Source organism: Carlito syrichta, unplaced genomic scaffold (genome assembly GCF_000164805.1).
Source record: "Carlito syrichta isolate Samal-C Ts95f unplaced genomic scaffold, Tarsius_syrichta-2.0.1 Scaffold314095, whole genome shotgun sequence".
NCBI lineage: Eukaryota > Metazoa > Chordata > Mammalia > Primates > Tarsiidae > Carlito > Carlito syrichta.
The window spans coordinates 33,176-103,972 of NW_007258191.1; the positions used below are offsets into that span (position 1 = coordinate 33,176).

Here is a 70,797-nt window from a genome sequence, read left to right on the forward strand (position 1 = left end):
CTTCTTTAAGCCTTAGTTCTGTCATCTGTAACACAGAATCATATCAGTACCTGTGGTCCAGTTGTGAGAGTGAAATGAGAAAATCTAGAGCTCTTATGTGTATGTAAGAAAATACGAAAAAAGATGGGAAGGTTATTCATAATAATGGAACTTCCTGTGGGATGGTATTATTTTATTTGCTTCTCTATACTTTTATCTCCACCACCACTAACTTTCTCCTAAGATCCTGTGTTAGTTATGTAGCCAGAAAAGATTGTTTTTAAAAGGGAACAGATAAGATTAGCCACCAGGAAAAAGAACTTAGGAAGGGATTATCTAAGTATTTGAATGTCTCTGACCCACCAGTCCTATGAGAAGTGAACTGGGAAGTAGCCTCAAAGAGGCAGAGCTGGACAGTCACTGAGAAGAGGAGGGGCTTTCAGATGCCACTGTCAAGTTCTGTGGCTGCTCTTCCCAAGTTAGGAGGAGACAATGCACAATGATCCTCCTCTTATACTTCCAGGGGTCTAAAGCCCCAAAAGTCTCTCTCATTCAGACATACTGTAGTGAGGCTTTCACTGATTGCCCCAAGCACTTTCTTCTGTGGAATTCAATGAGATGAGTAGAGCCCAGAAGTTTAGGGCAGGATGTAGGGCCTCAGACCTGGGGTTGAGCACTGGCTAATTCACCTATGGCTGAGGGCACTGGGGACAACTTGTCTTAATTTTCTTATCTGTAAAACTGGGGTAATAAAAGCATTCATGTCATTTGTGAAGAATACTTGACTTAATCTCCATGAGGAGCATCTGCAAAAAGAAAGCATTTAACAAACTTAATTTTAGTACACTGATAAAAGGCATATAACTTAGTATAGAATTGTGAATTAGATAATGAAAGAATGAAATTTTTCAAGAAATTTAATTGGGTGGAAATGAAGTGTCAATTTTCCGGGTATGGTGGCTCATACCTGTAATCCCAGCACTTTGGGAGGCCGAAGCAGGAGGACTGCTTGAGCCCAGGAGTTTGAGGCCAGCTTGGGCAACATAGCGAGACCTTGTCTCTACAAAGAATCCAAAAATTAACTGGACGTGGTGGCATGTGTCAGAATAATTTACAGAGTGACTCCCTTTTTATAAATGTGTATTTATATTTTTATGTATATATATTATCTGGAAGGTTTTTGGTTTTTTTTTAGTTGGAGTCTCACTCTGTTGGTTAGGCTAGAGTGCAGATCATGGCTCACTGCGTCCTTGACCTCCTGGGCTCAGGTGATCCTTCCGCCTTACCTCCCCAAGTAGCTAGGACTACAGGTATGCACTACCACATTTGGCTACCTTTAAAATGTTTTGTAGAGACAAGTTCTCACTGTGTTGCCTAAGCTGGTTTCAAATGCCGGGGCTCAGGCAATTCTCCTGCCTCAGCCTTCCAAAGCGCTGGGCTTACAGGCATGAGCCACTGTGCCCAGTAATGGAAGGGGTTTTTTTTGAGTCGGAGTCTCACTCTGTCACCCAGACTGGAGTGCAGTGGCCGCTCCCGGGCACCACAGCCTCGACCTGCTGGGCTCCGGTAATCCTTCTGCCTCAGCCTTCCAAGTAGCTGGAGCTACAGGCACGCGCTACCACGTCCGGCTATTGTTTTGATTTATTGTAGAGATGAGGTCTCGCCAAGTTGCCCAGGCGGATCTTGAACCCACAGGCTCAGGCAATCCACTCACCTCAGCCTCCCAAGGCGCGGGATTACAGGCTGAGCCACCGAGCCCGGCTCTGAAAGGGTATTTTTTTATGGTGAGGAATGAGATGGCCATTTGTAGATATGACCCAAGAAAGTATCTTTTATATTTCAGTTTAATTTTTTTTTCTTTTTTCTTTATTTATTTTGAGTTGGAGTCTCACTCTGTTGCCCAGGCTGCAGTGCAGTGGCACGCTCACAACCACTATAGCCTTGACCTGCTGTGATCAGGCAATCCTTCCGCCTCAGCCTTCCAAGTAGCTGGAACTACAGGCATGCACCACCACGCCCTGCTAATTTTTCTTGATTTATCATAGAGAAGAGGTCTCACCAAGTTGTCCAGGCTGGTCTCGAATCCCTGGGCTCAGGCAATCCTCTCACCTCCACCTTCTAAAGTACTGGGATTATAGGTGTGAGCCACCGTGCCTGGACTATATCCAAGTTAATTAAGCAGGGTATTACTTTAGGCAGGCAAAATTAGATTGTAAATGTCACTAAGAAAACTGTAACCTGGCCAGGCTTGGTGCTCAGCCTGTAATCCTGTGCTTTGGAAGGCCGAGGTGAGTGGATTGCCTGAGCCCGCTGGTTCGATACCCGCCTGGGCAGCGAGACCTCATCTCTACAATAAATCAAAAAATTAGCTGGGCAGGTAGCGCGCGCCTGTAGTTCCAGCTACTTGGAAGGCTGAGACGGAAAGATCGCCAGAGCCCAGCAGGTCGAGGCTGCGGTGGCTGGGAGCGGCCACTTCACTCCAGTCTGGGTGACAGAGTGAGACTCCAACTCAAAAAAAGAAAACTGTAACCTAATCCATTATATTGGATTGGGCAATGCAGGGATATTAATTTTTTTCTTTGATCATGTGGGCAGGGGAGGACTTGGAAGCACTTTAAAAGTAAACCTCTTAGAACTTGTTAACTGATTAGATATGGATGTGAACAAAAAAGAGGCATCAATGATAATGCCTGTTTTTGGTTGGAAAGAGAAAAGCATGCAGAAACTGGCCTGACACTGTTAGGCCTTGGTGTCCTCCAAATAACATAAACAATTTAACAGAATGTCAACATCAAGCAAGGCTACTCTGACCCTGTGAATCACTTTGTAATAATGTCTAAACACTGACCAAAACATGGACATTGTCCAAATCACAAAAATGACTAAACATCCGCCCATCCTGCTAATATGAAGAACTGTTGATTCTTTACCAATTACAGGTTTAGCCTCCCTTCATTCCTCCCACCTTTTAGAAAAAAATTGGTTAAGATACCCCATCACAGATTTATCCCTTCTTCCTGAGTACTAATTCCAGAACAAAGCTGCTTTCTTGAACCTTCCCCCAAATCACCTAGCACAAGCCCAAATCCTGTAAGAATCCCTTTCTGGCGGGATGCAGTAACTCAGCCTGTAATCCTAGCACTTTGGGAGGCCCAGGCAAGAGGATTGCCTGAAGTGAGGAGTTCGAGATCAGCCTGGGTAACTTAATGAGACCTCCACTCTACAATAAGTCACACACACACACACACACAAAAAACTAGCCAGGCGTAGTGGCAGGCATCTGTAGTTCCAGCTACTTGGAAGGCTGAGGCAGAGGGATCATCTAAGCCCAGCAGGTCAAGGCTGCAGTGGCTGTGAGCATGCTGCCATTGCACTCCAGCCTGAGTGACAAAAGTGAGACTCCAACTAAAAAAAAAAAAAAAAAATCCCTTTCTAACACCTTCCTAGGGAGACACTCCATACCTGCAATGAGTCAATAAATTTGTCTTTGGTCAGTTACATACAGGTGTGTTCTGGGTGGTCTTTGGCCGAAGGGCATTGACATTGGCATAAACAGCTTACACTGGATGGTGGTCCCACCCCTGAGACAGAAAAAATGGGGCATGATCAGTGGTCGAGGTTGACCAGCTCTGCTAGCCCATTTATCTGCCGAGTCCAAGCAGGAGATCCTGTGACTGTCTCTGAATGTCCCAACCAGAGGCTGGGAGGTTTGCTAATACCTCTCACAAGCACTCTGAGACTTTTTACTGATCCTCCATGCTATTCTGGCTAAGGCATCACCAACTTTATTTACATTAAACTGTCATATTGCCGGGCTCGGTGGCCCAGCCTGTAATCCCGCACCTTTGGGAGGCTGAGGTGAGTGGATTGCCTGAGCCCGTGGGTCGAGACCCGCCTGGGCAGCGAGACCTCATCTCTACAATAAATCAAAAAATCAGCCGGGCGTGGTAGCGCGTGCCTGTAATTCCGACTACTTGGAAGGCTGAGGTGGAAGGATCACTGTAGCCCAGCAGGCGAGGCTGCGGTGGCCGGGAGCGGCCACTGCACTCCAGTCTGGGCGACAGAGTGAGACTCCAACTCAAAAAAAACAAAAAAAACAAAAAACTGTCATATAAAGCCGGGCTCAGCGGCTCAGCCTGTAATCCCAGCACTTTGGAAGGCTGAGGTGAGTGGATTGCCTGAGCCCGAGGATTCGAGACCCTCCTGGGCAACTTGGCGAGACCTCATCTCTACAATAAATCAAAAATCAGCTGGGCATGGTAGCGCACGCCTGTAGTTCCAGCTATTTGGAAGGCTGAGGTGGAAGGATCGCCGGAGCCCAGCAGGTCGAGGCTGCAGTGGCCGGGACCAGCCACTGCACTCCAGTCTGAGTGACAGTGAGACTCCAACTCAAAAAAAAAAAACTGTCATATTTATATTAATAGATTAACTTATATCAATAGCTGATAATTCATGAGTGTGTACTGTGTGCCAGGCAGTGTGCTAAGGGCTTTAGAGGTTCTTTCTTTCCTTTTTTTTTTTTTTCTAGTCGGGTTCTCACTCTCACCCAGGCTGGAGTGCAGTGCTGTGATCACAGCTCATTCAGCCTCAACCTCCTGGGCTTAGGCAATCCACTTAAGCCTCCCGAGTAGCTAGGATTACAGGCATGTGCCACCACGTCCAATTATTTTTTTTATTTTTTGCAGAGACAAGGTCTCGCTGTGTTGCCCAGGCTGGTATTGAACTCTTAGACTCAAGCCATCCTCCTGCCTCATCCTACTGAAGTGCTGGGATTATAGGCGTGAGCTACAGCGCTCGGCCACTTTGAAGGCTTACATCATTTTTTCCTCACATCAACCCAATGACGATAGGTGCTATTATTTGCGAAGTGAGGATTTGAACCTATTACATCGCCTCAAGCCTTCGCGAAGAAAGCGGGGCAGCCATCTTGCTTGTAGTCTGCAAGGACTGCAACTCCCGGCATCCCTCGCGGCAGCAGCTCGCCACACACAACAAATCCCGGCGTGCCCCTGGGCGGCCTGGGGTGGAGGGTTCTAGAAGGCGTGACGTGGGGTCGCAGCGGGCTCCGAGGCGGGAGCCTCTCGGCCGCAGCTGCCGGGCCTGGGGACGCGGGTGGCGGTCGCAGCTTCCTGGTCTCGCTGGCCATGGCCGCGCTCGGCCGGCCCTTCAGCGGCCTACCCCTAAGCGGCGGCTCGGACTTCTTGCACCCGCCGCCGGCCTTCTCCGGCCGGGCCTTCCCGCCCGAGGCGGACGGCGCCGAGCCGGCCTCGCGGCCGGTACCCCGCCCACTCCCCAGCAGCCCCGGGGGGAGCGCGGCGCGTGGACGGTGAGAGCCCGGCGGGCGCAGGGCGGGCGGGCAGGCTGGGCGCCTCTCGCGGCGCGCGCGGGCTTCGCGCTCGGGCTCGTTAATCCTCCCCGCGACCCTCCGCGGGGGGCGTCTCAACCCGGTTTCCAGAGGAGGAAACTGATCCCCAGAGACGTTAACCGTAAGTCGCCTGAAGTCGCACAGTGCGGTTCGAACCTCAACCCGGCTGCGCCCCGAGAAGCGAGACTTTCTTACTGGAACCCGGGCGACCGTAGCCCGGGCGTCCCCTCGGCGCGTACACGCCTCGCTCTTGGTGACAACTTTCAGTGCGTCTCGGACAGTTTCCTCACCCGCAGCGCAGGCGGCAGAAACGGGTCCGCCCGTGAGATTGTGGAAATAAAGTGCTTCGCGCCGCGCCTGCCTGCCCCGACTAGTTTTCCTTGCCTGGGTGCTCCCAAGTCTGCCTCCCATTCCCTTGACAAATGGCGAAGTTTAGATTTCAGTGTCTGGCTATGCCGGGACCACCAACATTACCTAACTGACCTTGTGGCCTGAATCCGTCCCGCTCGGCAAGGAAAGGGACATTTGGTATGTGAGGGTGAGCGAGGATATCGGAGCAAGAAAGCTCAAATAGATTTCTCAGTTGACTGATTTTTGTTTGTTTCAACAGTGTTTCCGCTCACTGTAAAAAGAAACACAAGCGAGAGGAGGAGGAGGATGAGTAAGTTTCAGGGGCCCGCGTGTTCTTCATGGTCACTGTTAACATATGCTGTGTTCTAAACTACTTGTTTTAGGTGAAAAGGTAAAACATTAGGTATGTCCCTGGCAGGAGGCACAAGAAACTAGTAACGTCGGTTGCCTTTTAGGGACAGTAAGTGGCTGGCGAGCAGACAGGTCAGAGGGAAACTTTTCACTGTTTAACAAGTTGTAACGTTTGAGTTTTGAACCGTGTGAATTACTTGCACAACGTGAAAGAATTCAGAAGATACATAATGAAAAGTCTTATGGTCTGTACTCCGCATTCTGCTCCAAAGAGGCAACCCCTGTTACCTGTTTCTCATGTCACCTTTGGAATATAATCTAAAAAATTACAAGTTTACAATTGTAGCGTATATGCTTCTGGTTTTTTGCATTTGTAGGAAGATACTGTTCACACTGTGCAACACATTGATGGTTGTGTACTTCTCTCCAGTAGCTCCATATAAGCATATAGAGTTCTAGCTATTTTCCTTTTCAAGAATGGAATTCTAATGTGACACTAGATCTAGGTAATTAACCAGTCTTCTATTGATGGATTTCTAAGTTGTTTCAAATATTTTGCTGTTACAACTATACTATGGTCATTTTTTAGAAATTCTTTTTACATATTTGCAAGTAGATAAATGGATTCCTTGATGCAGATTGCTTGGTCTTTTTTTTTTTTTTCCTTTTTCTTTTTTAAGTCAGAGTCTCACTGAAACCCAGACTGCAGGGCAGTGGCACACTCTCAGCTTCCAGAGCCTCAACCTGCTGGGCCTGGATGATCTTTCTGCCTCTGCCTCCAGGTAGCTGGAACTACAGGCAGGTGCCACCCCTCCCGGCTAATTTTTTTTCACTTGTTGTAGAAGCAAGCACTCGCCAAGTTGCCCAGACTGGATAACTGACTAGGTCTTAAAGTGTATTTTAAATTATGAACAAGCGGTGTTTTTTGTTGTTGTTTTTTAAGTTGACAAAGCAGAATTTATTGAGAGAACAGAAAAGCTTCCAGAGTGGGAGGGGACCCGAGAAGGTTGTCCATAAACAAGTGTTTTTGCCAATTTGTACTCCTAACAGTGGGAATGCCTGTTTCTTCATGTTCTGCCTACAACTGTATTTTCAAACATTTGGATTGCTGTTAAACTGAAAGGTAGAAAAGCACATCTCTTAGAGGCAGTCTAATAGAAAATGGAGTAACAAGATTCCTCAAAGAAGACAGCCAAATGGCCAAGCAAATGAAAAAGTGTTCAACTGCATCAGTCTTTAGGGAAATGCATGTTAGAGCCACAGTGAAATACTGCTCTACTCCCAGATATTGGAGTGCATATGAAATAGCAGGTACTTTTTTTTTTTTTGAGTTGGAGTCTCTGTCGCCCAGGCTGGAGTGCAGTGGCATGCTCACAGCCACCCGTAGTCTTGACCTGCTGGACTTAGGTGATCCTTCCGCCTCAGCCTTCCAAGTATCTAGAACTACAGGCACACGCCACCACACCCGGCTAATTTTTTGGATTTATTGTACAGACGAAGTCTCACCATGTTGCCCAGACTGGTCTTGAACACCTGGACTCCGGCAATCCTCTCATTTCTACTTCCCAAAGACAGGTGTGAGCCACCGTTCCAGGTTCTTTTTTTTTTGGTCAGGATCTCACTCTGTATCATATATAAAACTTTTTTGTCAGATGATAACAGCTTACTAGTCAACCTCCTGGGCTCAGTCAATCCTTTCACCTCAGCCTCTTGAGTAACTGGAACTACAGGCATATGCCACCACACATACCCAGCTTATTTTTCAGATTTTTTTTTTGTAGAGACAAAGCCTTGCTATGTTACCCAGGGTGGTCTCAAACTCCTGGGCTCAAGCAATTCTCCTTCCTTCCTGCCTTAGCCTCTCAAAGTGCTGAGATTATAGGCATGAGCCACCACACCCCACCAGGAACTCTTTTTTTGGTGGGGGGGGGGGCTAGAGTCTCACTCCACTGCCCAGGCTGTAGTACAGTGACACGCTCACGGCCACCCCAGTGTTGCCCTGCCAGGCCCAGGTGATTCTTCCACCTCAGCCTTCCAGAACTTTGGATTTTCTAAATATATTGATACATAGATTACTAAAACAGTAGATTTGAATGTTACCTTAGTTTGAAAACCACTGGAGCAGAGAATATTTATATTGCTTACTGCCTTGAGATTACTGTGAGAACTATAACACAGGCCATCTTTCCGCCTCAGCCTTCCAAGTAGCCAGAACTACAGGCGCGTGCTACCACGCCCGGCTAATTTTTGATTTTATTGTAGAGGCGAGGTCTCGCTAAGTTGCCTGGGCAGGTCTGGAACTGGCGGGCTCAGGCAATTTGTTCGCCTCAGCCTCATAAAGTGCTGGGATTACAGGCTGAGCCACCAAGCCTGGCCTATTCTGCTTTTTTAAAGCTGTTTTTTAATATGTATAACTTTATTTTCTGCTTTCCAACACATCACATGCTTTAAAACTATTAAAATAGTATAGAAATATTTGATGTATAGCTAGTTGACTTAACAGTTGATTTTAAAAATCTGGGTTTGAGAGAACCTTATTACTTGTCTGTTTTTATATTGCTAGAGGCTTTACTATTGACTTACAGTCTTAACATGGAATAAGAATTTCTCCTTATAAAATACATGCTGCTTCCTTTGACCCTTATTTTAGGGAATTAGAGACTGTGGTAGCCTTTAATGAATTTTTTTTGCTATAGAGCTATGTTCTGATCTTCAGACTGTACTTGGTAATGCTCAGGCAATAAAGTACTTTAAAGTACTAAAACAAGGCCAATTGTCTATTAAACTTGCTTCAGACAGCTTTAACTAAACGCTGGGCATGTCATAGTGCTTGAAATACTAGTTTATGGTAAGAGCTTGAACAATTGAAATCCCCTAAGGAGGCAGAAGAATTTAGTAAAAAAGACATGGAGGTAGGATCAGGAGCTCTGGGGTCTGGTCCCAACATGTAACTCACTACCTTACTGTGACACTCTGGAAGGGTTAGGTTTCCAAATCTGCAAAAGAAGGAAATTGGATTTCCTTTAGAAGGAAATTCTAAAGTTTCTAAGTTTGATGGAGCAGCAGCAGTATGGCAAAATATGGCTGACGCTGAATTGCTCCTTTGTGATTTTTGGTTTCTTTACTTCCCACTTGGCCCTTCTAGAGTCAAATAAGTATAAATAACTTTAAGGTCCCACACTGAACACTTATAATCTAAAATGTCAAAATCTTGCAGGTACAGCCTGATTTGGCAAAGAGCAGTAAAAGACAATATCAGTGAGACTGAAAATAAGAAAAATATGCGTAATTTTTTATCTTGTAATGACACTGTCAAAAAAGTTTTTTCATATAAAAAATTTGCTTAGAGATAGGTGTGATAATTTCATTTATATTAGTTGGGGGTTTTTAATTGAAATTTCTTTTTCTTTTTTCAGTTGTCCAGTAAGAAAGAAAAGGCTAGCTGAAGCAGAACTCTGTGCTGGTCCTAATGACTGGATTCTTTGTGCACATCAGGATGTAGAAGGTCACGGAGTAAATCCCTGTACTAGTAGCCTTTCTGTACCTAGCATGTTAGATGTTATTTGTGAAGAAATGGATCAGACAACTGGAGAACCACAGTGTGAACTTGCCCGAAGGAGGCTTCAGGAGATTGAGGACAGGTGAATGGGCTGTATATAGCTGGCTTGTTCTGTTCCTTAAAATGTCTACTCTTAGCCGGGCTTGGTGGCTCAGCCTGTAATCCCACGCCTTGGGAGGCTGAGGTGAGTGAATTGCCTGAGCCCGCGGGTTCGAGACCCTCCCGGGCAACTTGGCCAGACCTCGTCTCTACAATAAATCAAAAAATCAGCCAGGCTTGGTAGCGCATGCCTGTAATTCTGGCTACTCGGAAGGCTGAGGCAGAAGGATCGCCAGAGTCCAGCAGGTTGAGGCAGCGGTGGCCGGAAGCGACCACTGTACTCCAGTCTGGGCGACAGAGTGAGACTCCAACTCAAAAAAAAAAAAATGTGTACTCTTTTAAGCTAGTCTTATTCATCATCTGGTGATACCTTGTTCCTCACCCTCTCAGAGATGTTATAAAAGTCAGGAAAATGAAATATATGCTTATAAAATGTGTTTTTCTCATAGAACTGTACTAAGCATTTTCCTTTACTAATTCTGAATATTAATTTTTGATTTATGAGATAGTTTTCTGGGACACATTCTTCAAATTTAATTGCATCATTTATAAAACTTTTTTGTCAAATGAAATGAGCAACCCTCTGTATATACTTTTTTCACCTAGGCATAGCCTCCGTTTTTTTACTTGGTCTTTTGCTGTAACACATGTTGCTTTTATCTTTTTTTATTTTTAAAATCTTGTCCAATTATTAGAAGAATATATAATAATTTGATAAAAGATTTTTTTCTCTCTGTTTCTGCTTAATTTATTTAGGATAATTGATGAAGATGAAGACGTTGAAGCTGACAGAGATGTTCATCATCTCCCTAGTCTTGTCCTTTCTGATCCTGTGAAAACAAGTTTGAAGAGAGAATTTGATGAAGTCTTTACAAAGAAAATGATTGAGTCCATGTGAGTTTTGAGTTTTGGTACCTGATTTCTTTTTCTTTTTTTTTTTCTTTTTAAGTTGGAGTCTCACTCTGTTGCCCAGGCTGGAGTGCAGTAGCATGCTCAGTGCCACTGCAGCCTCAACCTGCTGGGCTCAGGCAATCCTTCTGCCTCAGCCTTCCAAGTAGCTGGACCTACAGACGCACACCACTATGCCCAGTTAGTTTTTGTGATTTATTGTAAAGACGAGGTCTTGCCAAGTTGCCCAGGCTGGTGTCAGACCCCTGAACTTACACAATCCTCTTGCCTCGGCCTCCCAAAGTGTTGGGATTACAGACTTGAGCCACCACACCCTGCTGGTACCTGATTTCTACATATTTATGATCTTGGAGGGAACACTCAGTGTCTAGACACTGTTCATCCTCTCCTAGTCAGCTCTTTATTCCCTGGTCACTAGACAAGTAAAAGCATAGTAAAATTTGTATTTAGTCCAGGATGGAGACAGCCTTTTTTTTGGGGGGGGGGTTGGCGTCTCACTCTGTCACCCAGACTGGAGTGCAGTGGCCGCTCCCAGCCACCGCAGCCTTGACCTGCTGGGCTCCGGCGATCCTTCTGCCTCAGCCTTCCAAGTAGCTGGAACTACAGGCGCGCGCTACCACGCCTGGCTGATTTTTTTTTTTTTTGATATATTGTAGAGATGAGGTCTCGCTGCCCAGGTGGGTCTCGAACCCGCGGGCTCAGGCAATTCACTCACCTCAGCCTCCCAAAGGCGCAGGATTCCAGGCTGAGCCACCGAGCCCGGCCAAACAACCTTTTTATTAGTTCATCAGGGATAAGCAAGAGTTTGAAGTATGCAGAAGTGGCTGCCTTGGCTACTTTACCCCTTGCTTCTTTTGAACTCCTGAAATGGACTCCAGTGTAGAATTTGGGAATGGATTGATAAGAAAGAGCCCATTCTCAAATTTTGTGATGGAATATAGGAACCACATTTTGAAGTGTCTTGTTTAAAAATAAAGTGTCCCAAGGGCTAGGCACAGTGGTTTATGCTTGTAATCCCAGCACTTTGAGAGGATGAGATGAGAGGATCTCTTGAGGCCAGGAGTTCAAGACCACCCTTGGCAACATAGTGAGACCCTCGTCTCTACAAAACAAAAAAGGTTTAAAAATAAGGCCAGGGTTGGTGACTCATGCCTGTAATCCCAGCACTTTGGGAGGCTAAACTCAAGACCCCTCTAGGCAATATGAGACCTCATCTCTACAAAAAGTTAGGTGGCCATGGTGGCTTGTGCCTGTAGTTCTTCCTAGCCACTCGGGAAGCGGAGGCAGGATTGCCTTAGCTCAAGAGATCAAGGCTGTGGTGAACTGCGATTGTGCCACTGTACTCCAGCCTGGATGACAGAGTGAGACCCCAACTCAAAAAAATAAAATAAAAATAAAGTGTCTCAGCAAAGTAGTTATCACAAAGGCCACAAATCAAAGTTAATATTCTTGGCTCATAGCATAGTCTCTCAGGGCCTTGAGCATAGCTTGTTTTTTTCCTAATTTAAATGTAGTTTAGAGTTCAGTTATTTGGTTTCCTAGATCATCAGAGTAGAAACAGAAACATTAAGTCAGAGCAGAACAAACAAAACTTCTAAAGAGGTGTCATGACTACAAGAGAGGAAACTAGAAAGCAGACACAAGAACCTAAAAAGCAAAGTGGCTTGGGACCCATTAAATTTAAGAATAATGAGTAGTCCTGTAATTTGTGAGCCTACATGAACTCATTATATACTATATAAAATAGCAAGTTATTATTTATTTAGGTATTATCTAGAAAATAATCGTATAGACTTGGTACTCAGTGAGGGTAAGTTTCAGATATCTGAAAAAGCCTTTTTAAGACATCCGTCCCAGCCGGGCTCGGTGGCTCAACCTGCAATCCCGTGCCTTTGGGAGGCTGAGGTGAGTGGATTGCCTGAGCCCACGGGTTCGAGACCCACCTGGGCAACTTGGCGAGAACTCATCGCTACAATAAATCAAAAAAAATTAGCTGGGCGTGGTAGCGCACACCTGTAGTTCCAGCTACTTGGAAGGCTGAGGTGGAAGGATCGCCGGAGCCCAGCAGGTTGAGGCTGCGGTGGCCGGGAGCAGCCACTGCACTCCAGTCTGAGCGACAGAGTGAGACTCCAACTTAAAAAAATAAATAAATAAATAAATCACTGGACAAACATTGAAAAGTATCTCAGATGCCTTCTTGTTTAGTATAGCTATAAAGTATAATGCTTTGCAGTTAAGGCAAAATAACTGCTGCGTGTACGCACATACACGCGTGTACACACACACACACACACACACACACTTTATGGTCTTAGTAGTTTTCTAGAAGCTAGCCATAGGGGATGTTCTTCATTGTGGCTCAGGCTGTAATCCTGCACCTTGGGTGGCTGAGGTGAGTGGATTGCCTGAGCCCGTGGGTTCAAGACCCACCTGGGCAACTTGGAGAGACCTCATCTCTACAATAAATCAAAAACTAGCCAGGCGTGATAGCGCGTGCCTGTAGTTCCAGCTACTTGGAAGGCTGAAGTGGAAGGATCACCAGAGCCCAGCAGGTCTAGACTGGTGGCCGGGAGTGGCCACTGCACACCGGGCTGGGCGACAGAGTGAGACTCCAACTCGAAAAAAGTATTTAAATTTTTTTTTTTTTTTTTGAGTTGGGGGTGGGATGCATTGGCATGCTTGCGGCTCACTGCAGCCTTAAGCTCCTGGGCTCAAGTGATCCTTCTGCTTCAGCCTTCTTAGTAGCTGGGACTACAGGCTCACCACCACGCCCAGCTAATGATGTTTAAATTGTAATTACAGCATGCATGCCAAACTGTGCAATTTTATGTATTTAGTGATCTTTCTTTTTTTTTTTTTTGAGTTGGAGTCTCACTCTGTCGCCCAGACTGGAGTGCAGCGGCCGCTCCCAGCCACCACAGCCTCGACCTGCTGGGCTCCGACGATCCTTCCCCCTCATCCTTCCAAGTAGCCGAATTACAGACATGCGCTACCACGCCCGGCTGATTTTTTGATTTATTGTAGAGATGAGGTCTTGCTGCCCAGGCAGGTCACGAACCCGCGGGCTCAGGCAATCCACTCACCTCAGCCTCCCAAAGGCACGGGATTACAGGCTGAGCCACCGAGCCTGACTGTATTTAGTGATCTTTCTGAAGATCAACTTAGATTGTTCTAAATCTCCTGTTTTGGTACTATCAGTTATTAACTGTAAGGTACAGGTAGCAGATGTTAGCTTTCTACCATATAGCTTTTATTTTCATGTCCTAATTTTTAATACACATTTTATACCCAGTTTTTATAAAAATCTGTATTTTATGTTTTAGGAGCCGTCCTTCCATGGAGCTTGTGCTCTGGAAACCTCTCCCTGAACTCCTTTCTGATAAGCCAAAGCCATCATCTGATGCTAAGAACTACGCAGGAGAGAGCCAAACTAAGCATGCAGCTGCTGGCACTGCCTTCCCTCAGAGAACTGAATTGTTCTTGGAACCTCGGCAAACAGGGATGTCTCTTTACAATAGTTTGGAGACTGCTGCTAGCACAGAAGAAGAGATGGAACTCTAGAAACCAGTTTCTACACTAAAGTTGTCAAATTTTAGAAGACTCCTGTGTTGTCATGAGCCTACTTGCGTAGTTATAGGGACTGGAAAGTTTTATGAAACGGGTGTAATAATATCACCACCTGTGATTTGGGGTGGGACTCTCATTTTGGGTAGCCATTTATTCAACTTTTTGCCAAGGAAGTTTGTCTCAAGAGAAGGGTAGTTTTCCATGGGGGTTATTAAAGAAATGTTGCATTAGAGTCTCTTCAAAGGCAAGTATAGAAACTGTGGAAGGGTGACTTGAGTCATCTTGTCATGTTGTCTAAACTGTTCAGACACTTGGAGAATTTTCTCCTTGTGTTGAAAAGATGATTAAGAAGGAAGGATTCTCTTACTACAGCTGTACCCTGACAGTTACGTCACAGCTTAATCTGTAGATACGAGCTGTTTACAGTGGTGAGATTATAACTGGGGAAGAGGAAAGAAGAAAGCAGTCACTTAAGTCTATTGCTCAGAAGTTTAACAGAGGCCCTGAAACTTGTAAATTAGTTGTCAGTTTATTATAGCTGTGTTGATTAAGTAGCCAGTAGCATTGTGGCGCTCTGCCTCTGAAAATGTATTGAAAATACAAAGAAAATTTTTCTCCTTCAAGGTTTTTTTGCCTTGTGGCACTTTTGCTCCTTGGTTTCCCTTGCAGTCATTCAGTAATGTTTACAACTTAATTAACTTTGATAGTTTAAAAGATTATGAGGTAACTCATCTGCAAATTGCCTATGGGGGAAGCATCTTTAGGTAATCCTGAGGAAGTGCTTTGTCAGCAAAACTCAGCATTGAAAACTTCTGTATTTTAGGAAAAAAAGGTTGTATGAGCAAGTTGCATTTTTTAAATGCTAATTTAGAAAACAGTAAATAATTAGCTTAAAATATATGGGCAAGTGACACTGAAGTTTACTGAAATAGCCAATTTGAACTATTGTGCAGTCTGCCTAGAAGTTAGTGGAGAATAGCTTCCTGCTAACAGGAAATCATCTAGAGTACTTAAATCGGGCTCAAGTTGTCCTTTGGGGATACCAGAATTGAAATTTTTAGTTTCTCAGAGTTCTTCTGTGTGGCAAGGACTTCTGTGTGGAAAAGTAAAACGACACTTCCTTTATTGCTATGGAATATCCAGTGTAAGTTATTAAATGAGTATAATAGTATAATACTGGCCCTTCCATCACACAACAGGAGACCATCCCAGTTCTTTTTGTTTTATTTTCTGGGTTCCTTTCTCCTTTGGAGGGAGTAGATAACCTTTTGTAGGAAAAAAATGGTTTATGCTAAGTAGAGGTGAATTTTTAGACACCAGCCTCCAGGCATTTTTGAAACCCATACTGAAATCCCTCCCCTTGTTACAGATGGCATAGAAGTCACAAGTTGTTAATTGGACTGTTTCTTCTTTTGCCTGTTGTACCTGCTTTCTCTATTTCTGTCTGTATAGTCAGGAAAAGATTTAATGTTTAATATTTAAACAAATATTTAATATCTACGCAGTAAAATTATTCAAACTTCAAACCATTATTGAAACCAGTTGGAAACCAGCTAATAGTTTCTTAATCTCAGATTTAGAGATGAATGTAAACTGTATTTTGTTGAAATGTGCAAGTGTGTTTGATTCATGCCATTTGAAAAACTACCGCTTTAAGTCATTGTTTAATGGGACCAACTTAAAGAAATCTCCATGCTAAAGAGTTTATTCCAGTACAACTCAAAAACTTGAAGTGACTGCCTGGATTTTGGAGTTACTTTTCGTGTTAGGATGGAAAGAGAGATGACAGCTTTCCAAAGAAGGACTCAAAGCATACTACAATTGGCCATGTTTGTGTTCTATGGCTAATTGCTGGGCAGGCCTCTGCTTAAAGGTCTATATTGATGGAAGAACAAAGAGTGCCAAAATGAGGCTCTGATACTATTGGTAAATATAGGTGAGAATTAAGATTTTGTTAATTAAAATCCAAACAGCTTGTTTCAGGAGTGAAGTTATTTGACATAATTATTTTTGCAGGGAAGTGTATGTTCAGTGTTTCTTTTTGGACTTCTTGCATATATTTGTACAAAAGTTGTTTTTTTCATCCTTGTTGGTGCTTATTCATCTGAGCCATCTCCACAGTCCCGATGCCTCTGCTTTTTGTTTTTCTTTTGTAGCATAAGGCTTTTGCTTTTGCCTTAAGGTTTCCCTAGGGAATTAACAGGGCTTTTCATTTTGTATGGTTTTTGCAGCATGGATCAAACATTGGCTATTATGCTAATGTGTGAAAAAAATTATATAAAGCAGGTGAGCTTTAATGAACAAATGTATATTTTATCTGAGTTTGAGTAGGATGTGTGTGGTTTTTGTGTTTGAGGGTTGTTTTTAGTCTTTTTTTGTAATATGAAGTAAGTCTATTTCTCACAGATATTAATCACTTTATAAGAAAACCTGCTACTCAGTCTTGAAAAGGTACAAATGTAAAATTTAGAAAAATAACTAAGGTCGGGACTAAAACCCTGAAAAGAATGTTTACCAGCAGGTTCATTTATTATTTTGGATCTAGAACTAGGCTTTGTTTTTTAATAGTTACAAGAATGGTTCGGTACTAGGAAAGTTCTGGAAGATGTTGTTAATTTTTCTCTAAAATAATTTGGTGTTTCTGTATGTTACCATTTTCAATAAAACTTCTTAAGTGTTTTGGACTTTTTGAGATAACTCATATTCCTGCACTTAAATAAATAAAATCAGATATCTCCTTGCTTTTCTCTAAATTGTAGTTAGAGCAACATTCATATCAGCAAATGACTTAATTGTATCCTGAAGGGACGATTATGTTGGGTCAAAGATAAGTTTCATATTTGAATTAGCTATTTCCAATAGGCAGGCTGGTTTTTGCCATTCTAAAACCCATAGAACGCTTTATACCAAGAGGAATATGCTGCTGTTAATTGTCAGAATTCAGATGGCAGTGGTAGCTGCGTATTTAAAATGTTCAAATGTGGGCCAGGCACAGTGGTTCATGTCCTTAATCCCAGTGCTTTGGGAGACTGAGGCAGGAAGATTGAGGCCAGGAGTTGAGGTTATAGAGAGCTATGATCATGCCCCTGTGCTCCAGCCTCCCAAAACATGGAGACTGTCCCTTTAAAAAAAAAGAAATGCAGCCATTGCCTTGCTCTAGAGTCTGGTGTAGCTGTGCGCTCTTTGAGCCATGACTGTTGCCATGCTTCCTGGCTTTGATCCCCCTCCCCCACCTTGGGGAGGTGAATCTTCTTTCTTCCTTCTCTTTCTCTCTCTAACTTTTAAATAAAATTTTCTTTCTTAGCCTTAAAAAAAAAAAAAAAAAAATGAGCCGGGCTTGGTGGCTCAGCCTGTAATCCCGCGCCTTTGGTAGGCTGAGGTGAGTAGATTGCCTGAGCCCAAGGGTTCGAGACCCGCCTGGGCAGCGAGACCTCATCTCTACAATAAATCAGCCGGGCGTGGTAGCACATGCATGTAATTCCGGCTACTCGGAAGGCTGAGGTGGAAGGATCGCTGGAGCCCAGCAGTCGAGGCTGCGGTGCCGGGAGCGGCCACTGCACTCCAGTCTGGGCGACCGAGTGAGAGACTCCAACTCAAAAAAAAAAAGCAAATGTGGAGTTGGAAATAGCATATAGAGTTCACAGAGAGTGGTTTGGGACCTCTGAAAATAAGGAATAGAAAATTCAGTGATGTTCAGCTACATGGTTTTTCTTCCTTTTTTAAGAGTTGACAGGTCACTGGGTGGCAATATTGTCTACATATTTACAACCATTTGATACATGTGCATTCTTGATTTGTTGGGCAGGGGGAGTTAAGTTAGGGTTGCAGTTGGACTTTGTATTTATTTATTTATTTACCTATTTATTTATCTATTTGCTTGAGTTGGAGTCCTGCAGCCTTGACCGGCTGGACTCAGGCAGTCCTTCTGCCTCAGCCTTCCAAGTAGCTGGCACTACCAGCATGCACCACCATGCCCAGATAATTTTTTTTTTTTAATTGTAGAGCTGAGTGCTTACCAAGTTGCCCAGGCTGGTCTTGAACCCGCGGGCTCAGGCAATCCTCTCTTCTCAGCCTCCCAAAGTGCTGGGATTATAGGCATGAACCACCACACCCTGCCTGGATAGTGTTTTTGTTTTTAACCAAAATTTGGAAATCTTGACTAAAAGTTACCTAATTTATTTATTTTACAGATTTGGAAACTAAAGCCTAAATAATTACTCTTTTGCTTTTTTGCTCAGAGTGGTCTCAAACTCCTGGCTTCAAGCGATCCTCCTATCTTGGCCTCCCACAGTTCTGGGGTTACAGATGTGAACCACTATACCTGGCCTCTTTAAAAGAACTTCAGACCGGGCTCAGTGGCTCAGCCTGTAATCCCAGCACTTTGGGAGGCCGAGGTGAGTGGATTGCCTGAGCCCGCGGGTTCGAGACCTGCCTGGGCAACTTTATGAGACCTCATCTCTACCATAAATCAAAAATTAGCCGGACGTGGTAGTGCGTGCCTGTAGTTCCAGCTACTTGGAAGGCTGAGGCAGAAGGATCCTTGGAGCCCAGCAGGTCGAGGCTGCGGTGGCCGGGAGCGGCCACTGCATTCCAGTCCTGGCAACAGAGTGAGACTCCAACTCAAAAACAAAAAAAACCACAAAAGAACTTCAGGGCATCTGCTTTTGGTCCCCTCCCACTGTGGGAGCTTTTCTGTCCTCTCAATAAATCCTGCTTTTCCAAAAATAAATATAAAAGAACTTCAGAAATTACAAGAGTGGTAATGCTTAGGATAGAATATAACTGATACCTTGAAATATGCCTGGAAGAGGCAGTATTACCTTCTGCCTACAGTCCTTCTTTGTCTCTGCTCTAGTAGCATTTTTCTTTTTTTGAGTCAGTCTCACTTCGTTGCTCAGGCTGTAGTGCAGTGGCACGTTCACGGCCACCACAATCTCAACCGGCTGGACTCCGGCAATCCTTCCGCCTCAGCCTTCCAAGTAGCTGGAACCACAGGCGTGTACCACCATGCCCAGCTTTTTAAAAATTTGAGGCGGAAGGATCGCCGGAGCCCAGCAGGTTGAGGCTGTGGTGGCCGGGAGCGGCCACTGCACTCCAGTCTGGGCAACAGAGTGAGACTCCAACTCAAAAAAAAAAAATATCATAGAGGTGAGGTCTCACCAAATTGCCCAGGCTGGTCTGGAACCCATGGGCTCTGTCAGTCCTCTCGCCTCCACCTCTCAAAGTGTTGGGATTACAGGCATGAGCCACGACACCTGGCACCAATAGCATATCTAGTAGAAAAGCAAGGAGGCAAATGTGGATTGGTATTTCAAGACTCAAGGAAATAGTGTAGGAATCTTGTCACCTGCATCTTTAATCTCAATTGAGACAACCCTATGCATTTAATGGAAATCTTTCTTTGGTTTTTGCAGAAAGATTGTTATTTTTAGTTCCAACCATTCAATTTGATGTTTCAGTATGAAAATGTCCTTGATTATCAGGTGTTTTCTTAAGGCTGAGCACAGAGTTTAGTAATTTCCATCCATCTGTGCAGGAAATGAAAACCATAATAATATACATGGGTTATATATGTTCTGTCCTGTTAGTACAGCTGCCTCTTTCGTGTGATGTCATTGACTGTAAATCAGTTGAGCCTCAACTGCCAGGTGCTGCTGCTATTGTGGTAGAGGCTAAAATACACCTGTAATTGCATCTGTCTACATAGCCCCTAAGTGGGTACTTGACCCTAAGGTTTTCAGAGTTCTAAAAAATTAGGTGAGATAGTTTTCAATCATGGGGACAGCTGGAGGCTATTCTTTTATTTACAGTACAGAAACTTGGACCTAATTGGGCTCTGGCTTCAGCGACCAGATCTGAAGACAACAGACTTGCACTCAAGTATGTTTTGTGAACATGCTTCCAGTCACATTCCCTTATACTTGCCTGAAACTACAGCCTGCTTTGCCTTGCTGCTTGGGATTCTCTGAATCCTGCCTCCTTTTGTCTATTCATTCACTTTCACCTCCCCAGAGGTAGTCTCAATAAATAGGGAATATATCAATTAAATGCTCAACTGGCATGCTGGCATAAGTGAGATAGTTTTTATAAATGAGAGAAGTCCTGTAACATCTTGTAAGATTCCCAAGGAAAAGATGCACTATGAAGGATGAGGAGGTTGTCAAACCTCTTTAGTTTGGGGGCTGTATTAGTGTCTCTAGGATTTTTTTCTTGACAGTTTTATTCTTTGGTGAAACAAATTATTGAATAAATAATTCTGGAAGGGATTAAAACCCTTCCAAAGTGGATTAGGAGATAACAGCTAGCTTGTGTTAAGGATAGTGCCTGGCATATACTAAGTGCTTATAATGTATCACCTCTTTGAATTCTTCCAACAACCTTTTGAGATACTATTATCCTCCTTTACAGATGAGGATATATCCCCAGAGTTACCCAGTTCACCAGTGGCAAGAGTTGAAACTATGGAGTTTAAGTCTAGAAAATGCTCTTAATCCCCATGGTAATGGTAAGAGAATTTTGCTATTTGATGTCACGTCTTTTTTTTTTTTTTTTGAGCTGGGGTCTCACTGTCACCCAGACTGGAGTGCAGTGGCATGCTCCCAGCCACCACAGCCTCAACAACCTACTGGGCTCCAGCGATCCTTCCACCTCAGTCTTCCAAGTAGCCAGAACCACAGGCGCTTTTTTTTTTTTTTTAGTTGAAGTCTTGCTGTCACCCAGTCTGGAGTGCAGTAGCACGCTCATAGCCACCGCAGCCTTGACCTGCAGGTGATCTTTCCGCCTCAGCCTTTCAAGTAGCTGGAACCACAGGCATGTGCCACCACACCCGGCTAATTTTTTGATTTATTGTAGAGATGAGGTCTCACTATGTTGCTCAGACTGGTCTCGAACCCCTGAACTCAGGCAGTCCTCTTGCCTCTGCCTCCCAAAGTGCTAGGATTACAGGCGTGAGGCACTGTGCCCGGCTTAGCATGTCCTTTAACGCAAGATAGTATGGCAAATGGCAAACAGTGGTTAGGGTTCTAGCTCTGCCACTTGCTAGTTGTGATATTTGTCAATTTGGCTGAAGGAACTGTCTCAGAAAGATAATAATCAGGCCAGGCACGGTGCTCACACCTGTAGTCCCAGTACTTTAGGAGGTGGAGGTGAGAGGATTGCCTGAACCCAGGGGTTCAAGACCAGCCTGGGCAACTTGGCAAGACCTCACATCGACAAACAAGTTGGTTTTTTTTTTTTTTTCCAGAAAGCAGGATTTATTGAGAGGACAGAAAAGCCCCCACAGTGGGAGAGGACCTGAAGGGATTGCCCATCTACAACAAATTTTGGAAAATTAACCAGGCATGGTGGCATGTGCCTGTAATTCCAGCTACTTGAAAGGCTGAGGGGGAAAAATTGCCTGAGCCCTGCAGGTCGAGGCTACAGTAGCTATGAGTGTGCCACTGCACTCCAGTCGGTGACAGGGGAAGACTCCGATTCAAAAAAATAAAAAATAGGCTGGGCTCGGTAGCTCAGCCTGTAGTCCCAGCGCTTTGGGAGGCTGAGGTGAGTGGATTGCCTGAGTCTGAGGGTTCGAGACCCGCCTGGGCAACTTGGCGAGAACTCATCTCTACAATAAATCAAAAAATTAGCCAGGCGTGGTAGTGCGCGCCTGTAGTTCCAGCTACTTGGAAGGCTGAGGCGGAAGGATCGCCGGAACCCGGCAGGCGAGGCTGCAGTAGTCGGGAGCGGCCACTGCACTCCAGTCTGGGTGACAGAGTGAGACTCCAACTCAAAAAAATAATAATAAAATAATAAAATAAAAAATAAAAAAGACAATAATCAAATTGTAGATTATATCACTTAACAGCAGTCAGGAGTTGAAGCAAGCAGTACTTAAGGTGGAAAAGCCTTCACTGACTTTAAAAGGTGGCATGCTGACTTCAATTGGATAAATTACTACCACAGCAAACAGTGAAACATCTAGAAAGCAAATAAGACTTATGGCCCTAGAAGAAATTAAAGAACAGAGACACTGCATTGCACTTTTTAATTGCATGGGTAGTTTTAAATAAATGGAGAAAGCACCTTTCAGAAGCTACACTAGCAGGAAAATATTCCATCAAGCATTTACATAGTAAATTTTTATAATTTTACAAAAGATTCTTGATCTTTACTTGAACTGATGAGGGAAAAAGGTTTCCCCTCCTCAGGTAGGTATTCTCTCTGTTTGTAGAAGCAAACTAAAGGACCTAAAATTGGAGGCAAGCCTGGGATGCCAAGAAGGAGGAAGAGAAATTATAAAAGGTCATTCATAAATTCCATGTCTACTTTATGACACTTGTCTAATGGCCCTTGCCTTAAGTATGTGAGGGCAAACTACTGCCCTTAAGATGAAAGTAAAATCTCAAAAGCTGTAGTTCTGAATAGCAGTAATACAACTGAATACCTTAGACTGCTGGATGTCAAAAGATAATACTTGGGTCATCTGTGAGGTTTGAACAATCACTTCAGAGGAATTCTCTAGGAATGTATGCTCTCTACTTTGGCTTTTTGAATGAAGCACAGATAGGCTTCTCTGCTATTCTCCAGGCAGCATAAGAGTCAAGGAAAAAAGCAACATATTGGATCACTCCTTAGACACTAATCAGCTGGGGAAAGAGTTCATTGGCAAAAGTATCATCCCAAGAATGGTTCATACCAAGTGGAGAGGATATGTTGCTGAAGGGGGAAGGGGATCCCTCATATCCACAGTCACTGTAGGCATCCAATAGGCAGGAAGATGGCTTCAGGCAGTGGCTGGATGAAAGTAGATCTGAGATACCCAGCTCTGGAATGAAGTCATCTTCTACAGGTTCTTCCTTCACTGAGACAATCAATTCAGGGTGATCATTCTCTGAGGGGCTGAGAGGTGCTTCCTCAATTTTCACTACCACATTAGTTTGGCTCTCTGTCTCAGAGGGTATCTCTAAGACTAGGGGCTTGGTATAGATGTGGTCAAAACGAATTAGTTCATTAATGGCTTCCAGCTTGGCTGATGACGTCCCCATTGACAGAGAAAGGGAGGCTGATAAGGAACTGGGTCCTTGTGGGTTGACCTCTGGGAGCTCCTCCAAGCTGGTAGATTCTGAGGAAGGACATTTGAAGAACATGGCTGGGTCCAAGTTGTCCAGAATGCCCAACAGGATATCAGACTGCAAGAGGCAAAAATTAAATGGAGTACAACTGTCAGAATACACTTGAGAATCTACCTAGAACACAGTATTGGGTTCTACAATGCAAATTAATCATTATAAGATGACCTCAGGATCCACCAGACCCATTAAGCTACACCTCACTCCATGTCCTAAATCATCTGGGACTAGGAAGGTAGTTCAATGTTCACCTCCAACCCCACCAAAACTAACTTTTGCCCTCTTCTGTTTGGCTAGGGATGTCAGGCTTCAAACAGATGGTATTAGGTAGTTACATAGCTATTTTATAAGAAAGATCCCTACCTCTGAGTCTGAAGAGTCAACACCATCAGAATCCATGGGGAGATGATCTGGAGGGGTGACAACTGGGCCTGCACCTGCTGCAGAGGTGCACGTAGTCTGAGTGCTGCGGACTCAGCAGACCCGGCCACTGGCCTCACTCCATTCCCCTGGGAGGGAAGACCAAAGCAAATAAACAGCTGCAAGTCCTTAAGGAAATACCTGCCAGACAGCTGTGATTCTCAACTTTCAAGAAAGCTAGAAAACTATTTAGAGTTGAAATCTTTCCCTTACCATGATTATTTCCACTTTAAGTCTGCCTCAAGAGATAAGAAAAGAGAGCTGAGGCTAACTTTTCTTTGTGAGTTTCTACACAATGAAACGTTTTTCCTCTCCAAGCAAAGATTCAGGTAGAACTAAAAATAATATCTTAATATTGTCAATAGTGATGTTCTTAGATAATAAAGTTCTATAGTGATTTATGCCTAGAATCTTTTCTGAACAGTAATTTTTTAAGTTCCTCCTGAACATGACTTTGACAGAGTAAAACTGTCCTATTGTCAATCTTAGACCACTTAAGCGTTGTCATCGAATTTGCCATAATCCATAGACTAAAACCCATATATCACTCCTTTCTTATCAGAGAGGTATCATTATCACAATGAATCCTTTCCCTGCTCTAATATCAGTAGCATTTAAAGTCTAAATTGACTGGCTCTCTTACTCTGGTTCTCCTTAATGATTACATGGTACCTCTTGTTGGCATTTGTTAGTACTTGTTTTCTTAGAGAGCCCAGTGACTTATTTAAATTATTAGAACTTAGTACAGTTTACTACATACTTAAAAAGTAAGTGTCATTGATGAAAGAACACCCTGCCTGCAAGGAAATGTCTTAAAAAAACATTTCAAAAACACTTTTGATCAGAGGTCCAGACTGTAACCATAAAAATCACTGGGTCATGTCACTTGGAACTAGTTTTCACATGAGGCACCAAATAAAAGAGATGATTTACCTTGGCCTCTGCCTCTTCTTCAGTAACCAGGGCATCCATCCCCAAGCGCTGTCTTAACTCCTGGTTCTCAACTACAAGGCCATGTGTTTTCTCTCGTAAAAGCTGATTTTCTAGCAAAAGTTTTTGGTTCTGGAAGAAAGATCCTAAGAGGTTATCAAAATATCTATCTCACTTAAACCACCTAATGAAGTTTCACTACAACTGATTTCCTTTTGGAAAACTCTATGTTTATGTTGTTCACAGTAGGTATTAGAAGGCTAGGCAATAATGATTGAAAATAAATTACTTAAGCCGGGCTCGGTGGCTCAGCCTGCAATCCGTGCTTTGGGAGGCTGAGGTGAGTGAGCTGCCCGACCCCGCGGGTTCGAGACCCGCCTGGGCAACTTGACGAGACCTCATCTCTACAATAATTCAAAAAATTAGCCAGGGGTGGTAGCGCACGCTTGTCGTTCCAGCTACTTGGAAGGTGAGGTGGAAGGATCGCTGGAGCCAAGCAGGTCAAGGCTGCAGTGGCCGGGAGTGGCCACTGCACTCCAGTCTGGGCGACAGAATGAGACTCCAACTCAAAAAAAAAAAAAAAAAAGAAAATAAGTTATTTAATAAGTGCCATCGCATAGGGTCAAGAATAGCACGGGCAACCCCTTTGCTTCCCCTCCCACTATGGGAGCTTTTCTGTTCTCTCAATAAATCCTGCTTTCAAAAAAAAAAAAAAAGAATATCACAATGCTTCCAGCTACTAATATAGACTTCAGCAAGGGGTGATTTGTGGTTTTAATTTAGATATGATGTTTAAAAAAAATCCTGTCTTGAATTGGCAGGTAATAAAGTGGTAGTGGTGACTATAAAATCAAAATACACTTACAAAAAAAACTCTGCTCCTGAATGACTCATGATTCTTAATAAGAACCGGTTAATGATTCAAACATTAAAAAGAACAATATATGAAAATTGACCAAGGAGTTAAAAAAAGAAGGACTATTAGCCAGGTGCAGTGGCTCAAGCCTGTAATTCCAGCAATTTGGGAGGCCAAGGTGAGAGGATTGCCTGAGCCCATGGGTTTGAGACCGGCCTGGACAACTTGGTGACACCTCATTTCTAAAATAAACCACAAACTTAGCTGGACTTGGTAGTGCATGCCTATAGTTCGGGCTATTTGGAAGGCTGAGGCGGAAGGATCACCTGAGCCCAGCAGGTCGACAGTGGGATGGCCGTGAGTATGCCACTGAACTCCCACCTGGACAATGGAGTGAGATTCCAACTCAAAAAAAAAAAAAAAAAAAAGAAAAAAAGGAATATCGATAATCCTTATGTAGGTCTGGGCACAGTGGCTCATGCCTATAATCCCAGGAGACCGAGGTGAGAGGATGGCCAGAGTCCACGGATTCAAGACCAGCCTGGGCACTTGGTGAGACCTCATCTCTACAATAAATCAAAAAATTAGCTGGGTATGGTGGTGTGTGCCTGTAGTTCCAGCTACTTGGAAGACTGAGGCAGAAAGATCGCCTGAGCCCAGCAGGTCGAGGCTGCGGTGGCTGGAAGCGTGCCACTGCACTCCAGCCTGAGTGACACAGTGAGACTTTGACTCAAAAATAATAATAATAATAATAATCCTTATGTATTCAAGATGTGCAACTGATAAGATAAAATTAGACAACATGTGGACTCTAGAAGAGAAAGAAACTGTTAGTGAACTTTTGGCCGATCCCGGAAAAATGTAAAGTTTAAGCAATGATTTCCTATCTGCCTTTGGAAATTTCTTTTTTTTTTTTTTTTTTTTGAGCTGGAGTCTCACTCTGTCACCCAGGCTGGAGTACAGTGGCACATTCCCGGCCACCGCAGCCTCAACCTGCTGGGCTCCAGCGATCCTTCCACCTCAGCCTTCCAAGTAGCTGGAACTATAGGCACGCGCTACCACGCCCGGCTAATTTTTGATTTAGTGTAGAGATGAGGTCTCGCCAAGTTGCCCAGGCGGGTCTCGAACCTGCGGGCTCAAGCAATCCACTCACCTCAGCCTCCCAAAGGCACGGGATTACAGGCTGAGACACCAAGCCCAGCTAGCCTTTGGAAATTTCTTAGCACAAACTCACTAACATTGCTGAATTTACCAACTTTGAGATACATCTAGCTCCAAAGGCCAGAGGGTCAATCACTCTGCTCTTAAGCTTCACCACTTCACCAACTACCTATCTACCCTAACTTAATTTTTAATTGCATATTCAATTGTGTTCTAACAGGAGCTGAAGCAACTTAGGATGGGAAGCAAACAGAACATTCACCAAGGAAAGGCTATAATAAGATGGATAAAAGAGTTTGGCCTAAGTAGGTTTACCTCTTCTTCCAAATCTACAACTTGCTGTTCTAGCTCACTCATTCGAGCTTTCTTTCGATCTCTGGCAGTCTGAGCTGCTACTCTGTTTTTCAGTTTCCTGAGAAGAGAAAGAACATACCACACTGAGTCATCTCAAACCTTGTTTATATATTTGAAAACCCGACCAGCTGGTGCTTTCATTTTAATTTACCAGTGCAAGGCAGGCTAATGGTAAAATACAATAAAATAACACAAAAAATACAGTCTTCTATCTAACTCGAAGACCTGCTTTAGTCTCTTCTATATTGCATCATCCACCACAGTCTCATCCGGGAGTCAGCAAGACAGGTGGACACACTACTAATCTTGCATCATAAGAAACTTTCCTCCTCCCCCGCTGCTTCCTAGTCCTGCCCTCTTAAACAGGATCCAGCCTAGGGAAGGCTGCATAAGTCCTCCCTCCCCAAACACAATTTAGAAAAGGGAGACGCTGATGCCCTTCTCCCTGGTATTGATATCTCAGGCTATACCCTGATGACTGGGCCCGTGTCTGCTCGAGGAGGGATTTAATAAATTACAAAACAGTGATCACAAAAGAATGAGCTCTTAGGAAGGACGAAGTGTTGTTATTACATGCAAGTCTCAATCCCCCCAACGACCTCATGAAGTTAGTACCATCTGAAGGTCGCAGAGACCGAGCCTTTCAACAACTGTCATTTCAGTTCCGCGGCCCTCCAGAAAAAGTAGTAAGCCAAGAAGCTAACCGATTCTGCTACAGCCCGAGTTCAGAGAGGCTGAGCCATCGGCCTGCGGTCACACAACAAGAGGGCCTGGAAGCCAGGCGCCGTATCCCTGGCTCCGGCCATCTCTCATGAGATAGGGGGAAAGTACACAAACAAACAAACCGGGGCAGCCCTGGGTCTCACCCCGCGCGGCGGATCCCGTCAGCCCAGGCTTCCTGCCCCGCCCCGCCCAGCGCCACGCTGGCACCGGACCCGCCAGGCCAAAGGCGCCCGAGCGCTGGGGGGCGGTCAGCGCCGGGACCCCGCTCCCAGGCCCACGTCCCTGTTTCAGGTTCGCCCCAGACCCCGGCCCCTCGCCCACCTCCTCAGCGCCTTTTCCTCGGGGCTCAGGTGCGTGAGGCGCTGTCGCTTGCGCGCCTGGGGCGGCACCCCGCTCGCCACCTCCGGGCTGGCCCCTCTCTGGGCCGGCATCATGAGCGACAGGGCCCGGCCGGGCGCGGCTCCGGCGGCGGCGGCGGGCTGACCCGACAGAAGCAATACTTTGGGAGCCCCGTCGGCCGGGCTCGGCGCGGCAGCCACCACCACCATGGCCAAGAACGTTTGCGCGACTGCCCACCACCGCCGCCGCAGCCGCCGCCGCCGCCCAGCGGCCGCCCCTCCGCGCCCAGCCTTTCTATGGTCGTGGCCCCCCGCAATTGGCCAGTGCCGCGTGACGTAAGGCCGGTCTCGGCGCCTATTGGTCCGTGGCACCTGAGGGGGCGTGGCCAGCGCATCCAGCGTGGCTCCGCAGTCCCCGCCAGCGGGGGTCATTTTTCCGGAGGAGGACCGGAGGGACTCGGCGCGGGGCGGGTGCGGACGGCGCTGGTGCGGAGGACCCGGAGGGTCTCCAGGCCGGCGGGTGACCCCGGGCTCTACGGGAGGGCCCAGTGCCAGGCGGAGAGTTTCTCAACGCCCCTTAGACTGACTCATTTTCACCCGAGTGACAGTTTCATTCCAAACCGGGAGATTTGCGAACTGACGAATGTTTGCCAGGACTTGCAGGTTATCTGGTGCGCCACTTCCGGCCCCGAGTGGCGCGGAATGTCGAGATGGAGCGCAGATCTGGCTTCAGGTTAGAAAAAGCCTGGAAAGAAATTCTGCGAAATACAACTCTTTAGGAAATGAGATCGCGCATTTTAAGACGAAGTTTAGTAAGAATGAGGGCTTAATAAACGATAGTCGTTATCTCTGGGTGGTGGGGATACATGTAATTCCGTTTTTCTTTGCCTTCTGTACTTAGTACTATAAAGGTACGTGTACAGGCGGAGATTCCGGGGTTAACCCTGAGACCCCTGCGGATGGGGAGGTCGAGGCTCCAGCCTGGCAGTTGTGACGCAAGGATGCCAGGCGCTTGTGAAATAGGGGCCTCCTGACAGCAGCAAGGGAGCAGTAAAAATGGAGTAAAAACCACACGAATGTTAAAATGGAGAAAGAAACTCGAGAATATGCATGCTCAGTTTTTAAAGCAAATTACAAAATGTTAAGTTCCCTAGAATTACAAAGCAATACTTTAACAAGTAGTCATTGTTTCCTCCTCTGTGCACAGCACTATTCCAGGTTCTAGGGATGCAAAGAGTAGCAAGACTGATAGCTGATATTTGGAAGATATACAGGTGAAATATTAAGATTCTAAGTAATTCTTTGTCGTTATTGGGTCAAATGAGCTGGTCACTTATAGTTTGATAAGGAGGGAACAGGATGGGAAGAAGGAACTTAAAGCAGCTCTATTTCTTGATATCTAGACCCTTTAAAGGAACAGTTCTGGTTTTTCCCAGAACAGGGTCATGAGTCTAACATGTGTTTTCTTCCTCCATGTTGGCAGAGGGAAATCAGCCGCAATAGTATTTCTTTAGATTGGGCTGAACCAAGTCAGTGCATCCTGAGCACATACTGTTTCTGTAGTTGGAAACAAGGTGAGGGTGATCAGAGTTTCTGCAGGACAGAGAAACCTGCCTCCTTTTTAACTCACATTAACTTGGGCTACCTGGGTTCTAATGTGCCTCCAGATGTGGGCAGACTCGCTCCTGGCATCTGGGACATTTTGAGAGAAGTCTTTGGAGGTATCTTCTGGTTGAGACCCTGCAGGTTTGAATTAAAGGATCTTGGAAAGCTGTAAGAGGCTATAAGCAAAGTCATGTAATTATGTCATGCAGCCTTTTAAGTTAGTATTTATTAATGCCAAGCGAATGTCTGGCCCAGTGTAAGAAATTACAGAGGAACTTAAATGTAAGCCATTTAGTCATAAAAATAAAATCTCTGAGGCCCCTTTGAGTTCAGCAGGCTGTAAGTAGTAACTGTGTGGAGAAAGCACAAGGTACTCGGACAGGGGAGAAAAAGCTCATGGCTTGCACTTTGGTCTTGGCTAATGGGTGTATCTTCGTATATACGTGTACATACATCACATATATATGACCTAGTTCCATCCAATAGGAGAACCTGGAAGCAAGAATGCCCTGGTAGTGCACCTGCTGCCCAGATCTTTATCACTAAATATCATTCTCCATTAAAAGGAGCCAGAGCAGCCAGGCTCGGTGGCTCAGCCTGTAATCCCAGCACTTTGGGAGGCTGAGGTGAGTGGATTGCCTGAGCCCACGGGTTCGAGACCCTCCTGGGCAACTTGACGAGACCTCATCTCTACAACAAATCAAAAAAATTAGCCTGGCGTGGTAGCACGCACCTGTAGTTCCAACTACTTGGAAGGCTGAGGCGGAAGGATCGCCGGAACCCAACAGGTCAAGGCTGCGGTGGCCGGAAGTGGCCACTGCACTCCAGTCTGGGCGACAGAGTGAGACTCCAACTCAAAAAAAAAAAAAAAAAAGGAGCCAAAGCTTGTTGGAGAAATGGCCAATTCCCATTTGGACCTGGGAAAGACCAAAAGAGCTTGGTATTTCTTGTTATACCAGAAAATAAGGAAGTACTGCAAAAACAAAAATGGATTCATGTCAAAAAGGAATTCCTGTACATCAATAGATGTTTGTACATCTAAATCTGTTTCTATACATCTATCTATATATATTAAAAACTTGTGGGTGGGTGATAAAAAAAAAACAAAAACTCATGAGTTAACACCAATAACTCCACTTCTTTTTGGGGGGAGTGCAGATACTTTTTAATGTTTTTTTTCTTAATTTCACAAATATACCGAAGACTCATGCAATAGTGCCAGCATAGGATGCAATCCTGGGCTACAAGTCTGCACACTTCTTTGCAACTGGTCCTATAATGGCAGACTCTTTCATCTTACCTTTATTGTTAACTATGATCCCTGCATTATCTTCAAAATAAAGAAACACGCCATCTTTTCTACATGACTTTCATTGTCTAATGACCACGGCTAGACATACCTTCTTTCTGAGGCCTGGTTTGCCTTTCGTGACTGTGGCCTCGCCATATCATCCACACCAGCAGCGGGAAGTCTGTTCAGCTCTCCTTTGATCGCCTTCACGGAGATGACATACAGATTTTTGGCTCCTGTGTGATCAGCACAGTTGATCACAGCACCTACCGGAAGCCCAAGGAATCTGGAATTTTGCACCAGAGGATCCACTATGTCCTCACTTCAACATCTTGAGTGTCGAAAAGGAACAAAAAGCAATAACTCCAATTCTAATCCATGCCAAAGAATTTATTCTAGCCTTCTCTGTTTTATAAAAGTTTTTACTTTGTTCTCTGATAATGAGGCTCCCATCAACCTCAATATGCTTAGGTATTTGCTAAATTCTCATGTATGTAAATGTATGTACTTAATCTATTAATAAGGGTTAGTTCAATCCTCAGCCCCAGAATATGCCAACTCCCACCCTAGCCTACTATTCTTAGCTGAATCATCAGATCCTATTTTAAAATGTGTGGTGCTACCAATTATGGTATTTAGATTGCACTGAGCACACATTTAGAAGAGTAATACAAAAGTTTTATTTAAAAATGCAGGGTTGTTGTCATGGTTCAACCCTATAATCCCAGCACTTTGGGAGGACGAGGCAAGAGGATTGCCTGAGTCCAGGGGTTCGAGACCAGCTTGAGAAACTTGGTGAGACCTCATCTCTACAATAAATCAAGAAATTAGGTGGGCATGGTGGCATATGCCTGTGGCTCCAGCTACTTGGAAGACTGAGGTGGAAGGATCACCTGAGCCCAGTAGGTTGAGGCTGCAGTGGCTGTGAGTGTGCCACTGCACTCAGCCTGGCTGACAGAATGAGACTCCAACTCAAAACAAATAAAATTAAAATTAAAATGTTAATACTGGTCGAGTGTAGTGGTTCACACAAAGTGTAGGACATTTTATATTCTCATAAAGAAAAATGAAAAACTCAAATAATTTGGGAGAGAGTAAAGTACAAGTTTCTATATAATATTTTTGTTTCCTTAATTAAATCAAAGTTGAATCAATCTTGCAAAAAGCATTATATACTCTCCTCTCAGTTCTAATTTCCCCTAATGTTGTCATTTTAAACGCTTGCTACATTTGTCACAACTGAGAAACCAACCTGTGTGCCTAAGACTTCATTATCCTCTAAAAATGAGTCAAATCATTTTGGTTTGCTAGGACTGTTGATCCTAGTGCTTTTGTTTAATTTTACTAGCATATTCTTAAAGAAAGACATTTATGAACCGTTTAAATAACGTTGCGATGTCGCGTGTGTAGGCAGGAACTCCTCCCGGCCATGTTGACAAATATTTCCTTCGATCTTGTGTCTACCCACCCCTTTCTGGAAAAAGTTGCACAACTTCCTGAAGTTCGCTTGTGTGCATTAGGGTTCTAAGAAATTCAGTACTCCTTTGGCTTCTGCAAAATGCTGCAGTTCATTTGCCCAGTCAATTAAACTGGGACTAAAAGGGCATGACAACAAAAGGAAAAGATTTGCTTGAAAAGTGCAAAGATATTGCATAGCTCTCTTTTTCACTTGGCATTGACCCAGAGCAGTAAATGGCACTTGTTTGGTTTTGTCTTTTTTTTAAAAAAAGCACAATCTCTCCATTGTCAGTGACCATTCTTTATGCCAAGGTTCAAAGGTGGCAAGAGAAGCAAGTTTTCTCTTGTATGAAAGAAGTTTAAGCATTCTGGACCCCCTTCATTACTCCTACTGGGAATAATATCAGTTTACTGGTACTAAGATTTTAAAAATAAACTTTGTATTTTGGCATAATTTAAACATACAGAAAAGTTGCAAAGCTAGTACGGAGAAATCCCATACATGTCTCACCCAGGTCCAGTTTCCTGTAATGTTATCAGCTTACATTACTCTGGTACATTTGTTAAAACTAAAAAAACAATACTGAAATATTGCTAGGAGCCAAACTCTAGTCAGTATTCAGATTTCACCAGTTTTTCCTTTAATGACCATTTTCAGTTCCTAGATCCTGCATTGGTTTTGATTATTTTATTTCTGGATAGTACATCTACCTCTGCAAAGTATATCCTGATGAATTTCAGTAAACTACCTTTACCTGAAGACTTGAATTTACTCAAGTTCAGCCTTCCCAGACACATATCCTGGGACTTTGACTCCAAAATGGCAACAATTGAAGTCCTTCCGGTTTGGTGAGGTGACATTGCCTTTAGGTGATGCTGTGAGTGTGTAGTGACCTGGGTCATAGGAGACTGGATTTACTGAGAATAATCTAGGTACGCCCAGCATTTTAAAAAATCCTCTTTTATTTATTTTTTATTTTTGTTTTGAGTCAGGGTCTTACTCTGTTGTCCAGGCTGGAGTGCAGTGGCTGGATCACAGCTCACCATAGCATCGACCTCCTAGGCTCAGGCAATTATTCCACTTCAACCTTCTGAGTAGCTGGGACTACAAGTGCATGCTACTGTGCCTGGCTTTTTTTTTTTTTTTTTTTTTTTGGTAGAGATAAGGTCTCCCACCTCAGCCTTGCAATGTGCTAGGATTACAGGTGTAAGCAACTACGCTCAGCCTCTTTTATTTATATCTGACTTTGCACATGTGGCATTTATGTAGAGAAAGACAGCAAGCTGTACTTTTTCTGTTCTCTAATAATTTTCTTTTATGTAAACAGCCAGGATTTATACAGTTCCAAGAGCCAGCTGGGTAAAATATAAACCAAACTCTGGTTTGGTGAATAAAAAAAGATATGAGAAGAGAAAAGCTCCAGGAATGAAGGAGGAAGTATAATTATGTTTGCTTCAGAGAATACTGGGAGAGAGATCATTCAGCGTTCATTTGTTCATCTTCCATCCCCAGACCTTGTAAGAACAGTCACTATAACCTGGGGGCTAGGGGCATTGGCTTATAAAACAGGTGGGCATAGGTAGGTTTTTAGGTCTACTACATACTGGCTGGACAAGTTGCTTTACCTCTCTTAACCTTAGTTTCCTTGTCTCCAAAATGAGCACTAAGTAAGATGACATAGAGAAAACATGTAATGCATGTTAAGTGTTATTATTATTATCATTGTTATTTTGAGACAGTGTTTCACTCTGTTGCCCAGGCTGGAGTGCAGTGGCACAGTCATGGCTTACCACAGCCTGGGTTCAAGTGATCCTTCTGCCTTAGCCTCCCAAGTAGCTGGACCTACAGGCACACATCACCACGTCCAGTTAATTTTTCTTTTTCTTTTCTTTTTTTTTTTTTGTAGAGACAGGGTCTTGCTTTGTTGCCCAGACTGTTTTCAAACTCCTGGCCATAAGTGATCCTTCTGCCTCAGCCTCCCAAAATGCTGAGATTACAGGCATGAGCCACCATGGCCAGCCATGCTAAGTATTATCACAAAAGGCAGTCCACTCTAATGTCAACAGGCATTCCCCAACTCTTCTTAGTTGATCATTCATCCATCTTACTCTTTCTTCCATCTTTAGATATTTAATAGCCAAGATGTTTGACAGGTCTCAGAAGGCTAAATGGAGCAATAGAATGCTGGTGTCTTTAAAATATAAAATAGGAAAAATGTCCACAAAATAGGAAAAATGTCATAGTGATGGACACTAAATGAATGTTTTCCAGTTGTTCCCTCCCCCGACCTGAAAACAAAATGCCCATTTGACTTCTGGGTGCACCAGATCTGGTGACAGGCTGCCAATTATCTGCCCTGTTAGTGTGATCTGGAATAAAATTCCCAGCAGAGAACTGTAAACATTTGCTGAGCACACAGACCCGTGACCTACTACTGTGAGATTTCAGGGGCGGGTTTGGATTACACCATAACTGGGGGTTGATGGCCCATAGGAGATGCTTTATATCTTCCAAGGTAAGGCAGTCAGGTCTGGGAGGGAAGAGGTTGAGATCTGCAATTTTTAAATGTGGGTCTGTTGGTTTATACAAAATACAGTCATTTTCTATTTGACAACAAGTTGTATTTTCCAGCATATAATTCTAGAATTATAGACTGTACTATAATCCTTAGAATCCATAACGTGTTTCCCAAAATACTTCTCAATGCCTGTACTTTCCGTGATCTGTAACCTCTTGGGTAGCAGAGACGTGGTGGATTAACTACTACACTTGAGTTGGAAGAAGTGGCTTAGTCTTGGCTCTGCTGAGTTACCTGGAATAAACATTAACATCTTTGAGAACTTTCTTTTTTATTTTCTTCATTATTGTTGTTCATTTTTATGGGAGAAGGTGGAAGTGTGCATGAAAGCAGCCTAGTATGGTGCCTGTAACACAGGAAAGAATTTGTTTAATTTCTAGTTCCAGGCTAATCCTATCTTAGCCTGAGCCACTTTGACTTCATTTTTTTGAGACACTGCCTGGCTATCTAAAGGAGGTTGATAGCAACTGAAACAAACCTGTTTTTGAGATCTGCTTGCCTAGCAATAGCACATAGGAATAGTGTGTGTAGGTGCCTGGAACACACACTCACTCAGAGACTCGGACACCAACTCAAAGGGAGCTCTGTCCAGAGACAGTGCAGCAGGTAAAGGAATGAATGCAGATTCTTCAACAACCCAGAGATACATGTGGGAAAAGCGATAGGGGTCTTCTAGATTCACCTTCCAGGTGACCAGCTGCTTTATAACTCTAAGGGCTTGTGAGTTTGTTTTTTTCTTATCTTCTGGAATAGATAAGGAGTAAAGAAGATAGCTGCCCCAGGTACAGCTTTGAGTGGGAGTAAACATTCCTCAAATTGAAGTGTTTCAATTATTCTTTTTTTTTTTTTTTTTGAGTTGAGGTCTTACTCTGCCTCCTAGGCTGGAGTACAATGGCACAATCATGGCCTACCACAGCCTTGACTTTCTGGGCTCAGGTGATTCTTCTATCTCAGCTTTCTGAGTAGCCAGGATTACAGATGTGCACCACTGTACCTGGCTCATTTTTTAAATGTTTTGTAGAGACGAAACCTAGGCTGGTCTCAAACTCCTGGGCTCAAGCAATCCTCTTGCCTCAGCCTCCCAAAGTGCTGAGATTACAGGTGTGCACTACCGTTCCTGGCCATCAGTAATGTTTTAAAAATCAGATTTGTTCATGATTGCTGGAAGTACATTGTCTTAAGTTTCACTTTTCAAATCTTGGGTGAAAATCAGAAAACAGTTTTTTGTTTTTTTTTTTTTGAGAAAGCAGGATTTGTTGAGAGGACAGAGAAGGTCCCATGGTGGGAGGGGACCCAAAGGGGTTGCCTGAAAACAGAGCTTTCTAAAGGGACTTCCCTAATCTTGATTGAGCAGGAGTCTCGCATTCGCCTAGGTACAAGCGTGAAAGGGTGGTGGACAATTTGCTTTGTGCAGACTTGAGATTCCCTTGAAACTCTCAACCCTTTGCTTGTCCTCAATCATTCGCATTCGATGCTTTTTTACTTGGTGTCCAGAGTAAGCTTGGCCATGACAAGGCCAAGGTGGGGAAGGATGTCTCTCTCTCTTCCCCACTCCCCTCTCTCTCTTCCCCTGCTCCCCCCTCACTCTCGCTCTCTTTTTCCCCTTCTCCCCCTCCTTTCTTCTCCTCTCTCTCTCTTCCCTCTTTCTCCTCTCTCATATCCTGGCTCTGCAATAAACTGATATTTCCAGCGTCATGATCAGAACCACAGTCAGAAAATCTTGATTTGTGGTCATGCATCCATCCTGAACACTGTGCTGCCTTTATCTTAAGAGACATGTAAATACTTCCAATGTAGTTTAGCTGCAACCAGCTCTTAGTGGTGATGTCCAAGAAAGACACCCAACTTTCCCCCCAGGGCCATCAGGAAAGGCTTCATAAAGGCGGGATGTTCAAATGGGCTTTGAAAGATGAGTAGCAGTTTGCACAGAATTTAGGTTTTTATTTTCCCCTTGCCCCTTTTCCTTGCTAAAGAAGTTAGATGCCACCTGACACCTGAGATAGAATCTCAAGAAAGCAATAACAGTTCATCAGGTGCTAAAAATGACTTGAAACTAACGAAAAATCTATATTCAACCTTTAACACCTGCTACTGTTCCTGAGGTGGTATAAGAAGATCCTTCTAGATTTCTGTATATTTGTTTTACTCTCGTGCCTTGTCCCTTTCTTACCTGCATCTCTGCCCCTTTCTTAATATTTCTCTTTTAACCAACAACTTTTAAAAAAACATGGGGCCAGACTATGTCTCAGCCTGTAATCCCAGCACTTTGGGAGGCCGAGGCAAGTGGATTGCCTAAGCCCATGGGTTCGAGACCAGACCAGGCAACTTGGTGAGACCTCATCTCCACAATAAAGCAAAAATTAGCCGGGTGTGGTAGTGCGTGCCTGCAGTTCTGGTTACTTGGAAGGCTAAGGCGGAAGGATCGTTGGCGCCTAGCAGGTCAACCGCTGGGATGGCCATGAGCGTGCCATTGCACTTCAGCCTGGGTAACAGAGAGAGACTCCAACTAAAAACAAAAACAAAAACAAAACAGGAGCCAGGATATGAGAGAGGAGAAAAAGGGAAGAGAGGGAGAGGAGAAGAAAGGAGGGGGAGAAGGGGAAAAAGAGAGAGAGAGTGGGGAGGAGCGGGGGAAGAGAGAGCGACATCCTTCCCCACCTCTACATTTGGCCTTGAATTCTGCCCACCCACCATCCCCTTTTCTGGTTTGACTCTCTCCCCAAAGCAGGGAGAAGGAGCTTCAGGTCTCTGGGCTTGAGCAGTTTTGCTTCCTTCCCTGGGAGACCTTGGAGAGGTTATCTCTTGAGATCAAGAGCTAGGATGGAACTCAGGGCTCCTGAGACTTGAGAAAGCACTCTATACACTCGTCTGCCTCCTCACTTTGTACAATGACATACACAACCTTTTGTATTTCATCTTGTCTCTGTACCCACTTGGCTTGGCAACCCTAAGTCAACAGTCTCCTCCTTGGCATTTCTTAAATTTCTACCGCCTGAATTTAAAACTCAATAGGGAGAAACCTGGTAGACCTTGAAATGCTCAGCTTGCTTTCTGTCCTTGACAGGCCCAGTAGGTTCTCCTGGGAGAGTGGGCAGCTGATGAAATCCGGAGGCCCTGAAACCTTCCTTCCAGTAAGTGCCCATGTTTGCAAATCCTGGTTCAAGAACAGGACCTGCTTATTGAAAATTGATCCGGGAGGTAAATTACTGATTAAGTGGATTTGCTTCCAGTTGCAGGCAGCAGCCTCCTTGACAAAGAAGGAATCTGTTCATCTGTTTCTATAGATTTGTTCCTTTTCTACTTCTAAAAGTTCTTGGAACCTCTTTCCAGGAAGAAGCCGGGTAAGAGGAGGAAGTCAGAGTAGCAAAAAACATTAAGCCTTGTTTTTGTCCTCCTTGTGCTAAAGCTCCCTTTCTTTTCTTTTTCTTTTCTTTTTTGCGTTGGCATCTCACTCCGTTGCCCAGGCTGGAGTGCTCTGTCTGCTGGACTTAGGCGAGCCTTCCACCTCAGCCTTCCAAGTAACTTGAACTACAGGCATGTACCACCATGCCCAGCTAATTTTTAAAAATTTATTGTAGAGATGAGGTCTCACCAAGTTGCCCAAGCTGGTCTCAAACCCATGAGCTCACATAATCCTCTCACCTCGGCCACCCAAAGTGCTGGGATTAGGTATGAGCCACTGTACCTATCCATGCCCTTTATTTTCAAAGAGACATGCATGAGGATGTCTGAAACAAGTCAGTGTTCAGAAGAACAGCTAAGGAGTCTTGAATGCGAGCCAGAGACTGTGTGAGCCCTTGGCATTCATCCTCTCTTTTATCCCTGCAAGGTAGGAATTGGTTCTATTTCTCAGGAAAGGAAGATGAGCTCTGAGAGATTAAACCCAAGGTCAAGGAATTAGCCAGTGCTGGAACTGCAATTCAAACCTAGATCCCTTGTCCAGTGTGCCAGAGGCTACACCAGCATGGAAAGGATCCCGGCCTGGTCCATTGCTTTTAGGATGTAACACTTCTCAGGCGACCCCCTACTTTCAGTGATTTGCATTTTATTAGATAGAAACTAAAAACACAAGTCAGAATGTTCTTTTCAGTCTTTGTTCATGTTCCTTGGTTGAGAGTGTAGATTGTTGGGGCATACGTGACATTTGCTGTGTAAACAGCACAGAAGCCAGGCACAGTCCACACCTTGCTAAGTAAATAGCATCTGGAGACCCTGCAGGGCATGCAAGCTTGCCAGAGGGGTCTTGCTTTGAGAGATGACCAGGAGGATGTATTCATGGACGGGGAGCCTGGGTCCCAGAGCTCTGGTCCTAGTGCTGTCTTATTACACTTACACCACTCTGTTCCTCATCTCTGCAGTAGAGGAAACCAACCAGACATATTTGAAGTCCAAGGCTGCAGGAGTCATTTTGACTTGGGCAGTGTGGCATGGTCGTTAGGCTCACAGAGGGTAGAATCTAGTTGCCTGGGTTCAAGTTTGAGCTTCAGTATTTACAAGCTGTGATCCCAGTCAAGTCCCTAACTTTTCAGAATCTTTGTTTTTCTATCAGCAACCAAGAATAATAGTAGGACCACCTCATGGGGTTGTCAAGACGTTAGAGTTAGAATGACTCACAGAATTCTAGACATACTATCATGGCCACAAAAGTTCATTCCTTTGACCTCCTACTTTTTGGTGGGAAAAATTGAGATTAAAGTAAAGCAAGTTAACAAGCAAAAGGTTGGGTTCATACCTGTAATCCCAGCACCTTGGTAAGCCAAGGCAAAAGGATCACTTGAGGCCAGAACCAGCCTGGGCAACATAGTGAGACTCCCTTCTCTAAAAAAAATTAGTAGGTGCTCACCTGTAGCCCTAGCTACTTAGGAGGCTGAGGCAGAAGGATAGTTTGAGCCCAGGAGTTCGGGGCTGTAGCTCACTACAGCTATAAACGCCACCATACTCCAGCCTGAGTAACAGAGACCTATCTCTAAATAAATAAATAAATAAATAGGAAAAAGGAGAAAAAACAAGCTGAAGTTAACATCTAAAAGGTAAAGCTTACTTCAGGGCTTGTACTCAATGTATCTTAGGAATTATTATTGATTTCCAAATTTTGGAATTATTCACTGAATTCCTGGCACATGCACTGTACTGGTTCTAGCAATAATAAAAAGATATTTACTCATGGATCTTATCTCAAAGAACCCACAGCCCAGGAAGAGACATACTCGACTATGTGTATCTGACTATGACCCAGAAGTAACTGTCACACATGAGATTAGAAAACTGCTTTGATGCTTCAGGAACCTTTTCAGAGGTCCAGATGCAGCAATGGGAAAAGGCAGACTGTGATTAAGCATAGCACATCTTCAGAATAACCTTGGGCAATTTACATAACTTCTCTGAATGATTTTCCTTTCCTGTGATGGTTAATTTTATGAGTCAACCCTGGCTAGGCTATAGGACCCAATTATTCAGTTAAACACTGATCTAGGTGTTGCCTGAAGGTATTTTGAAGATGCGGTTCACAGCAAAAATCAGTTGACTTTAAAGAAGGTAATCTGAATGGGCCTAATCCAATCAGTGAAAGGCCTTAATTAAGAGCAAAGCTGAGGTTCCTCTGAAAAAGAAGGAATTCCGTCTCTGGACTGCCATGTTGACTTTTGCTCAGTTTCCAGCCTGCAGACCTACCCTATAGAATTCAGACTTGCCAGTCCCACCGTCGCATAAGCCAGTTCCTTGACATAAATCCCATCTAGATCTGGATCCATCTCCTGCTGGTTCTGTTCTCTGACAGTAAGCAAGCAGACACGCTACTCCCCTTTCCCTTCCCGATGGTTCCAGGCCACACCTACTGATCTGCCCCTCTGTTTCCCCACACCTAGTCAAGAAAGCTCAGAACTTAGTCCTGGAAGGGACCTCAAGGCTAGGGCTGAGTGGTCCACCCTCCGATATGTGTGAATGAGGACATTCAGATGGAGAATCCAAGCGACTGGTCCCTGGTCTCAAAGACCCTATTGGAGGCATTGGGGGTAGCACTTAGGGGCGCCCTGTAGGGTTGGGACAAGGGTGAAGCAAATGAGGCACTCAGGGGCAAAATTTAAGAGGCAAACCAAAAAATTCAGTAATCAAGATAAATCATATTTTGATGCAATATTTCTCAAGTAATGCCAAAAATCTATGATGAACAAAATATCCAACTTTTTTTAATTTTAAATTTTTGAGTCGGCCAGGCTGGAGTGCAGTGGCACGCTCATGACCACCGCAGCCTCGACCTGCTGAGCTCAGGAGATCCTTCCACCTCAGCTTTTCAAGTAGTTGGAACTACATGTGAGCCACCACGCCTGGCTAATTTTTTTGATTTATTGTAGAGATAAGGTCTTGCCAAGTTGCCCAGACTGGTCTCAAACCTGTGGGTTCAGGCAATCCTCTCACCTCGACCTCCCAAAGTGCTGGCATTATAGGCGTGAGCCACCTCACCAGGCCAAAAGATCCAACTTTTAAATAAAGAGGGATCTGTTTTTTGGTTTTTGTTTTTCTGAGTCAGGGTCTCATTCTGTCACCCAGGCTGGAGTGCAGTGGTATAATCACAACAATCATAGCTCACGGCAGCCTTGACTTCCTGAACTCAGGAGATCCTTCCACTTCAGCATCCCAAGTAACTGGAACTACAAGTGTTTGTCACCACACCCGGCTAATATTTTTTTTATTTTTCTGTAGTGACAAGGTCTCACTGTGTGCCCAGGCTGGTCTCAAATTTCTGGGCTCAAGCAATCTGCCCGCCTCAGCTTCCCAAAATGCTGGGATTACAGATGTGAGCCACAGTGCCTGGCCAGAAGGATCAGTATTCTTGGTTTTTCCTTTCACTGTGGGCTCTGATGTGGTTGGTATGACACTGCTGTCCTGAGTTTTCTGGGGCCACCATATTGCATGTGTGGTTTCCTCTTCCCATCAAGATATCACGTAAGCGACCTCCATCTGGTATGCCCTGGACTGAGGAGCTTCTTAGGATGGAGGATTTTCAGAGCTCATATTGGAGCAATCCCAGTAAACCAGTACGGTAGAGTATCCAGGTGATAATGATTGAACATGACCTGATCAGAGAGAACAGATCTTATGCATGTCATACCCCGCAAGTCACTTGGTAGCACTTGGTAACTATTATTGGCTGAATTTGTCTTTTTTGTGTTTTGTTTTTGTTTATCTTTTGGGATTTTTGTTTGTTGTTTTTTTAGAGACAGGGTCTTGCTCTGTTGCCCAGGCTGGAGTGCAGTGGTGCAGTCATAGCTCACTGTAACCTCAAACTCCTGGGCTTCTGCGATCCTCCCACTTTTAGCTTCCAAGTAGCTGGGACCACAGGCATGCATCGTCATACCCAGCTGATTAAAAAAAAATTTTTTTTTTGGTGGAAATGGGGTCTCATTGTGTTGCCCAGGCTGGTCTCAAACTTCTGCCCTCCCAAAATGTGGGAATTACCAGTGTGAGTTTTTATTTATTTATTTAAAAATTTTATTTTAAAGATGTGGGTACAATTCAGGATTAGGTATACAAGTGGTCATTGTACAGGTGAAGTTTGGGCCTCCCTTTGTTCCCCACTTTGCCTGGTTTGAGATTAGGTACACTTACTGATGTTGTGTTCCTCCATGTGTGAGTTTTTTAAAAAAACATACCCAAAGCTTACAGTAAATTTGTCCTTTTTAACAGGGCACCTGGCAGGGACTCAGTACATCCCAAGTCAGTTGCTGAGGCACAGACTGGCTAAAAGTGGCATAGTCAGGACCCACTGGCAAACCCCCATTCTTCCAGCACCAGGCCCAATGGACTTCTGTGCACCTGACCTGCGGCCACTCATTCATCTCCATCTCCTGAGATACCTGAGGATATAAATCCATCTTGGGCAACTGGTAAAGACTTATTTGCCTAAAACCTATTCTTTTTTTTTTTTTTTTGAGTTGGAGTCTCACTCTGTCACCCAGACTGGAGTGCAGTGGCTGCTCCCGGCCACCGCAGCCTCGTCCTGCTGGGCTCCAGCGATCCTTCCTCCTCAGCCTTCCAAGTAGCCGGAATTACAGGCATGCGCTACTACGCCTGGCTGATTTTTTTTTATTTATTGTAGAGATGAGGTCTCGCTGCCCAGGCAGGTCTTGAACCCGCGGACTCAGGCAATCTACTCACCTTAGCCTCCCTCCCAAAGGTGCGGGATTACAGGCTGAGCCACCAAGCCTGGCCTAAAACCTACTCTAGAAGACCCATGTTCCTTTTTTTTTTTTTTGAGTTGAAGTCTCACTCCGTCGCCCAGGCTGGAGTGGTCTCGAACCTGTGGGCTCAGGCAATCCACTTGCCTCGGCCTCCCAAAGTGCTGGGATTATAGACTGAGCCATGGAGCCTGGCTGCTCCTTTTTAAAGATAGGCAGATATTCCACCTTTGGAAAATTTCTGTGACTTGGACACGAATGGTCATTTTGCTTCTAGGATCATTATAACATGACTTCATCTGGAAATAAAACTGAGAACAAAAAGAAGAAGAAGAAGAAGAAAACTGAGAGCATTCCAGGCAGGTCTCTGTCTAGGCTAGCTCTGGCATCTGGGTTAAGATCCCTGACTGCTTTGGCCCTGAGATTCCTCAACTTCCAAATAAAAGTCTTAGACTTGGTGTTCTGGGAGACAGCAGAGTGCCTCTGTGACCATCAGTTTTCTCATCTGTAACAGTGGCATCATGATACCTTTTAAGGTGATTGTGAGGATTAAAGGAAAGCAGGCATATAAGCCATCTTGCACAGTCCATTGTGAGAGCTCATTTGTTAAATCTTTTTTTCCTTCTTTGTAGATCTCCTCCAAGTCTAAATTGCAGTGATTTCGTGATTTCGAGAGTCCGTGGTCCCGGGTGGTTTGCTCATTTATTCTTTCAAAAATTTTTTATTGTTTACTATGTGCCAAACTTCACAATAGGTACTAGGTGCCAAACACAAGTGTCAAGCAGTGAGCAAGAACCTGGTTAGAAAACATCAGAAGTTATCTTGAAATCCCCAGCAAAACAAAGAATGACCTAGCAAAAAGATCTATGACAGGGCTAGGTGCAGTAGCTCATGTCTGTAATCCCAGCACTTTGGGCAGCCAAGGCAAGAGGATCACTTGAGGCCAGGAATTGGAAATCAGCCTGGGCAACATAGTAAGACTCCTGTCTCTAAAAAAGTTTTTAAAAAAATTAGCCAGGGGGAGGGATGGGGAAAAAAATTAGCCAGCCATGGTCATGTGGGCCTGTAGCCCTAGCTGCTTAGGAGGCTGAAGTAGGAAGATTGTTTGAGCCCAGGAGTTTGAGGTTATAGTGAGCTATGATTTTGCTACTGCACTCCAGTCTGGGCAAGAGAGCAAGAACTTGTCTCTAAAAACTAATAATAAGTTTTAAAAATTCATGACAAAATATGCCCAGAAGTCGGAAATCACACCTCTTAAGATTGTTTCAAGTGAATTCTGAGTAGATGCTACTTAGCAGCTGGTCACAGTTCACCTCGGCGGCTGCTATTCGTATATTTAAAACACCTGCTACTGTTTCCAGGATGCTAACATTTACTTTGGTCTTTATGTCAATGTCATTTGCAGAGATAGCCAGCTGTGGGACTTTTCTCTTTCAACATTGCCACTGAATTGTGCTTTGTTGATAAGACATTAAACACTGCTTCTGTAGATAGTGCCAGGGCAGGCTTCAGGACTGGTTTGAGCAGGAGCCTTCTGCCGGAGAGGAAGAGTAAGCGTCATCTTGTTGGTGTTAGGAATGCTCTCCCTCTTTGTGGATGGTCTTCTGGCCTAATTTATTTTACCTAGAGCTGCTTTTGTCCCCCTGCCTTTTCTTCCTTGGAGCCCTTTTTAATAATTCCTCTCTGCTTGTGGGATTTTGCCAGACAGTTAAGAACTGATGAACCATGAAAAGAAAAGGTTAGACAGAAAGCAGATTAGTGGTTGCCAGGTGCCGGAGGTGGGGAAAGAATGGAGAGTGAGCGCTTGGCAAGGTCTCCTTGGGGGTGGTGAAAATGTTCTGGAGCTAGATGGAGGTGACGGTTGCGCAGAATTGCAAATGTTCTTAATGTCACTGAATTTTCACTTTACCATGAGTACTTTTATGTGATGTGAATCTCAAATCAATTAAAAAAACAAACAAGGTAGCCAGGCTCGGTGGCTCAGCCTATAATCCCATGCCTTTGGGAGGCTGAGGTGAGTGGATTGCCTGAGCCCGTGGGTTTGAGACCCGCCTGGGCGGTGAGACCTCATCTCTACAATAAAAAAAAAAAAATCAGCCGAGCGTGGTAGTGCATGCCTGTAGTTCCGGCTACTTGGAAGGCTGAGGTGGAAGGATCGCCGGAGCCCAGCAGGTCGAGGCTGCAGCCGGGAGCGGCCACTGCACTCCAGTCTGGGTGACAGAGTGAGACTCCAACTCAAAAACAACAACAAAAAAAACCAAACAAGGTGATGTTAAATAAGAGGAGTCAGACACAAGGGGGTACAAACTATGAATCTATGTATATGAAGTCTGAGAACAGGCTAAACCACTCTGTGGTGATAGAAAGCAGAGCGGTGGTTGCAGTGGGTGGGTAGAGAAGGTGTTATCGGAAAGAGGCACAAAGGACTTTCTGGGGTGATGGAATTATTCAACATCTTGTTTTGGGCAGTATTTACAGAGTAGGTGCAACTGTCAAAAAGTATTCAGTATGGGTCTGTGCACTTTATTGATACTAATCATACCTCATTAAAAAAATAAAAATTAAGAATAGAAAAAAAATTTTTTTTTTGAGTTGGAGTCTCACTCTGTTACCCAGACTGGAGTGCAGTGACCGCTCCCAGCCACTGCAGCCTCAACCTGCTGGGTTCCGGTGATCCTTCCGCCTCAGCCTTCCAAGTAGCTGGTACTACAGGCGCGCGCTACCACACCCAGCTAATTTTTGATTTATTATAGAGATGAGGTCTCACCAAGTTCCCCAGGCGGGTCTCGAACCTGTGGGCTCAGGCAATCCATTCACCTAGGCCTCCCAAAGAGCTGGGATTACAGGCTGCCACTGAGCCCTGCCAGAAAAATTTTAAAAAGTTAAATATCCTAGAGGAAAGGCAGAGAACCTGTTAGTATTTGATTGACAAGTCTCCCTGGAGTCACCTCATTCATTTTTAAATGTGCTGCATTGACCTGGCACTGTGGCTCAAGCTTGTAATCTCAGCACTTTGGGAGGCTAAGGTGAGAGGATTGCTTGAGTTCAAGAGTTCAAGACCTGCCTGGGCAACATTGTTAGATTTTGTCCCTACAAAGAATTAAAAAATTAGACCAGGCTCGGTGGCTCAGCCTGTGATCCCAGCACTTTGGGGAGGCCGAGGTGAGTGGATTGCCGAACCAGCGGGTTCAAGACAAGCCTGGGCAACTTGGCGAGACCGCGTCTGTACAATAAAAATTAAAAAATTAGTCAAGCGTGGTAGTACGTACCTGTAGTTCTGGTTACTTGGAAGGTCAAGGTGGAAGGATCGCTTGAGCCCAGCAGGGAGACGCTGGGGTGATTGTGAGTGTGCCGTGGCACTCCAGCCTGGGCAACAGAGTGAGACTCCAACTCAAAAAAAAAAAAAAGAATTAAAAAATTAGTCAGGCATGGTGGCATGCACCTGTAGTCCCAGATACTTGAGAGGCTGAGGCAGAAAGATTGCCTGAACCCGGGATGTTGAGGTTGTAGAGAGGTGTGATCATGCCACTGTTCTCCAACTTGGGTGACAGAGTGAGACTCTGACCCAAAAATAAATAAATAAGTGAAATAAATAAATGTGCTGCCCTGCTGAACTGTTTTCTGCTACTTTATTGGTTGTTTTATAAATGCAGGTTTTGGAGAGTAGGACGTTACATTATTACTCAAGGCCAAAATGTCTTTCTTCATAATTTTATTTCAGAGAACTTTATATACCCTGAGTAAAGGTGCCTCATCCCAAACACAATGAGTTTAGCCCTCTCTTGAAAGGCACTTTGTCGGGTTCAGTGTCTCAGCCTGTAATCCCACGCTTTGGGAGGCTGAGGTGAGTGGATTGCCTGAGCCCGTGGGTTCAAGACCCGCCTGGGCAACTATTGTAGAGACCTAATCTCTACAATAAATAAAAAATTAGCCAGATGTGGTAGCGTGCGCCTGTAGTTCCAGTCACTTGGAAGGCTGAGGCAGAAGGATCGCTGGGGCCCAGCAGGTTGAGGCTGCGGTGGCCAGGAGTGGCCACTGCACTCCAGTCTGGGTGACAGAGTAAGACTCCAACTCAAAAAAAAAAAAAAAAAAAAAGAAAGAAAGGGACTTTAACAAAGTGGTCACTAGTCTTGGTTTCACAGTTAGATGCCCTGAACTTGCATCCTGCCTCAGCCGTTTGACTCTTACCTTATCTAACTGCCTATGCCACTTGTTAGTTGTATGACTTTGGGCAAGTTGCTTAACCTCTCAAGGCAGCACTTCTGGTGTAAAGCAGAGATGACCCTCCTTAGCAGAACAATTGTGAGGGCTCACCCAGCACTGGATTTATGCCAGTGAAAGACATAAGAAAACCTGGCTGTGTGAATCAGGTTGAAAGATAAAATACAAGCCATCCAGTAACATTTGAATTTCTTTCTTTCTTTTATTTTTTGAGTTGTAGTCTCATTCTGTCACCCAGACTGGGCTGGGCTCCAGAGATCCTTCCACCTCAGCCTTCCAAGTAGCCAGAACTACAGGCGTGTGCTACCATGCCCAGTTAATTTTTTGATTTATTGTAGAGATGAGGTCTCGCCAAGTTGCCTGGGTGGGTCTCGAACCCACAGGTTCAGGCAATCCACTCACTTCGGCCTCCCAAAGCACTGGGATTACAAGCTGAGCCACCGAGCCCGGCCAACATTTGAATTTCAAAGAAACAAATAATTTTTAGTATAAGTATGTCCCACATGTTACATTGTTTACCTGAAATTCAAATTTAACTGAGAATTCTATATTTTTCGTTGTAAAATCTGCCAATCTTATGTTTGAGGCATTATAGGTATTCTTGTTCTTATGGGATAAATTAGGATGACATATCTGAGGAAAAGAGAACAGATTTCTTTTCTTTTTTCCTTTTTTTGTTTTTGGTTTTTTTTTGAGTTGGAGTCTCACTCTGTTGCCCAGGCTGGAGTGCAGTGTCACACTAATGGCCACTGCAGCCTTCACCTGCTGGGTTCAGGTGATCCTTCTGCCTTAGCCTTCCAAGTAGCTGGAACTACAGGCACACGCCACCATGCCCAGCTAATTTTTTTATTTATTTTAGAGATGAGGTCTTGCCAAGTTGCCCAGGCTGGAGTTTTTTTCCTTTCCTTTTCTTTTTTTTAATTGTAGAAACTAAGTCTCGCCAAGTTGCCCAGGCTGGTCTTGAACCCCTGGGCCCAGGCAATCATCTTGCCTTGGCTTTCCAAAGTGCTGGGATTACAGGCTTGAGCCACCGTGCCCAGCTCCCATAACTATTTTCATAGCTAGAGGCCATGAATCAATCTCTCTCTCTCTCTCTCTCTCTCTCTCTCTCTCTCTCTCTCTCTCTCGCTCTTTCTCTCTCTCTCACCCTCTCTTCTTGAGTTGGAATCTCACTGTCGCCCAGACTGGTGTGCAGTGGCAGCATTATGGTTCATTGCAGCCTTGACCTCCTGGGCTAAGGCAATCCTTCTGCCTCATCTCCCTGAGTAGCTGGGACTACAGACATGGACCACCATGCCTGGCTCATTTTTTTGGTAGAGACAAGGTCTTGCTATGTTGCCCAGGCTGATCTCAAAATCCCAGTCTTAAGCAATTCTTCCCAAAATTCTGGAATTACAGTTGTGGGCCACCACTCCTGGCCAGTCTCAGTCTTTTTTTTTTTTCTTTTTGAGTTGGAGTCTCACTCTGTCGCCCAGACTGGAGAGCAGTGGTCGCTCCCGGTCACTGCAGCCTCAACCTGCTGGGCTCCAGCGATCCTTCCGCCTCAGCTTTCCAAGTAGCTGGAACTACAGGTGTGCGCTACCACGCCTGGCTAATTTTTTTTTATTTATTGTAGAGATGAGGTCTCGCCAAGTTGCCCAGGTGGGTCCGAACCCGTGGGATCAGGCAATCCACTCACCTCAGCCTCCCAAAGGCACGGGATTACAAGCTGAGCCACCAAGCCCAGCTCAGTCTCAGTCTTAAAAGGATTTCTGACAACTCAGCACAAAAAATGAAAAAAAGATCCACACTAAGGCATTGTTATATTTCAAAACACCATGGTTAAAGGAAGGATACTGAATTCTAGGAAAAAAAAACTATCGTATACAATAGTTTGGAAATAATAGAGGATAGAATTTCTCAGGAGCAACATTCAAATCTTGAAGTTTTAGACAATGTCTTCAAATTTTGAGGAAAATTGATTTTCAGTTTTGATTTCTCAACTCACCTAAACCCATTTATCAAGTGTCAGGATGTAATAAAGAATTTCTTCAACATTGGGAGGCAGAGACAAGCGAATTGCCTGAGCCCAGGGGTTCAAGACCAGCCTTGGGCAACTGGCGAGACCTTATCTCTACAGTAAAAATTAAAAATTTGACAGGATTGGGTGGCGGCGCCTGTAGTTCTGGCTACTTGGAATGTTGAGGCAAAAGGATTGCCTGAGTCCAGTAGGTCGAGGCTGCGGTAGCCGTGGTCATGCAACTGCACTCCAGCCTGGGCGACAGAGTGAGACTCTGACGTGCACACACACACACACACACACACACACACACACACACACAGAGAGAGAGAGAGAGAGAGAGAACAGAAAAAGAAAAGTAAAGAAATGTAGTCAACCATTCAAGGATTCAAAAAAATTTACCTTGGCTGGGTGTGGTGGCTCATATCTATACTACCAGTACTTTGGGAGACTGAAGCGGGAGGATTGTTTGAGCTCAGGAGTTCGAGACCAGACTAGGCAACATAGAGAGACCATGTCTCTACAACAAATTAAAAAAAGAATAGCCAGGCATGGTGGTGCCATCCTGTAGTCCCAGCTACTCAGGAGCCCGAGGCAGAAGGATTGCCTAAGCCAGGAGTTGAAGACTGCATTAGGCCATGATCATGCCAGTCCACTCTAGCCTGGGTGACAGAGTGAAAACCCGACTCAAAAAAAAAAAAAATGTAGCCGGGCTCGGTGGCTCATCCTGTACTCCAGCACCTTGGGAAGCTGAGGTGAGTGGATTGCCTGAGCCCATGGGTTCGAGACCCGCCTGGGCAACTTGGTGAGACTTCGTCTCTACAATAAAACAAAAAATTAGCCGGGTGTGGTAGCGCACGCCTGTAGTTCCGGCTACTTGGAAGGCTGAGGCGGAAGGATCGCCGGAGCCCAGCAGGTTGAGGCTGTGGTGGCCAGGGGCGGCCACTGCATTACAGTCTGGGCAACAGAGTGAGACTCCAACTCAAAAAAAAAAAATGTGTTTTGCCATTCACAAAATAAGAGGAAACTTTTGAAAATTGTATATTTGATAAGGGACTTTTATTTAGACTATATAAAATATTAAAATTCCATAATAAAAAGATAAACAACCCAATAAAAATGGGCAGAGGGTCTAAATAGACATTTATTCAAAGAAGATAGACAAATGGACAAAAAAGCACATAAAATGATGCTCAATGACATTAGTCATTAGGAAAATGCAAATGAAAATCACAACGGGATACCACTTCACTAAGTATAATACCTGGTGATGACACTACCATGGTGCCTATAATAAAAATGACAGACAATAATAAGTGTTGGTGAGGATGTGGAAAAATTGAAATCAATCTTCATATATTAAATATAAAGTGGGAAACATCTGCTTTGGAAAACAATCTGGCAGTTCCTCAAAACATAGAGTTAGCATACAACCCAGAAATTCTTCTCCAGGTATATCCCCAAGAAGAATAAAAACATGTCTACACAAAGATTTGTATACAAGTGTATATAGCAGCATTCTTTATAATAGACAAAATGTAGAAATAATCTAATGTACATCAAATGAAGAATGAATGAATAAAATATGATATATTTACACCATGGAGAATTATTTCGCAATAAAAAGAAATGAATGGGTATATATCCCCAAAAATTGAGAGCTGGGACTGATATCTATTCATCCACGTTCTTAGCAACGTTACTCACAATAGGCAAAAGGCGGAAGCAACCTGAGTGTCTATCAACAGGTGAATGGATAAACCAAATGTGCTATATGCATACGATAGAATATTATTCCCCCTTTAAGAGGGAAGAAATTCTGACATAAGCTACAACATGGATGAACCTTGAGAACATTATGCTGAGTGAAATAAGATAGTTACAAAAAGACAAAGACTGTATGATTCCACTTTTTTTTTTTTGAGTCAGAGTCTCACTCTGTCACCCAGGCCGGAGTGCAGTGGCATGCTCACGGCCACCACAGACTTGACCTGCTAGACTAAGGCAATCCTTCTGCCTCCACCTTCCAAGTAGCTGGAACTATAGGCGTGTGCTACCACACCCAGTTTACTTTTTGATTTATTGTAGAGTTCAGGTCTCGTCAAGTTGCCCAGGCAGATCTCGAACCCATGAGCTCAGGCGATCCTCTCACCGTGGCCTCCCAAAATGCTGGGATTATAGGCATGAGCCACCGTGCCTGGCCTGATTCCACTTCTATGAAATACCTAGAACAGTAAAATTCATACAGACAGAAAGGAGAGTGGTTGCCCGACTTGGGGCAGGGAAGTGCAGGGGGTTGTTTAATTTGTATAGAGTTTCAATTTCGTAAAATGAAAGAGTTTTGAAGATTGGTTGTACAACAATATGAATATACTTAATGCTATAGAACTGGACACTTAAAATGGTTATGGTAAGCCGGGATCGGTGGCTCAGCCTGTCTGAAGTGAGTGGATTGCCTGAGCCCGCGGGTTTGAGACCCACCTGGGCAACTTGGCGAGACTCATCTCTACAATAAATCAAAAAAATGAGCCAGACGTGGTAGCGTGCGCCTGTAGTTCCAGCTACTCGGAAGGCTGAGGCGGAAGGCTCGCCGGAGCCCAGCAGGTCGAGGCTACGGTGGCCGGGAGCAGCCACTGCACTCCAGTCTGGGTGACAGAGTGAGACTCCAACTCAAAAAAATAAATAAATAAAATAAAATGGTTATGGTAGTAAATTTTATGTGTATTTTACCACAATTAAATTTAGAAGAACCATTTAGTTAATAAAATAAATGAAGTACTGACACATGCTACAACATGGGTGAACCTTGATAACTTTATGCCAAGTGAAAGAGACCAGTCACAAGTAGTTTGATCAGTGGCTGCCTAGGGTCAGGGTCAGGGTGGATAAGAGAGGTTGGGGGTGATGGCTAAAGGGTAAGGTGTTTCTTTTTGGGGTGATGAAAAATGTTCCAAAGATGAACTATGCTGATGGCTTCTTAAGTCTTTGAGTATATGGAAACCATTAAACCATACTTGAAATGGATGAATCGTATAGCATGTGAATTATATCTGAACAAAGCTGTTCAAAAGTTGTACATTGGGTTGGGTGTGGTGGCTCAAACCTATAACCCCAGCACTTTGGGAGGCTGAGGTAAGAGGATTGCCTGAGCTCAGGAGTTTGAGACCAGCCTGGGCAATTTGGTGAGACCTTGTCTCTACAATAAATCAAAAAATAAGCCTGGTGTGGTAGCGTACTCCTATAGTTTCAGCTACTTGGAAGGCTGCGGTGGAAGGATCACCTAAGCCCAAGAGGTTGAGGCTGAGGTGGCTGTGAGTGTGCCCACTTCACTCCAGCCTGGGCAACAGAGTGAGACTCTCACTCGGAAAAAAACAATTGTACATTGTATATGTTTAGGAAACCAAAGACCAGATGTGCTTCATGAGAATAAGGGAAGAGCCCAAGAAAGAGAACAGGGGATCCAGGAAGACTGTGCTGAGAGAGCAAGCAGCCCAGACTGTAGCAGGAGAGCTCTAGAAAGTACTGAAATAAAAAGATCCACAGAAGCATTTGGTTAAACACCTGCCATTCCTGAGCTTTGGAAGGCTGAGACAAGGGGATTGCTTGAGACCAGGAGTTCAAGACCAGCCTGAGCAACATAGCGAGACCAGACCCTGTCTCTAAAAAAAAAAAAAGGAAATTAAGAAAATGAGGAGTTATTAGTTACAGGAAAACCAAAAAAAAAATTATAAAAGAATGAAAAAGTAATCATTATATACACTGTGTCTCAACTGTGAGTAATAACTACATAATCACAATAATGCACACAATATATTGGTTTAATAAAAACAGCAACAAGGACAGGCTCAGTGGCTCAGCCTATAATCCCAGCACTTTGGGAGGCTGAGTCAAGTGAATTGCCTGGGCTCACGGGTTCGAGACCCACCCGGGCAACTTGGTGAGACCTCATATCTACAATAAATAAAAAATTAGCCGGGCGTGGTAGCGCGCACCTGTAGTTCCAGCTACTCGGAAGGCTGAGGTGAAAAGATCACCAGAGCCCAGCAGGTCGAGGCTGCGGTGGCCGGGAGCGTGTCCCTGCACTCCAGTCTGGGCAACAGAGTGAGATTCCAACTCAAAAAAACAGTGACAAAATAGGTGGGGAGAATGGGGAAGGTGGGGGTGGTTGGTAAAAAGAGAATTAATTGTGCATCTGGAAGTCAATAAATCAAAAAATGACACATCAAGATAGAGCAATGTAAACTTATAATATAGAAGAATGGAGATTAAAACGTGAAGTAACATGAAGTCACAGCAGAGAAGTTGCCTCTGAGGAATAAGACTGAGGATAGGCGAGGACGGGGAAGGCAAGCTGGTTTTTGTTATAAACTGTTAAAAACTGCTCCTAGCCGGGCTCGGTGGCTCAGCCTGTAATCCCGCGCCTTGGGAGGCTGAGGTGAGTGGATTGCCTGAGCCCGCGAGTTCGAGACCTGCCTGGGCAACTTGGCGAGACCTCATCTCTACAATAAATCAAAATGAGCCAGGCGTGGTAGCGCGCGCCTGTAGTTCCAGCTACTTGGAAGGCTGAGGCAGAAGGATCGCCGGAGCCCAGCAGGTCGAGGCTGCGGTGGCCGGGAGTGGCCACTGCACTCCAGTCTGGGTGACAGAGTGAGACTCCAATTCAAAAAAAAAAAACACAAAAAACTGCTCTTACCAAAAACCAAAGAAACTCTGTGCACATCTTACTTACATAAAACAAGATATAGTGTGTTTATTTATATTTATTACTATTATTATTTTTTGTAGAGACGGGATTCTCATTATGTTGCCCAGGCTTGCCTTAAATTTCTGGGCTCAAGCAGTCCTCCAACCTTGGCCTTACTATGTACTGGGATTGTAGCCGTGAGCCAAGATATAGTTTAGAAATGGAAATCTGGAATTCAAGCGATCAAGTTGCACGGATACTGAATTATGCTACATGCCTGCTTCCTATTTAGGAAAACTGAGGTTCATTTTAGAGCTCAGAGCACTTAGAGGGAGAAGTCAGGAAAGAAATGGGAAGTTAGGGGAAAGCTGTCCCAAGCAGGGGACATCTTCCTCCACCTTCCCCACTCTCTCTAACTCCGGGGGGACAGTTGCTTTTCTTTGCCAGTTGATGTTGTGAATTCCAGGTACCACACAGTAGCACTGTCCAAAATTCTCTTGTCCCTCGACCCCTGTAGCTCTGGGAACCCTTCCAGAACTGCTTCCTGAACCTGCTGCCCATCTTGCCTGCTCTCAGATGCCCACCTTTGGCTTCCAGTCTGATTCTTGCCCAACACTTTCCTAAACTTGGCACTTCAGACTTTCCCTGCTTCTCCTCATCCAGGGTTCAGACTCCACTTCCTCTGTACTCCACACCCCACATTCCACAGCTGCAGACACCCACGCCCAACCCAGTTCCTGGAACCCTGGCCTAGACAGAAATCCCAGATCCATTTGCATGACCCAAAGGGAAAGTCCTCATCTCTGCAGTCTCAGGCTCTTATGGGTAACTTGGGAGAAATTCATATTGTGAAGATTCAAAATGTATAGAAATTAATTGTTTTTTTGAGTCAGGGTCTCACTCTTGCTCAGGTTGAAGTGCAGTGGCATGATCACAGCTTATTGCAGCTAAGATCTCCTGGGCTCAGGCAATCCTTCTGCCTGAGACTCCTGAGTAGCTGGGACTACAAGTGTGCACCACCACACCCAGTTAGCTATTCTTTTGATTTTTTTTTTTGTAGAGACAAGGTCTCACTATGTTGCTCAGGCTGGTCGCAAACTCCTGGGCTCAAGAAATCCTCCTGCCTCAGCATCCAAATGTTGGGATTATAGGCGTGAGCCAACTTGCCCAGTCAGAATTTTTTTGAGAGACAGGACCCTGCTATGCTGCCCAGGCTGATTTGAAACTCCCAGGCTCAAGTGATCCTCCCACCTTAGCCTCCCAAGACGGTGGGACTACAGACTCATACCACCATGCCTGGCTCGTATAGCAATCAGAACTGTGACTGGTACATAGTAGTCCTGAGGAAATTATTAACTCAAGAAACACAGAAGTAGCCGGGCTCGGTGGCTCAGCCTGCAATCACGCGCCTTTGGGAGGCTGAGGTGATTGGATTGCCTGAGCCCGCGGGTTCGAGACCCGCCTGGGCAACTTGGCGAGACCTCATCTCTACAATAAATCAAAAATTAGCCAGACGTGGTAGCGCGCGCCTATAGTTCCGGCTACTCCGAAGGCTGAGGCGGAAGGATCGCCAGAGCCCAGCAGGCAAGGCTGCAGTGGCCGGGAGCAGCCACTTGCACTCCAGTCTGGGGGACAGAGTGAGACTCCAACTCAAAAAAAAAAAAAAAAAAAAAGAAACACAGAAGTAAAATTTAAAGCAATGCCAAGAAACAGCAGCAGACAGCTAGGGCTTAGTACATAAGAGGGCAGAGTTGTCTGCAAAGACCTCTGAAAGCAAGACTGAACCAAGGGTTTCAGATTTCAACAGTTCTTTTTTTGTTTCTCAGTTACCTTTTTTTTGAGTTGGAGTCTCACTCAGTCGCCCAGGCTGGAGTGCAGTGGCACACTCATGGCCTCTACAATCTCGACCTGCTGGGCTTAGGTGATCCTTCTGCCTCGGCCTTCCAAGTAGCTGGAAACACAGGCATGCACCACCATGCCCAGCTAATTTTTTAATTTACTATAGAGAAGACGTCTTACCAAATTGCCCAGTCTGGTCTCCAACCTGTGGGCTCAGGCAATCCTCTCGCCTCTGCCTCCCAAAGTGCTAGGATTACAGGCATGAGCCACTGTGCCCTTGAACAGTTCTTAAGGACAAAAAATAAACAAAATTGCTGTGTCTATAACTGGATGGTTTTCTCTATCCCTCCCCAGGCCTTGTTGCTCTTCAGCGACATCCAGAGATGCAGATACACTCCATCTTTTATTTATTTATTTATTTTTATTTTTTTGAGTTGGAGCCTCACTCTATCACCCAGACTGGGGTGCTGTGGCACGCTCACAGCCACTCTAGAATCAACCTGCTGGGCTCCTGCGATCCTTCCTCCTCAGCCTTCCAAGTAGCAGGAACTACAGTCACGCTACCACGCTGGGCTAATTTTTTGATTTATTGTAGAGACGAGGTCTCGCCAAGTTACCCGGGCTGGTCTTGAACCTGTGGGCTCAGGCAATCCACTCGCCTCTGCCTCCCAAAGTGCTGCGATTACAGGCTGAGCCACTGATCCGGCCCACACCATTTTTTAAATGCAAAACAAAAGACTGTATTCATTTGGAATTTCTCTTCCTGGTTCCCTCCCATCCACTCCAGAACATTCCCAGTCCCTGGCAGGAGTCAACGCCCAGCTAATTTTTCTTGGCCAACCCTTCAGCTGTGCCATGATCTGCGATGTACTAAAAGACTTCACACTTCACTTTCTCTAGAATCAACTAGAGATGTATTTGTATTTGTATGTGTATGTGACCCCACCTACTATCCGCATGTCTTTTTCCTTTCTGATGCTCCAGGTGTTAAGCACTTAACGTCAATATTTCCCCTGGGAAATTCCTTCACACTTTGAGCTTCTTTGACATCACGATATTTTATCAACGTCATTTCATTTTGCTGTAAAAAAAAAAAAGCAACTTCTAATAATATCAACTTAATGTATATATTTAAATAAATATATGATGTATGTATTTAACTTTTGTAAAGCATTTTAGCTTGTTACTTTATTTTTAATTAATTAATTTATTTATTTTTTGAGTTGGAGTCTCACTCTGTCTCCCAGACTCTGGAGTGCAGTGGCAGCTCCGGGTCACCGCAGCCTCGACCTGCTGGGCTCCGGTGATCCTTCGGCCTCAGTCTTCCAAGTAGCCGGAATTACAGGCATGCGCTACCATGCCCGATTGATTTTTTGATTTATTGTGGAGATGAGGTCTCGCTGCCCAGGCGGGTCTCGAACCCGCGGGCTCAGGCAATCCACTCACCTCAGCCTCCCAAAGGCGCGGGATTACAGGCTGAGCCACCGTGCCCGGCTAGCTTGTTAATTTATTTCTTTTTTCTTTTTTTTTTTTTTTTTTTGGGTTGGAGTCTCACTCTGTCGCCCAGACTGGAGTGCAGTGGCTGCTCCCGGCCACCGCAGCCTCGACCTCCTGGGCTCCGGCGATCCTTCCGCCTCAGCCTTCCAAGTAGCTGGAACTACAGGCGTGCGCTACCACGCCCGGCTGATTTTTTGATTGATTGACTCATTTATTTTCAAATTGGAGTCTCACTCCCTCGCCCAGGCTGGAGTGCCGTGGCACACTCACGGTCACTCAGCGTCGACCTGCCGGGCTCCGGCCTCGGTCTCCCAAAGTGCTGGGATCACAGGCTGAGCCACCGAGCCCCATCATTTTTTGATATATTGTAGAGATGAGGTCTCACCAAGTTGCCCAGGCTGGTCTCGAACCCCTGAGCTCAAGCAATCCTCTCGCCTCAGCCTCTGAAAGTACTGGGATTACAGGTTTGAGCCATCAGGCCCTGGCCGGATTTTTTTTTTTTAAGGTGGAGCGGGGGAAATGTATTCTAAGATTGGTTAATTTTTGCCAGAGAAGAATATTTGCCAAGGAGCAAACTATCATCTACTCCCACTCAGAAGAGTATGAAGAGCATAATCTCAGAACACAGGACGGCATTTTACATTTAGTACATTAAGCTTTTTGAAAAATGCTCTACATTGTGCTTGCTTCTCTTTTTCCGCTCCTCTGGTTTGGCTCCTGGGACCAAACAGGCCAAGGCGGTTGGTGTTGACGCCTCAAAGAGCTGCGGTGCCATCTAGCGGCCAAATATCTTCACTGCACGTGCGATAATGACTTATCAACAGTTCCCAAAAATAACCGGTTAACTCACATCCAGGGTTCCCCAGGGATGATCGACCTTTGCCATTTTGTAAAACATTTGAAATTTGCTTTATAAATATTCCTACAGATCTGGACTTTAAAAGGCTGTCTCAGAGTAAATCTGAAGATTGAATTTCCGGCCTTTCAACAGTGATTCTGAGCAGTTTCCCGAGTTAGGCCTGAGTTAGAGCTTGGGTGACTTTGGGCAAGTTACTTCAACTCTCTGACTCTCAGTTTTCTCCTGTACAGTCGAGATAATAACAGTGGACAAGATTGTGTGCATGGCATGTATTTCCTATCGTTCCTGACAGGTGAACATTTGTTATTGATTTGTTTACTGTTTCTAGAGAGATGGCATAATCCAGACAAGGGACAGAAACCCACTCAAACAGGCTAAAGTAAAAGTCTTACGATAAGATGCCTGAGCTGTGTCTCGGAAAAACTTCAAGCCTTCTCAATAATGTTTTATGATTTTGAGTGGTTTCTTTTTTTTGCATAGTGATCATGCACATGTTTTTTTAATATTGATTTCTAGATACTTTAATTTTTGATGCTATTGTACATGGTGTTTTTTATAATTCATTTTATAATCTGTGCTTGTGTGTCAAAGTACATTTCTGGCTGGGTGTGGTGGCTGATGCCTGTAATCCCAACACTTTGGGAGGCTGAGGCGGGAGGATCGCTTGAGGTGAGGAGTTTGAGGCTAGCCTGGACAACATAGCAAGACCTCGTCTCTACCAAAAAATTAAAATTAAAAAAAAATCATCCAGGCATGGTGGTGTGTGCCTGTAGTCCCAGCTACTCAGGAGACTGAGCCAGAAGAATCATCCGAGCCCAAGAGCTCAAGGCTGAGGTGAGCAGTGATTGTGCCCCTGTACTCCAGCCTGGGTGACAAAGGGAGACCCCAAGAAGGAGGAGGAGGAGGACTATAACGAGGAGGAGGATGACAAGAATTGCATTTTGCATTTTTTATATTGACCTTGTATCTAGCAAACTTGCTAAATTAACTTATTTTTATAGTTTATTTTTAGATTCATTTGGATTTTCTATATGAACACTCATGCCACCATTAAATTATGACAGTTTTATTTCTTTCTGTTGAAATCTTATGCCTTTATTATTGCCTTATAGTATGGCCTAAGACCTTCAGGAAGATAGTGAATAGTTGTGATGAGAGCAGGATGCTTGTTTGGTACCCCAACTCAGAAGGAGATAATTTTTGTGAACCACACTTAGTAAGATCTCCCTCTGCTTTTCAGACTTTTTAAAACAATGACTCCTATAGACACTGTCTGAGACAACACATCTCCAACTCTGAACAGTGGTCATATTGAGGTAGAGGTATGATGAAGCCATAAAGAACAAAATCATGTCCTTTGCAGTAACGTGGCTGCAGTCGGAGACCAACATTCTAAGTGAATTATCACAGAAACAAAAACTGAATACTGTATGATATGTTCTCACTCGTAAATGGGCAATAGACATTGGGCACGCGGGCACGAGGAGGGGAACAAGAGATGCTGGGCACCGCTAAAGAAGGGAGGGAAGAAGGAGGATAAAGGATACAGAAACAACCACTGGGTACCATGCCCACTACCAAGAGAGAGCTCATCAGAAGCCCAAACCTTGCCTTCACACAATGTATTTATGTAGCAAATCCTCACATGTATACCACGGTTATAAAAATTTTTTAAAAAGGATGAAGGTGTGGATGTGAGATGGGGAAGCATTTATGTTCTAAGATATAAATCACATTTATATTTATTATTTTTTTGAGTGGAGGTCTCACTCTGTCGCCCAGGCTGGAGTGCTGTGGCATGACACAGTTCACTGCAGCCTCACCCTCCTGGGGTCAGATGATCCTTCCATGTTAGCTTCCCGAGTAGCTAGGACTACAGGCACATATCAACACATGTAGCTAATTTCTTGATTTTTTGTAGAGATGAGGTCTCACTATGTTGTCTAGACTGATATCGAACTCCTGGGCTCAAGCAATTCTCTCTCCTTGGCCTCCCAAAGTGCTGGGATTATAGGCATGAGCCACTGCACCCAGTCTATTTTTTTTTTTGAGTTGGAGTCTCACTGTCACCCAGACTGGAGTGCAGTGGCCGCTCCCGGCCACCGCAGCCTCGACCTGCTGGGCTCTGACGATCCTTCCGCCTCAGCCTTCTGAGTAGCTGGAACTACAGGCGCGTGCCACCACACCAGGCTAATTTTTGATTTATTGTAGAGATGAGGTCTCGCCAAGTTGCCCAGGTGGGTCTCGAAACTGCGGGCTCAGGCAATCCACTCACCTCAGCCTCCCAAGGCATGGGATTACAGGCTGAGCCACCGAGCCTGGCTCCGGTCTACTTTTAATATTTGGTGGCTCATGTCTGCAATCCCGTTTTGGGAAGCCGAGGTGGGAGGATTGCTCAAGCCAGGAGTTCAAGGCCAGACTGGACAACATAGATCCTGTCTCTAAAAAATACTTTTAAAACTTAGCCAGATAATACTGGACTCAGTGGCTCAACCTGTAATCTCAGTACTTTGGGAGGCCAAGGTGAGTGGATTGCCTGTGCCTCGAGTTTGAAACCAGTCCAGGCAATTTGGCAAGACCTCGTCTCTACAGTAAATCAAGAATTAATTGGTGGCTCAGCCTGTAATCCCGCGCCTTTGGGAGGCTGAAGTGAGTGGATTGCCTGAGCCCGCGGGTTCGAGACCCACCTGGGCAACTTGGTGAGACCTCATCTCTACAATAAATCAAAAAATTAGCTGGGTGTGGTGGCGTGCGCCTGTAATTCCAGCTATTTGGAAGGCTGAGGCGGAAGGATTGCCGGAGCCTAGCAGGTTGAGGCTGTAGTGGCCGGGAGCGGCCACTGCACTCCAGTCTGGGCAACAGAGTGAGACTCCAACTCAAAAAAAAAAAAAGAGCTGAAGGAGCTGGGCTCGGTGGCTCAGCCTGTAATCCCAATGCTTTGGGAGGCTGAGGTGAGTGGATTGCCTGAGCCCGCGGGTTTGAGACCCGCCTGGGCAACTTGGTGAGATCTCATCTCTATAATAAAAATCAAAAAATTGGCCAGGCGTGGTAGTGCGCGCCTGTAAATTCGGCTACTCGGAAGGCTGAGGCAGAAGGATCGCCGGAGCCCAGCAGATCGAGGCTGCAGTGACCGGGAGTGGCCACTGCACTCCAGTCTGGGCAACAGGGTGAGACTCCAACTCAAAAAGAAAAAAAAAAAATTAATGGGTGTGGTAGTGCACACCTGTAGTTATGGCTACTTGGATGGTTAAGATGGAAGGATTGCCGAAGCCCAGCAAGTCGACGCTGAGGTGGCCGTGAGTGTGCCACTGCACTCTAGCTTGGGCGACAGAATGAGACTCCAACTCAAAATTTAAAAAATTAGCCAGATATAATAGCATGCACGTATAGTCCCAGCTGCTCAGGAGGCTGAGGTGGGAGGATCACTTGGACCTAGGAGTTCAAGGCTGCAGTGAGCGGTGAACATACTACTGCACTCCAGCCAGGGTGACAGGGCAAGACCCGGTCTTTTAAAAAAATTGCTTGAATAACTGAAAAATTTATTATGAACATATATTTATTTTATCATCTGAAAAAATAAGCCAAAAGACATCTTAATAAAATCAGTGAAATATAACAAACATCAAATAGTAGAATAGATCATTCTCAGATTAAACTTTGTGAAAACATCCAAGTTCACATTTTTCACTAATCCTTTACCATCACCAGATTGTTCCAACCTCATCCTCTGTCTTTGCTAAGAATATCTTTGTGTTTTTTTTTCCTCAAACTTTAAGTTAAAAATTTTGTTGTTGTTGTTTTTTATTTTTTATCTTTTTTCAAGTTTATAATAATCATAGGGTCTCATTGTGTTGTTCAGGCTAGACTCAAACTCCTGGGCTCCAGCGATCCTCCCACTTCACCCTCCTAACCTCCTTGATATTACAAGCATGAGTCAACATAACCCAGCTAGAATATCTCTAATTCACTGAATTTTTGTGTATAGTGATATTTTGTCTCTGTGGAGGGGGCTATTGTCTCTTTACTGGTTGCTGTTGTCTCTGTAGTGTTTGCTGTTGTCTTTGAGCAGACACTATTGTCCCTGAGGTGGATGCTATTGTCTGTGACATGAATGTTGTTGTCTCTGAGTGGATGCTGTTGTCTCTGAGTGAATGCTGTTGTCTCTGAGAGGATGCTGTTGTCTCTGAGGCAGATACTATCGTCTCTGAGTGGATGCTGTTGTCTCTGAGTGAATGCTGTTGTCTCTGAGAGGATGCTGTTGTCTCTGAGGCAGATACTGTCGTCTCTGAGTGGATGCTGTTGTCTCTGAGTGAATGCTGTTGTCTCTGAGAGGATGCTGTTGTCTCTGAGGCAGATATTGTCGTCTCTGAGTGGATGCTGTTGTGTCTGAGAGGATGCTGTTGTCTCTGAGTGGATGCTGTCGTCTCTGAGTGGATGCTGTCATCCCCGAGGTGGATACTGCTGTCTGAGTGGATGCTGCTGTCTCTGAGAGGATGTTATTGTCTCTGAGTGGATGCAGTTGTCTTTGAGAGGATACTGTTGTCTCTGAGAAGATGCTGTGTCCCTGAGGTGGATGCTATTGTCTCTGAGTGGGTGCTGTTGTCTCTGAGGGTTCTGTTGTCTCTGAGATGGATGCTGTCATCTGTGAGGTGGATGCTGTCATCTCTGAGGTGGATGCTGTCATCTCTGAGGTGGATGCTGTTGTTCCTGAGGTGGATACCATTGTCTCTGATTAGATGCTATTGTCTCTGAGGTGGATGATGCTGTCTGTGAGATGGATGCTGTTGTCTCTAAGGTGTCTGCTATCGTCTGTGAGGGAGATGCTGTTGTCTCTGAGCCTATGTTATTATCTCTGAGTAGATGCTATTGTTTCTGAACGGATGCTGTTGTCTCTAAGATGAATGCTGTGGTCTGTCAGTGGACGATGTTTCTCTGAGGTGGATGTTGTAGACTCTGAGTGGATGTATTGTCCCTGAAGTGGATGTTGTTGTCTATGTGTGGATGCTGTTGTTTCTGAGGGATGAAGTTGTCTCTGAGAGGACACTGCTGTTTCTGAGAGGATACTGTTGTCTCTAAGGTAAATGCTGTTGTCTGTGAGTGGACGATGTTTTTCTGAGGTGGATGCTGTTGACTCTGAGAGGATGCGTTATCCCTGAAGTGGATGTTGTTGTCTATGCATGGATTTTGTTGTCTCTGAGGGATGAAGTTGTCTCTGAGTAGATGCTGTTGTCTCTGAGGTGGATGCTGTCGTCTGTGAGGTGCAAGCTGATATCTCTGAGGAGGATGCTGTTGTCTCTGAGTGAATGTTGTTTCTCTGAGGTGGATGTTGTTGCTTCTGAGTGATGCTGTCTTCTGTGAGGTGATGCTGTTATCTCTGAGTGAATGCTGTCATTCCTGAGAGGAGGTTGTCTTCTCTGAGTGGATGCTGTTGTCTGTGAGGTGGATACTGTCTATGAGGTGTATGCTGCTGTCTTTGAGTGGATGTTGCTGTCTCTGAGTGGATGCTGTCCACTCTGAGGTGGATGCTGTTTTCCTGAGTGGATGCTGTTTTCTCAGAGGGGATGCTATTGTCTGTGAGGTAGACACTGTTGTCTCTGAGAGGATGCTGTTGTCTCTGAGTGGATGATGTTGTCTCTGAGTGGATGCTATTTCTCTGAATTGGGTGCTGTTGTCTGTGAGATGATGCTGTTGTCTTTGAGTGGATGTTGTCCTCCCTGAGTGGATACTGTCATCTCCGAGTGAATGCTGTCATCTGTGAGGTGAATGATGTCTTCAGTGAGGTGGATACTGTTGTCTATGAGATGGACACTGCAGTATCTGAGTAGATACAGTTGTCTCTGAGGTGTCTGCTGTCATCTCTGAGGTGTCTGCTGTCGTCTCTGAGATGAATGCTGTTGTCTGTGAGGTGGATGCTGTCATCTCTGAGGAGGAGGATGCTGTCTCTGAGTGGATGCAGTTGTCTCTGAGAGGATGCTGTTGTCTCTGAGGTGTATTCTGTTGTCTCTGAGGTAGATACTGTCGTCTGTGAGGTGGGAGCTGTCATCTCTGAGAAGGATGCTGCTGTCTCTGAGTGGATGTTGTTTCTCTGAGGAGGATGCTGTTGTTTCTAAGCAGATGTTGTTGTCCCTATGGTGGAAGCTGTTGTCTCTATATAGATGCTGTTGTCTCAAGTGGATGCTGTTGTCTGTGAGGTCGATGCTGTAGTCTCTGGGAGGTTGATGTTGTCTCTGAGGTGGATGTTGTTGTCTATGAGGTATATGCTGTTGTCTGTGAGGGTTGCTATTGTCTCCAGTGGATGCTGTCATCTCTGAGGAGGATGCTGTTGTTTCTGAGAGGATGCTGTTGTCTCTGAAGTGTCTGCTGTTGTCTCTGAGATAGATGCTGTCATCTGTGAGGTGAATGCTGTCATCTCTGAGGAGGATGCTGTTGTCTCTGAGTGGATGCTGTTGTCCCTGAGGTGGATGCCATTGTCTCTGATTGGTTGCTATTGTCTCTGAGGTGTATGATGCTGTCTGTGAGGCGGATGCTGTTGTCTGTGTGTGGATGCTGTTGTGTCTGAATGGATGCTCTTGTTTCTGAGAAGATGCTGCTGTCTCTGAGTGGATGATGCCGTCTCTGAGTGGATACTGCTGACTCTGAGTGGAGGTTGTTGTCCCTGAGGTGGATGCTGTTGTCTGTGATGTGGATTCTGTTGCCTATCATGTGAAGGCTATTGTCTCTGAGTGGATGCTGTTGTCTTGGAGGGGATGCTGGTGTCTGTAAGTTGGATGTTGTCATCTCTGAGAGGATGCTTTTATCTCTGAGTGGATGATGTTGTCTCTGAGTGAATGTTGTTTTTCTGAAGTGGATACTATCATCTCTGAGGAGGATGCTATTGTCTCTGAGTAGATACTTTTTCTCTGAGTTAAATGCTGTTGTTTCCAAGTGAATGCTATTGTCCTTGAGGTGGATGCTTTTGTCTCTGAGTGAATTCTTTTGTCTCTGAGGTGAATGCTGTTGTCTCTAAGTGGATGCTGTTGTCTTTGAGTGGATGCTGTTGAAACTGAGGGAATGTTGTAGTCTCTGAGAGGATGATGTTGACTCTGAGTGGATGCTGTTATCTTTGAGGTGGGTGCTGTTATCTCAGAGGGGATGCTGTTGTCTGTAAGTTGGATGCTGTCGTCTCTGAGAGGATGCCCTTGTCTCTGAGTGGATGATGTTGTCTCTGAGTGGATGCTGTTTCCTGAAGTGGATGCTTTTGTCTCTGAGTGGAAACTTTTTCTCTGAGGTAAATGCCACTGTTTCTGAGTGGATGCTGTTATCCTTAAGATGGATTCTGTTGTCTCTGAGTGGTTGCTGTTGTTTCTGCGGTGGATGCTGTTATCTCTGAGGTGGATGCTGTTATCTCTGAGGTGGATGCTGTTGTCTCTGAGTGGATGTTGCTTGCCTCTGAGAGGATGCTGTCATCTCTGAGTGGATGCTGTCATCTGTGAGGTGGATTCTGTTGTCTATGAGGGGGGTGCTGCTGTCTCTGATAGAATGCTGTTGTCTCTGAGGTGGATGTTGATGTCTGTGAGTGAAGGATGTTTCTCTGAGGTGGATGCTGTTGACTCTGAGCAGATGCTTTGTCCCTGAGGTGGATGTTGTTGTCTACATGTGGTTGCTGTTGTCTGTGAGTGGATCCTGTTGTTTCTAAGTGGATGTTGTTGTCTGTGAGGTGGATGCTGTGCTCTCTGGGAAGTTGATATTGTCTCTGAGGTGGATGTTGTTGTCTATGAGGTATATGCTGCTGTCTGTGAGGGATGCTATTGTCTCTGAGTGGATGCTGTCATCTCTGATGCTGTTGTTTCTGAGTGTACGCTGTTGTCTCTGAGAGGATGCTGTTGTCTCTGACATGTCTGCTGTTGTCTATGAGGTGTCTGCTGTTGTCTCTGAGATGGATGCTGTTGTCTGTGAGGTGGATGCTGTCATCTCTGAGGAGGATGCTGTTGTCTCTGAGTGGATGATATTATCCCTCTGGTGGATGCTGTTGTTTCTCTCTCTCTCTCTCTTTTTTATTTTTTTTTTGATTTGGAGTCCTAGTCTGTCGCCTAGGTTGGAGTGTAGTGGCATGCTCAAGGCCACCACAGCTTCGACCTACTAGGCTCAGGCGATCCTTCTGCCTCAACCTTCCAACTAGCTGGAAACAGGTATGTGCCACCATACCTAGCTAATTTTTTTTTTTTTGAGTTAGAGTCTCACTCGGTCACCCAGACTGGAGTGCAGTGGCCACTCCCGGCCACCGCAGCCTCACCTGCTGGGCTTCGGCAATCCTTCCACCTCAGCCTTCTGAGTAGCTGGAATTACAGGTGTGCGCTACCACGCCCAGCTGATTTTTTGATTTATTGTAGAGATGAGGTCTCGCTGCCCAGGCGGGTCTCGAACCCGCGGGCTCAGGCAATCCACTCACCTCAGCCTCCCAAAGGTGCGGGATTACAGGCTGAGCCACTGAACCCGGCTAATTTTTTTATTTATTGTAGAGATGAGGTCTCACCAAGTTGCCCAGGCTGGTCTTGAGCCCATGGGCTCAGGGAATCCTCACACCTCAGCCTCCAAAGTGCTAGGATTATAGGTGTGTGCCACCATGCCTGACCCAGATGCTGTTGTTTCTGAGTGGATGCTGTTTCTCTGAGGTGGATGTTGTTGTTTCTGAGCGACTACTGTTGTCCCTGAGGTAGATGCTATTGTCTCTGAGTGGATGCTGTTATCTTTGAGTTGGATACTATTGTCTATAATAGATGCTGTTGTCTCTGAGAGGATGCTCTTGTCTCTGAGTGGATGATGTTGTCTCTGAGTAGATATTGTTATCTCTGAGGATACTCTTGTCTCTGAGTGGATGCTATTGTCTTTGTGGTGGAGGCAGTTTTTTCTGAGGGAAAGCTTTTGTCTCTGAGAGGATGCTTTCATCTCTGAGTGGATGCTGTTGTCTGTGAGGTGGCTGCTATTGTCTCTGAGTGGATGCTGTTGCCTTGGAGGGGATGCTTTTGTTCATGAGGTGGATGCTGTTTTCTCTTAGGGATGCTGTTGTCTGTGAGTAGATGATGTTGTTTCTGAGTGGATGTTGTTTCTCTGAGGTGGATGCTGTTTTCTCTGAGCTTATTCTGTTATCTATGAGTGGATGCTGTTGTCTCTGAGAGGATGCTGCTGATTCTTAGGTAGATACTGTTGTCTGTGAGTAGACAATGTTTCTCTGAGGTGGATGCTGTTGACTCTGAGTGGATTCATTGTCCCTGAGGTGGATGTTGTTTTCTATATGTGGATGCTGTTATGTCTGAGGGGATGCTGTTGTCTCTGAGTGGATGCTGTTGTCTCTGAGTGGACGCTGTTGTCTTTGAGGTGGATGCTGTATTCTCTGAGAGGATGATGTTGTCTCTGAGGTGGATGCTATTGTCTCTGAGGGATGCTATTGTCTGTGAGTGGATGCTGTTGTCTCTGAGGGGATGCCTGTGTCTCTGAGCAGATCCTGTTGTCTCTGTGAGGATGCCAGTTTCTCTGAGTGGATGCTGTTGTCTGTGAAAGGATACTGTTGTCTCCGAGAGGATTCTGTTGTCTCTGAGTGGATGCTGTTGACTCTGAGCAGATACACTGTCCCTGAGGTGGATGATGTTGTCTAAGTGTGGATGCTCTTGTCTCTGAGTCAGTGCAGTTGTCTCTGATAGGATGCTGTTATTTCTGTGGTGGATGCTATTGTCTCTGAGTGGATGCTGTCATCTCTGAGTGATTGCTGTCGTCTGTGAGGTGGATGCTGCTGTCTCTGAGTGGATGCTGTTTTCTCTGAGGTGAATGCTGTTGTCTCTGATGTGGTTGCTGTTGTCTGTGAAGTGGATGTTGTTTTCTGAGAGGATGATGTTGTCTCTGAGTAGATTCTGTTGTCTGTAGGGTGGATGCCGTTGTCTGTTAGGTAGATGCTTTTGTCTTTGAATGGCTGCTGTTTCTCTGAGGTAGATTCTGTTGTCTGTGAGTGGAACTATTGTCTGTGAGGTTGATGCTTTTGTCTCTGAGTGGATGCTCATCTCTGAGGTAGATGCTTTTGTCTTTGAGGTATATGCTGTTGTCTCTGAGTGGATGCTGTTGTGTCTGACTCGATGCTGTTGTCTTTGAGGTGCATGCTATTGTCTCTGGGGTGAGTGCTGTTGTCTCTGAGTGGCTGCTGTTGTGTCTGAGTTGATGCTATTTCTCTGAGGTGGATGCTGTTGCCTCTGTCATTGGTGCTGTTTATGTACTGCCCATATCCTCTTTATCAAGCCACTATACCCATTTCTCAGCTGTTCTTGGTGGTGCCTGCTAAAACTTGATGGTTGTATCCTTCTTTGGAAGATTATCTTTGCTAGCAGGAGCTGCCCTGCCAGGAGATGCCTGGGAAGTTACACACCCTGCTGGGGTGGCCCATGGCCAATGACTGACTAATGGGGCGGGGCATCGAAGTCAAGCTCCCTGGCCTCAAGGCAGGACAAATTTTGCAGTGGTATAAATACTCTGGAGCTCCCCTTGCAATCAGACTATGGTTAGACCTCTCTGGAAAGCACATATTTGCTTAGCTTCTTCCCCAGCCCTATTCTTTTTATTTGCGGGTTTCTCCTGGGGCTCTACCTCAATACTTCAGTTGCATGGGATTCTCTGCCTCAGTCCCTGCTTCTGTGGAACTTGACCTAGGTTTCGAATAGTGGGCTCCTTTTGTCAGGGTTCATGTGGTTTAGGCTGAGGATCATAGACTTAGGCAGTCAGTGGAGGGCTGGACTGATGGTGTGGCTGGCGCTGGGGCTCCCCAGGAGTGCTGTCAGTAGAGCGCTAGGAGGAAACAGGTCTTAGAAGGAAAGAACAGTCTAATGCTACACCTGTCCAACTCTAAAGCCTGGATTTGTAACTATGACCCTATACTACTCTTTGCTCTCTGCCCGTAAAGTTTCTGTAGAAACTTTAAACTGAGACTTTTCTAAAAACCATAAGCGACATCTTCCTTCATCATCAAGCTTGTAAGGTGTTGGTAAAGCCAGTGTTCCGTGCCCAGGAGGTTCCATTGAATCTGCTGAATCAGCCCAATTTGTCTCAGCCCAGACACCAGAACATCAGGTCAATGAGGGAGGGATGATGCTAGGAAACAGCTTATTCATATGGAAAAAAATTAGGACTGGCTTCCTCTACCACATCAGACCATAAGTGAATTTCAGATGCTTCCACGCTCTAAATGTGAAAAATGAAACTTGAAAATTTTAGGAAAAAAATTAAGAAATATATTTGGGGGTTACTTGAGCTCATGAGTTCAAGACCAGCCTGGGCAACACAGTGAAAACTCATCTCTACAAAAGAAAAAAAAATTAGCCAGATGTGGTGGTGCACGCCTATAGTTCCAGCTACTTGGGATGCTGAGATGGAAGGATCACCCGAGCCCAGGAGGTTGAGATTGCTGTGAGTCATGATTGTTGTGATCATGCCACTGCACTCCAGCCTGGGTGACAGAGTGAGACCTTGACTCAAAAAAAAAAAAAAATAAAGGAAATATGTTTGGAACATTGGGATGGAGAAGAATCTCTTCAATAAGATGCACTTGACTGTATCAAAATTAAAAGCATATGAATGACAAAGTACACCATAAGCAAAGTGGAAAGTGACAGGCTGGCTAGGCTGATGACTGGTAGCTGTCAGTGACTGTTTCTGACTCACTCTGTGGTTCTCACCCACAAGTATCTCTTCTTCAAGCCATTTCCTCTCTGTGCCCCCATCCAAGGTCACCCATACCTCACTGAGAGTAAGAGCTAGACCAGACCCCTGAGGGTTATCCAGGTTCTTCCTTCAGACAGATGGACTCACCTGAAATTATTCTCATCTTGTTTTTCTACAGAACCTGCCAAAGAGCTCTGTGAAGAAAATACCAGGCCAGGTTCGGTGGTTCAGCCTGTAATCCCAGCACTTTGGGAGACCAAGGCGAGTGGATTGCCTGAGTTCACAAGTTCAAGACCAGTCTGGGCAACTTGTTGAGACCTCATCTCTACAATAAATTTTTTAAAAATTAGCTGGGCATGGTAGCATGCACCTGTAGTTCCAGCTACTTGGAAGACTGAGGCAGAAGGATTGCTGGAGCCAGCAGGTCAATACTGGGCTGGCTGTGAGCATGTCACTGCACTCCAGCCTGGGCAATGGAGTGAGACTCTGACTCAGAAAAAAAAGAAAAAGAAAATACCTGAGATCGAGGCTGCCTCCTGGCCCAGATGCAGATCCTTGGTCCTCAAAGGTACATCTGAAGTCAGTGCACCTGAAGTCAGTGGCCTAAGTGGGATGAGAAAATGTGCCCCATTAGAAGGGTCTAGAACCCTGGGGGCTACCTCCATTAATCCCTTTTATTCTGGTAGAGGGACCATGTTAGCCACCATGAAGTCAGTCTAATGTCTGAGACGCAGGTTTAAAATTTCTCACTGTGCCACACTGCCTGTTACTTCTGCATTTGATTTCTCACTATGCTGTTAAATCTACTTGAGATTCCAATATAGCAGCACTACACATATT

General features: G+C 44.9%; 2 protein-coding genes and 1 pseudogene across 7 annotated transcripts; 1 reads left to right on the forward strand and 2 right to left on the reverse strand.

Moving 5' to 3' along the window:
- The first annotated feature begins 4,969 nt into the window (after positions 1 to 4,969).
- Positions 4,970 to 16,933, forward strand: CCDC117 (coiled-coil domain containing 117). Of its 6 annotated transcripts, none has more exons than XM_021719049.1 (5): positions 4,970 to 5,305; positions 5,955 to 6,009; positions 9,463 to 9,687; positions 10,461 to 10,598; positions 13,937 to 16,933. In XM_021719049.1, exons 2-5 carry the CDS (start codon positions 6,002 to 6,004, stop codon positions 14,172 to 14,174), a joined length of 609 nt encoding a protein of 202 aa, XP_021574724.1. In that variant the 5' UTR covers positions 4,970 to 5,305; positions 5,955 to 6,001; the 3' UTR covers positions 14,175 to 16,933. The 6 variants fall into 6 exon arrangements, with proteins under 6 accessions (XP_021574724.1, XP_008069198.1, XP_008069197.1 ...); XM_008071006.2 differs by having other exon boundaries at positions 5,124 to 5,305; positions 5,955 to 6,005; XM_021719050.1 differs by lacking the exon at positions 4,970 to 5,305 and adding an exon at positions 5,396 to 5,465 and having other exon boundaries at positions 13,937 to 14,510.
- A 5,258-nt stretch (positions 16,934 to 22,191) lies between these two features.
- Positions 22,192 to 28,323, reverse strand: XBP1 (X-box binding protein 1). Its single transcript, XM_008071010.2, is given in 6 exon segments — positions 22,192 to 23,350; positions 23,654 to 23,737; positions 23,740 to 23,799; positions 24,644 to 24,772; positions 26,973 to 27,069; positions 28,056 to 28,323. Coding segments are annotated over 6 exon segments (1,155 nt in total). The 5' UTR covers positions 28,283 to 28,323; the 3' UTR covers positions 22,192 to 22,792.
- A 2,559-nt stretch (positions 28,324 to 30,882) lies between these two features.
- LOC110596778 lies at positions 30,883 to 35,813 on the reverse strand (annotated as a pseudogene).
- Between the last annotated feature and the right edge of the window lie 34,984 nt (positions 35,814 to 70,797).

What these genes read in the sequence shown, in the direction of transcription:
- CCDC117 (XM_008071006.2), top strand. Translation starts at nt 5,124, where the DNA reads ATGGCCGCGCTCGGCCGGCCCTTCAGCGGCCTACCCCTAAGCGGCGGC. An exon ending in GGGAGCGCGGCGCGTGGACG is followed by an intron (nt 5,306 to 5,954) that starts GTGAGAGCCCGG and finishes TTGTTTCAACAG; the next exon opens with TGTTTCCGCTCACTGTAAAA. An exon ending in AAGAAAATGATTGAGTCCAT is followed by an intron (nt 10,599 to 13,936) that starts GTGAGTTTTGAG and finishes TTTATGTTTTAG; the next exon opens with GAGCCGTCCTTCCATGGAGC.